Source organism: Bombina bombina, chromosome 1 (assembly GCF_027579735.1).
Source record: "Bombina bombina isolate aBomBom1 chromosome 1, aBomBom1.pri, whole genome shotgun sequence".
In the NCBI taxonomy this organism is placed as follows: Eukaryota; Metazoa; Chordata; class Amphibia; order Anura; family Bombinatoridae; genus Bombina; species Bombina bombina.
The window spans coordinates 1,371,856,140-1,371,928,228 of NC_069499.1; the positions used below are offsets into that span (position 1 = coordinate 1,371,856,140).

The 72,089-nt window shown below is 39.2% G+C and overlaps 1 protein-coding gene across 2 annotated transcripts; it reads right to left on the bottom strand.

The window, feature by feature from the left end:
* Nucleotides 1–3,930: 3,930 nt before the first annotated feature.
* Nucleotides 3,931–34,878, bottom strand: CHTOP (chromatin target of PRMT1). 2 transcript variants are annotated; one of them, XM_053704300.1, is made up of 6 exons: nucleotides 34,656–34,843; nucleotides 31,792–31,873; nucleotides 30,563–30,713; nucleotides 25,405–25,582; nucleotides 25,201–25,326; nucleotides 3,931–4,656 (listed from the first exon to the last, which is right to left on the bottom strand). In XM_053704300.1, exons 2-6 carry the CDS (start codon nucleotides 31,854–31,856, stop codon nucleotides 4,460–4,462), a joined length of 717 nt encoding a protein of 238 aa, XP_053560275.1. In that variant the 5' UTR covers nucleotides 31,857–31,873; nucleotides 34,656–34,843; the 3' UTR covers nucleotides 3,931–4,459. The 2 variants fall into 2 exon arrangements, with proteins under 2 accessions (XP_053560275.1, XP_053560284.1); XM_053704309.1 differs by lacking the exons at nucleotides 3,931–4,656; nucleotides 25,201–25,326 and having other exon boundaries at nucleotides 25,448–25,582; nucleotides 30,511–30,713; nucleotides 34,656–34,878.
* Nucleotides 34,879–72,089: the final 37,211 nt, after the last annotated feature.

Consider the following 72,089-nt stretch of genomic DNA (forward strand, 5'->3'; position numbering starts at 1 on the left):
CTCCCTCTTGGGGGAGAGAATTTGAAGTCTAGAAGGTATCCCTGAGATATGATCTCTAGCGCCCAGGGATCCTGAACATCTCTTGCCCAGGCCTGGGCGAAGAGAGAGAGTCTGCCCCCCACTAGATCCGGTCCCGGATCGGGGGCCCTCGGTTCATGCTGTCTTTGGGGCAGCAGCAGGTTTCCTGGCCTGCTTGCCCTTGTTCCAGGACTGGTTAGGTTTCCAGCCTTGTCTGTAACGAGCAACAGCTCCTTCCTGTTTTGGTGCAGTGGAAGTTGATGCTGCTCCTGCTTTGAAATTCCGAAAGGGACGAAAATTAGACTGTCTAGCCTTAGCTTTGGCTTTGTCTTGAGGCAGGGCGTGGCCCTTACCTCCTGTAATGTCAGCGATAATTTCTTTCAAACCGGGCCCAAATAAAGTTTGCCCCTTGAAAGGTATATTAAGTAATTTGGACTTAGAAGTTACATCAGCTGACCAGGATTTTAGCCACAGCGCCCTACGTGCCTGAATGGCGAATCCTGAGTTCTTAGCCGTAAGTTTGGTTAAATGTACTACGGCCTCCGAAATGAATGAATTAGCTAGTTTAAGGACTCTAAGCCTGTCCGTAATGTCGTCCAGCGTAGCTGAACTAAGGTTCTCTTCCAGAGACTTAATCCAAAATGCTGCCGCAGCCGTAATCGGCGCGATGCATGCAAGGGGTTGCAATATAAAACCTTGTTGAACAAACATTTTCTTAAGGTAACCCTCTAATTTTTTATCCATTGGATCTGAAAAAGCACAGCTATCCTCCACCGGGATAGTGGTACGCTTAGCTAAAGTAGAAACCGCTCCCTCCACCTTAGGGACCGTTTGCCATAAGTCCCGTGTGGTGGCGTCTATTGGAAACATCTTTCTAAATATTGGAGGGGGTGAGAACGGCACACCGGGTCTATCCCACTCCTTAGTAACAATTTCAGTTAGTCTCTTAGGTATAGGAAAAACGTCAGTACTCGCCGGTACCGCAAAGTATTTATCCAACCTACACAATTTTTCTGGTATTGCAACAGTGTTACAATCATTAAGAGCCGCTAAAACCTCCCCTAGTAATACACGGAGGTTCTCCAATTTAAATTTAAAATTTGAAATATCTGAATCCAATCTGTTTGGATCAGAACCATCACCCACAGAATGAAGCTCTCCGTCCTCATGTTCTGCAAGCTGTGACGCAGTATCAGACATGGCCCTAGTATTATCAGCGCACTCTGTTCTCACCCCAGAGTGATCACGCTTGCCTCTTAGTTCTGGTAATTTAGCCAAAACTTCAGTCATAACAGTAGCCATATCTTGTAATGTTATCTGTAATGGCCGCCCAGATGTACTAGGCGCCATAATATCACGCACCTCCCGGGCGGGAGATGCAGGTACTGACACGTGAGGCGAGTTAGTCGGCATAACTCTCCCCTCGCTGTTTGGTGAAATTTGTTCAATTTGTACAGATTGGCTTTTATTTAAAGTAGCATCAATACAGTTAGTACATAAATTTCTATTGGGCTCCACCTTGGCATTGGAACAAATGACACAGATATCTTCCTCTGAATCAGACATGTTTAAAACACTAGCAATAAACTTGCAACTTGGTTACAATCTTATTTAACAAAAACGTACTGTGCCTCAAAGAGCACTAAACGATTAAATGACAGTTGAAATAATGAACTGAAAGACAGTTATAGCATCAATCCTTAAAAACAACACAACTTTTAGCAAAGGTTTGTTCCCATTAGTAAAGTAACAATAATTAAATTTGAAACATAAAAATTACAGAGCAACGTTTTTAATCACAGTCAATATATAAGTCTCACAGCTCTGCTGAGAGAATCTACCTCCCTCCAAAGAAGTTTGAAGACCCCTGAGATCTGTTAGAGATGAACCGGATCATGCAGGAAATACAAGAGTAACTGACTGGAATTTTTTGATGCGTAGCAAAGAGCGCCAAAAACGGCCCCTCCCCCTCACACACAGCAGTGAGAGAGAAACGAAACTGTCACAATTAAAACAAGCAACTGCCAAGTGGAAAAATAATGCCCAAATATTTATTCACTCAGTACCTCAGAAAATGCAAACGATTCTACATTCCAGCAAAAACGTTTAACATAATAAATACCTATTAAAAGGTTTAATGTACTTTTAACAGAGTAATTCCGGTGAAATACCATCCCCAGAATACTGAAGTGTAGAGTATACATACATGTCATTATAACGGTATGGCAGGATTTTCTCATCAATTCCATTCAGAAAATAAAAACTGCTACATACCTCAATGCAGATTCATCTGCCCGCTGTCCCCTGATCTGAAGCTTTTACCTCCCTCAGATGGCCGAGAAACAGCAATATGATCTTAACTACTCCGGTTAAAATCATAGTAAAAACTCTGGTAGATTCTTCTTCAAACTCTGCCAGAGAGGCAATAACACGCTCCGGTGCTATTGTAAAATAACAAACTTTTGATTGAAGTTATAAAAACTAAGTATAATCACCATAGTCCTCTCACACATCCTATCTAGTTGCTGGGTGCAAGAGAATGACTGGGAGTGACGTAGAGGGGAGGAGCTATATGCAGCTCTGCTGGGTGAATCCTCTTGCATTTCCTGTTGGGGAGGAGTTATATCCCAGAAGTAATGATGACCCGTGGACTGATCACACATAACAGAAGAAATAACCGGTTTAACACACTACAGCACGGTGCCACAGTCTTTGCTGCGGCCCTACCTTCCCTTAGGGTTATTTGTAGCCGAAATATAAGCCTCCTTGATGTCCTCCTGCACTCTCAGGACTCTACACATGAAGCTGCATGAGCTATCTTGAAATCAACTGCGCAACTGACGCACGAAAATAAGGCCCCCTTCAGTCCAGAGTTATGGGGCCTTCCTAAGTCAGACTAGGCGTCTAATATGCCAGGCGAAATAAAAACCCCAAAAAGTGTTTACAACGTTACAAACACTTAAATATAATATTCCATCAATAAAATAATCGATTTAGCCCATCACAGTGTACCAGTATTTAAGCCCTTAACTGAAGCCATCCTTCTATACTGCGTTTAAGAAAATGGCTTACCTTCCCTCATGGGGATATCTGTCAGTCTTCTACCAGGTCTTGTTAGAAATAAATGACTGAGCATACATTAAGCAGTTAAGCCTGCAAACTGCTCCCCCCAACTGAAGTTCTCCGGTACTCAACAGTCCTGTGTGGGAACAGCAATGGATTTTAGTTACAACATGCTAAAATCTTTTTCCTCTCAGCAGAAATCTTCACTTTCTGCCTCAGAGTATATAGTACAAACCGGCACTATTTTAAAATAAACTCTTGATTGAAGAAATAAAAACTACAAATCTAACACCACAAACTCTTTACCCTCCCGTGGAGATGCTACTTGTTAGAGCGGCAAAGAGAATGACTGGGGGGCGGAGCCTTAGGGGAGCTATATGGACAGCTTTGCTGTGTGCTCAATCCCTACAGGAAGTGGCAAAGAATATCCCACAAGTAAGGATGAATCCGTGGACTGAATACACCAAGAGAAACAAAAAAAATAAAAAAAATACAAGCGTACATTGTCCCTTTTAAGAGCTACCTAACTCCCCTAAATATTACCCTATTTAATCAGAAATATCCTATAAACAAGAGGTAGTTCAGCTAAAAGGAAGAGATTCATAAATTTCTTTTAAAAATATTATTGTATTTGTTTTGAATATGGAAACATGTTTATACAAAAAGGAATACATTTCATGTAAAATCCTCACTGAAGAGCAAAATTCAAATTCCATGGTTTGATGCAACTAACCTCCCTTGTGTTAGGATTTTTACCAGTTTTTCTGAAATAAAAATTGAAATGAACCTCATCACCACAAGACTCCAAAAAACAGGGATAATCAAATTAAAAAAAGTCTCTGCAATTCATTGACTGTAAAAGTTTTAATATTTACAGTTTAAATCACAAATCAGCAAGCTTCAGCCTACATCTACTGAAGACCCACAATTTAGAAAGCTTGTCAAAATGTCAACATAAAGCCAATTCTTAACACTCCAGATTGCATGATGGATGCCGCAGAAGGTTTTAATCCAAAAAAAATAAAAACAAAAAAAAACTAATAAAACTAGTAGAGTTAAAAATAAATGGAAATCATCAAGTCCATCATATGTCCTGTTTGCATAAGAAAGATTAAATGGTGGAAAACAAGGTGTTGGACCCTGCAGCAACATCCAGTGGTATGGCACAGGAACAGATTTAATGAGTGCTATCTGGGAGAATGGCAGGATATATCTGTCTTATACATTCAACAGTAAGAAAAAAAAATTCTCATTGTTTTACTAAGTATCAAAACATGAAAGGAACCGTAAAAACAAGTTGGATTCAGTAACCAGGCTATTTTGAGTTCAGGTGAACGCTGGTGCAAGTCCATAAATAAAAAAACTTTGCAATATCAGATCAGTCATTGGCTTCTGAATCAGCCTGAGCCATGTAGGCATCCAGTTCTGCATCAAGGTGACCTTTTGTCTTTGACATATAAGCATCAAGTTGGTTATCAAGCTGTTCTCTGGTTAATGCAGGACGTGTTGACCCCCTTCCTCTGCCACGTCCTCTGCTAAAACCACCTCTTCCTCGAGCCAACATGCCCCCACGGCCTGGAAAAAGTGAAAAACTATTTAACAATGTTGGCATAGGATAAGATAAAACAATTTGATGTTACGACTTGGAAAAAACAAACGAAAAAAACACGCATAATAAATTTGTGTCCCCTATAAACTCATGCAATCAGCACACCAAAAAAAACAAAGTATTGTTAAATAAAATTTCAGTTTAATCCATTCCTACTCCTTAGGTTTTAAATCAGCTAGTGGGCGATAAACCAGCTCTGCTAGTGTGTCAGTAAGGTGAAGAGATACAATGTATAATAAATAATTTTTTATAATTTTAACCGTTTTCTTAATTATCCCCAACTATAAGCTTAAAGATATTTGTACTTTTATTCTGATACAATACCACACATAATGTGTACATACACAGTATACTAAATAGAAATATAAAAAGCACAATAGAAAAAAAAAAAAAAAAAAAAAAAAAAAAAAAGCACCACTGAAATAAGCTACAGACTACAGCTCTTTATACAGAGTGTTCCAAAATACAAGTCAGTCGTGCAAACGAGTTATTAGAGGAATAGAACTGATTTTCATGGGCAGTGGAAGATATTGTAATTATCAGGAAAGCATAAATTTAGTATGTCAATATACATGGGTTTTGTTTTCGCTCGTTTGTTATACATTTCTTTCCGGACATAGAGTCCACGACATCATTCCAATTACTAGTGGGGTATTCAACTCCTGGCCAGCAGGAGGAGGCAAAGAGTACCCCAGCAAAGGTGTTAAGTAACTTCCCTTACCCATAACCCCCAGTCATTCAGCCAAAGGAAAAAGAACACAAGGGTGAAAAGGTGCCTAAGGTTTACTTAAAAAAACAAAACACCGAATTATAATGAAAGAGGGCAGGGTCATGACTCCATGTTCGGAAAGAAATGTATCAGGTAAGCATAATTTTTTTGTTTTCTTTCCTATGACATGAGTCCACAACGTCATTCCAAATACTAGTGGGTACCAATACCCAAGCTAGAGGACACAGAATGAACAGGGAGGTAGAAAAAGGCAGGAGGACCTAAACAGAAGGCACCACCACTTGAAGAACCTTGCTCCCAAAAGAAGCCTCAGTCAAGGCAAAGTACCAAATTTGAAGAATTTGGGGAAAAAAAAAAGTATGCAAAGAGGACCATGTTTCCACCTTGCAAATCTGTTCCACAAAAGCTTCATTTTTTAAATCTTAAGAAGAGGAGACAGCCCTAGTGGAATGAGCCGTAATTCTTTTAGGAGGCTGCTGTCCAGCTGTCTCATAAGCCAAACAATTCACACTTCTTAACCAGAGGGAAAGTAGAAGTGGCCTTCTGACCTTTACGATTTCCAGAGAAAAAATAACCCCAAACAGGCAGAAGGTTGCCTAAAAACTTTAGTATCTTCAAGGTAAACTTTAGAGCATGCATAACATTCTAATGAGGAGGATTAGGACAAAGAGGAACTACAATTTCCAGATTGTTTCGATCCGACACCACCTTAGCGAGAAAACCCAATTTAGTATGAAGGACCGCCTTATCTGCATGAGAGATACGGGGAATCACTGCAGTGCTGAAAGCGGGAGAAATAGCAAGGAGAAACAAAACCTTCCAAGACATGCATCGGCTCAAACTGAGCCTGCTGCAAAACCTTAACTAGGTTAAGGCTCCAAGGAGGAGCAACAGGATTAAACACAGGCCTGATCTAAAGCTTGAACATCTGGAAAATCTGCCAGACGTTTGTGCAAAATAGAATAGAATTCTCACCAGACTTCATGAGAAACTTTTAGCCTCGCACCAATAAAAAGGTATTTACACCATACCTTATGAAAATCCTGCGATTAACAGGTTTATGAGCCTGAAGCATAGTATCAATGACGGCTTCCAAAAACCACCGTCTGGACAGAACTAGGCGTTTAATTTTTCAAACAGTCATCTTCAGAGAATCCAGATTCGGATAGATGAATGGACCCTGAAGTAGAAGGTACTTCCTCAGAGGAAACCTCCAAGGTGGAAGAGATGACATCTTCACCAGGTCCATGAACCAAAACCTGCAAGGCTATGAAGGAGTTATTAGAATTAGATGCTCTCTCCTGCTTGATACAAGCAAAGAATCATGGAAGGAGAGCAAACAGAGGAAAAAGGAATGCTAGACCGAAATCCCAAGGAACCGCCAGAGTATCAGGGCAACCTGAGGATCTCTTTAGCTTGAACCGTACTTTGGGGGTTCTGATGGCATCTCGTCAGAATGCCAAGCTTCCAATTTAGGATATCCCGGAGAACACTTCCGGATAGAGAGTCCACACTTTGGGATGAAAAGTCCGTCTTCTCAGAAAATCCGCCTCCCAATTGTCCACTCCTGGAATGTGGATGGCAGTTAGAAGACAAATGTGAGCTTCTGCCCACTGCAGAATGCAAGTCACCTTCATGGCCAAGGAACTCACCGAGTTCTTCCCTGGGGGTTGATGTTGTCCGACTGAAATCTGATAAACCGGACTAAAGCTAATTGAGGCCAAGCTACCAAGGCATTGAAGATTGCTCTCAACGCCAAGATTTTTATGGAGAGAGAAGCCTCTTACCAAGACCACAGGCCCTTTTAGAGAACCCCAAACACCTCCTCAGCCTGATAGGCTGGTGTCCGTAGTCACAATTACCCAGGAAGGTCTCAGGAAGCAAGTGCCTCGAGATCCATGTTCCTGTAAAATCCCCCACGAGAGATTCTTCTGAGGGAGTCCAGATGTATACTCTGTGATAAGTCTGAAAGGTCTCCGTTCCATTGACTGAACATGCAAAGCTGCAGCGGTCGCAGATGGAACCGAGCAAAAGGAATGTCCATTGAAGCTACTGTTGGAAGAAAATCAGATTGGAGAGCAAGGCAAGTAGCAAGAGGTTTGGATTTTCTGACAACTGTCAGTAAAATCTTCATGGACAGGGAATCCGATTTTCCCCAAGGAAACTCTTATAGCTGGAACTAGGGAACTTTTTCCAGATTCACTTTCCACCCATGGGTACATAGAAAGGACAACATCTCTGTATGAGATTTTGCTAGCTGAAAAGATGACACTTGAACCAAGATGTTGTCTAGATAAGGCACCACAGCAATTCCCTGGGATATAATCACTGCCAATAGAGCTCCAAGAACTTTTGGGAATATTCTGGGAGCTGTGGCAAGACCAAACTGAAGAGCAATAAACTGTAAATGCTTGTCCAGAAAGGCAAATCTGAGAAACTGGTGATGATCCCTGTGAATGGGTAAATACACGTCCTCTGTCATTAACTGACCTTTTTAACAAAAGGAAAAATGGAACAAACTGTTTCCATCTTGAAGGACGGAACCAAGGAATTTGTTGAAAACCCTCTACGTCTAGGAAGGGACGGAAAATTCCCTCCATTTTGGGGACCACAAACCTATTCCTCTCCTAGGAAGATAATCCGTTATGCAAGTTCTTGTCCCTTCAAAGAAAAGGACAAATATCTAAAAGTAAGCAACAGAAAAAGATTAAAACAAGCAAATAGAATGCTTGAGCAATCTCAATCCTAAAGTGTACTGCATAGAGAAAAAAAAAAATAAAAAAAAATGTATGCTTATCTGATAAATTTCTTTCCAGATATTGTGAGTCTATGGCTTGAGTTATTACTGTTGGGAATATCACTCCTGGCCAGCAGGAGGCAAAGGGCACCACAGTTAAACTGCCAAGTTTATCACAAGTATCACTCCCTTATCCACAACCCCCAGTCATTTGACCTAAGAGAAATGGAGAAAAAAGGAGTAACACAAGGTGTAGAGGTGCCCGAGGTTGTCAAAAGAACAATGTCTTAAAATAAAGGGTGGGGCCGTGGACTCCCCATATTTGGAAATAGAAAAGAAAAACAAAATTTATGCTTTCCTGATTTAAGATATGGTGAGTCCACGGCTTGAGTGATTACTGTTGGGAACCAATACCCAAGCTAGAGGACACGGATAAATAGGGAGGGACAAGACAAGCAGTCCTAAACAGGAGGCACCACCGCTTGAAGAAACTTTCTGCCAAAAGAAGCCTTAGCCGAGGCAAAAGTATCAAATTTGTAAAATTTTTAAAAAAGTATGTAGAGAAGACCAAGTTGCAGCCTTGCATTTGTTTCACAGAAGCTTCCTTTTTGAAAGCCCAAGAAGAGGAAACTGCTCTTGTGGAATGAGCCGTAAGTCTCAGGAGGCTGCTGTCCAGCAGTCTCATGAGCCAAACGAATTATACTTTGTAACCAAAAAGAGTAGAAGCAGTAGCTTTCTGACCTTTACGTTTCCCAGAGGACTGGCAAAAATCCTTAGTCTGTAAGAATTTAGGAGCGCGTACAACATCCAAATTGAATAACAAACGTTCTTTGGAAGAAGGATTAGGACACAGAGAGGGAACAACAATTTCCCGATTGCTATATTTCTATTAGAAACATTAGGAAGGAAGCCTAACTTAGTACGAAGAACCGCCTTATCAGCATGAAAAATAATCTGTTGGCGCTCTACAAATAACCGATAAGGGGAATCGCACCGCAGAGCTGAGAGTTCTTGACTCCGAGCAGAAGAGATAGCAACAAGAAACAAAACCTGCCAAGATAACTTAATGTCCATGGTATGCTACGGCTCAGAGCCAGCTGTAAAACTTACAAAGGTTAGAGTGAATGTAAATTTTTATGCTAAAGTGCCCGGGGCACTTTAATTCATCAAAATTTACATTTCACTTGTGTTATGAAAAAAACCCAAAAAAACACCTTTTAAACTAGACAGCAGCTTCAGGTTCCTCCAGTCGAAAAGCCTCTTCCTGGGTCTAAAATGAGGAATCAGGCTTCCACCAATCACAGCATTGAATCAGACACCGATTCCCCCGGGAGAGCTGTGATTAGAGGATGACCTAGCCATCATTTTTGACATCAGAAATGGCTTGCGACGGGTGGAGGAAGCTGGAGCTGCTGTCAAGTTTAAAAGGCAAGTTTTTTTTTTTCACAACACAAGTGAAATGTAAATGGAATTAAAAAGTGCCCCTGTTTTTAATCAAAATTTAAAAAAAAACAAAAAAACAGGCACGTAAGCATCAAAATTTACATTCACTTTAAGGTTCCAAGGAGGAGCAACAGACTTAAGGACAGGCCTGATTTTGACCAAGGCCTGAAAAAAAAAAAAAAAAAAAAAAGATTGCACATCCGCAAAACGTTTATGTAGTAAAACAGATGAAGCAGAAAATCTGACCCTTCAGGGTACTGACCGACTATCCCTTCTCCAGGCCTTCCTGAAGAAAGAGAAATTCTAATTCTACTCCAAAAGTAGCTCTTGGATTCACACCAATAAAGATATTTAGCCATATTTTGTGGTAAATCTAGTAACAGGCTTGCGAGCCTGAATCATGGTCTCAATGACCGAATTAAGAGTTCAATCTCCAAGCAGTCAGCTTCAGAGAAACGAAATTTGGATGAAGGGACCCTGAATCAGGAGGTCCTTCCTCAGAGGTAGTCTCCAAGGTGGGAGAGATGACATCTCCACTAAGTCAGCAAACCAGATCCTGCAAGGCCACACAGGGGCCATTAGAATCACTGACGCCCTCTCCTGTCTGATACGAGCAATTACTCGTGGAAGGAGAGCAAACTGAGGAAACAGGTATGCCAACCTGAAAACCCAAGGAACCGCCAGAGCATATTTTAGAATGGTCTGCCGATCTCTTCACCTTGAACCGTAGCTTGGCGTTCTAAGGGGACGCAATCAAATCTAACGCCACCCATTTGAGGGCTAAGCTGGAAAACCGCTCCGAATGGAGTTACCACTCCCCAGAATCAATAGTATGCCTGCTCAGAAAATACGCTTCTCAGTTGTTCACTCCTGGAATGGGGATGGCAGAGACAGCAATTGGGGGTCTTAGCCCACTGAACAATCCGAGTAACCTACATGGCTAAGGTACTCCGAGTTCCTCCCTGGTAGTTGATGTAAGCCACAGAGATTATGTTGTCTGACTGGAACCTGATAAACTGGGCTGAGGACAACTGAGGCCAAGCCAATAGAGCATTGTAAAATCAACCTCAACTCCAAGATGTTGATGGGAAAAGCAGACTCCAAAGGCCCTGAGCTTTTAACGAGTTCCAGACTGCTCCCCAGTGCAGCAGGCTAGTATCCGTGGGCACGATCACCCAGGAAGGTCTCCTAAAGCATGTGCCCTGAGACAGATGTTCCTGAGAAATCCACCATGGGAGAGAATCCCTTGACCAATCTAACTATTCTCTAAGTTAGATCCACATGGTCACAATTCCATTGTCTGAGCATGCACAACTGGAAAGCTCTCAAATGGAATCGAGCAAAAGGAATGATGTCCATGGAAGCCACCAGCAGACAGATTACCTCCATACATTGAATCACTGAAGGATGAGCAGAAGACTGAAGAGATAGGCAAGGGGAAATTGTTTTTCCTGACCTCTGTCAGAAAAATCTTCAATAGAGAATCTATTATGGTCCCTAAGAACACTACTTGTAGCAAGGGAAAGGGAGCTTTTTTCCAGATTCACATTCCAACCATGGGAACTAAGAAAAAATGTGAGATTTTGCTTGTTGAAAAGATGGCGCCTGAACCAATATGTCCATGTAGGATGCCACAAGAACGTATCGCTGCCAAGAGCCTCCAGAACCCTTGAAAAAATTCTGGGAGCTGTGGCTAGACCAAATGGAAGGGCCACAAACTGGAACTGTTGGTCCAGAAAGGCAAATGTCAGGAATCTGTGATGGTCCCTGTGAATAGGAACATGAAGATATGCATCCTTTAGGTCTATGGTTGTCATGAACTGACCCTTTTGTACTAAAGGAAGAATGGAGCGTATAGTCTCTTTAACGATGGAACGTAGAGAAACTTGTTAAGACACTTCAAGTCTAGAACAGGACGGAAAGTTCCCCCTTTTTTGGGAACCACAAATAGGTTGGAGTAGAACCCAAGACACTGTTCCTGCACTGGAACCATCTCTCCCAGGGAGGAAAGATGGTGTATACATTTCAAAAGCACCTCTCATCTGGTCTGCAGATAATCTTGAGAGAAGGAATCTGACTGGGAGGAAGTGTCTTGAATTCTAGTTTGTAACCCTAGGATACTATGTCCACAGTCCAGGGATCTGGGACATCTCGTATCCAAGCTTGAGATTACTGAGAAAGTCTGCCCCCACCTAATCCGATCTCAGATTGGGGGCAAACCCTTCATACCGATTTGGAATCAGCTGCGGGTTTCTTTGATTGTTTCCTTGTTCCAAGCAGGACAAATCCAAGTCTTCTCGGAAACCCAGTCTCTAAAGAAGGGGGAAGGCTTTCCTCTGAAGTTACGAAATGAACGAAAATTACTCTGACGTCCTATTATCTTTTCCACCCATAATATCAGAGATAATTTCTGCCAAACCGGGTCCAAACAAGGTTTTGCCCTTGTAAGGAATCACCAGCAGCTTAGCTTTAGAGGAAACTTCCGCAAACCAGGATTTCAACCATAACGTCCTGCGAGCTAGGACAGCAACTGGAGGTTTTAGCACTAGTCTAACAACCTGTAAAATCTGCAATAAAGGAATTGGCAAATTTAAGAGCTTTAATCCTTTTATTTCTTCCAAGGAAGTCTCTACTTGAAGAGAATCAGACAAGGCGTCGAACCAATAAGATGCTGTACTAGTCACGGTAGCAATACACACTGCAGGTTGCCATTGGGGACCTTGAACATAAATCTTTTTCAAATAAGCCTCTAGCTTCTTGTCCATAGGAATAGTGGTTCTTTTAGCTAGATTGGAAATGGCCCCTTCAACTATGGGTACAGTATACTAAGTGTCTTTAATGAAGTCTGACAGGAAACTTTCTTAAAAATGGGAGACTGGGGAAAACAAAAAAACATGCTGGTTCTCCCTTTGAGATAATCTCCCTAGCACAGTCTGGCACAGGAAAAACCTCCGAAGTGGAAGGTTCATCAAAGAAACTTAAGTTTACTAGATTTCTTAGGAGTGACAACAGGGGTATTTGAGTCATCTAAAGTAGCTAAAACCTCCGTTACCAATACACAAAAGGTGTTCAAGATTATATCTGAACCCTAAAAGCCCAGAATCAAGAGGCTTAGACCTTCTCTCACCTAATATTTTAATCTCTAAATATTATAAGCCATATATTGCTGTTTATTTACTGTTCATTCTGGGCTTCAGCTTGATATTACTTATGCTCAGTGTGATACCAACTAAAATCTGAGGTTCATCTCTTATTACAGCAACTATAAATATCACTAACATGACATATATAGCAGACTTTTTTTACATATGTAATTCTAACGAGTAACCTATTAAATGTACTTTGTTGCAAGCAATTGTATAATGCCAATGTAAAGTGCTGTAATTCTTTATTTGTATGCTATAATTTTACCTCAAATAAAAAAAAAATCTGAAGGATACCACCTCAGATTCAGACGGTATAATTCCTCCTGAGGCTGAGATTTCACCCTCAGAAAGTCCCGATTTATCTTCCTCAGACATAAGAAAGGGAAACTTGGGAAGCAGAACTGAGGACAGGCACTTTACTTTCAGAATTTCCCTGTAATCTGGGAATGGCAGCCAAAGCCGCTGAAGATACCTGGGCAGCAATTTCTGCTTTTAAATAAACTCCACTAGGAGTTAAGAAGAACCGCAGGGAGAAAGCTGAGGTATTTTAACAGCATCGAGAGACATTAGGCTCAAATATGTTAGCTTTATTTTGCAAGGTTTTCTTGACACGAACAAAATTGCAAAGGAACTGCAATTTCTGCATCTAAACATAATTCATGAGAGCAGGCTCTTGCTCCATATCAGACATGTTGTGAAACATTAAACTTGTACAGATAAGTTTCAAAGATTTTAATGCTTACCTGATACATTTCTTTTTCGATACGATGAGTCGACCAAAGTTAGGAAGAGAAAGGAAAAGCCAAGGTGCAGAGGTGTCTGAAGTTTAACAAAAATTTAATAACCTGTCTTACCAGAACAGGGCGGGCCGTGGACTCATCGCATAGAAAAAGAAATAGATTTATCAGGTAAGCATAAATTTCCTTTTTCAAGATGAGTCCACGGATTTCATCCTTACTTGTGGGTAGGGTTGCCAGGTGTCCGTTATTAGACCGGACTGTCCGGTATTTCAGGCTTTTGCCCGGTAATTTTATTTTCAAAATACCGGACATAGCCTTAGGTAGACAGTAATTTTTCTTTAGAAATGTTTTACTAAATTCTGTCAGCCTGTGCCAACTCGGGCTCTGCTCAGCTGTCCAGCTGATCGGATGATCATCATCCTGACAGTGTGCGGAGCCGGAGTTGCGGTCGGACCCTCTGCGCGCTGCCTGCCACTGACCCATCTGAGAGATCTGCCTGTGAAACAGTGTCTTCTGACTGCGCTGTGTCGGTCGTCATCACGCGGGTCATGTGACGTCACGACACACTATAGCAAGAAGTCCCGCTCTCATCTCAGTCTATAATGCTTCAGGGACTGAGTACTGAGCTGACCGCCTGTCCACTGCCCAGCCAAGGGAAGGGAATAGACAGTGTGAGTCCTTATCAACATAATCAATTGAAGCAGCCAGGGACTGAGAGTGAGACTCAGTTAACTGTTACATTAATACAACAATGAGGTATGTCTCAGTCACTCTGTCTTTTTAAATAAATATTATATCACCATCACCCAGACAACTCACTCACTCAGAAACCCCTCTCGAAACCTACTTGGAGAAAAGACCAAATCTTGGGAATCCTAACTCCACGAGTATCCTGTGGATTCACACCAATAAAGATATTCGCCAAAACTTACGGCAAATCGTACCAGTTACAGATTTATGTTCAACCAGCAGCCCAAGGGGAATCTGACCTTGGCAAGTAGATGGTCCAGGGTTCAGTGAGCTAGCCACTAAACCACAACAGAGCATGTCTGAAATAAGGTATCTATGACCGAATCAAAGAATCCCCGCTTGAAGAATAAGCGTTCCAACCCCAAGCAGTCAGTTGCAGAGAAACCAGATTTGAGAGAAGAAAAAGGTCTCAGAATGAAAAGATCCGTTCTCAACAGAAGTTTCCAAGGTGGCAGGAATGACATGTGCACCACATTGGCATACCAAATCCTGCAAGGCCACACAGGAGCGATGAGGATCACTGATGCCCTTTCCCAAGTGATTCGAATAAGTACACGGAAAAGCGCAAACAGGGAAAATAGATATACTAGGCTGAAGGACCAAGGAACTGCCAATGTATCTATCAGCTCAGACAGGACCAAGAACCTGGACCCGTATCCCAGAAACCTGGCATTCTAACAAGAGGCCATGAGATCCATCCAGCCGATCCCATTTGAAAAGCAGGTTGAAGAAAACTCCCGGTCGGAGTTCACCACTTTCCCAGAAGAAAAACCTGTCCATTTCAGAAATACGTTTCCCCAAGTGTCCACCCTTGGGACATGGTACGCTGAGCAAAAATGAGTCTCCATCCACTATTTTCCACCTCAGCCATGGTTAAGGAACACCTAGTTACTCCCAGACGCTGACATACTGTCAGTCTGAAAAAGGATGAAACCGGAATGAAGCCTACTGAGTCCAGATCAATAGAGCCTTGAGCGCACTCCCATATCCAGGAAGCCTTATAAAAAAAGGAACAGACTGAGTCCATACTCTGGCTCACTTATTCAGGGGAACATGATTTGGCAGACACAAATAAAAGAGACAATCTGCATAGTCTCCATTCCAGTGCCTGAGTATGCTTAACTACATAGGCCTGAAGTAAGACTAACAAACAGAAGTGAAAGGAACACAAGACACTGCTCAGTTGATCAACCTCCGAAGAATGAAAGAGTAGACGACCGGAAATTGAGCCAGCAACCCGTGGGTTGTTACAGAATACAGCCGCAGCGCATGCAGAGTCATCTGCCCGGCTATCGTCCATTGCTGTCACCATCAGTCTGAAGACCCCTATGTACAAAGTCACTGAAGGCCAAGAAGTGGAGTGAAGAACTAGGCTTAAATTGAGAGTACTCAATTTCCTGACCACAGAAAATGTTTTCATTAATATGGATTTGTAATGATCCTAAGAAAACTACCCACCTGCTTGGGACTAAGAAACTTTCCCAAAGACACCGTCCACCCGTGAGATCAAGGGAAGTAAGACACCATATCCAAATAACCCTGTTTGCTGCAAGAACGCTGGAACCAGGATATCCGTCAGCTAGGACGCCATCGTAAATTACCATAACTGAAGCACCCCAAGAGCAATCCTAGAGTCTCCATAAGAACTTGTAACTATGGTAAGACCAAAGGACCACAATTAGGGAGAGTTTGACAGGAAAAGCAAACCCTAAAACTTGAGATTATTCTCGAGAACAGCACAGGAAGGCACTTGTGACAGAATCCACTGTTGTCATAATTGACCCTCTAGGAGTAAAGGAGGAAGGGAACAAATTAAAAAACTTCACAAATTTATCAGAAACACCAGTATTAGAACTGGGACAATCACTTCCAGGTCTGAGAGATCTGACGCAGTGTAAAGACGTCCCTCCTCTCGTCTGATCGTCAGACAAGTCTGAAAACAGAAACTTCCTTTGAGAGAAAAACATTTGAAAAAAAAAAAAAAAAAAAGAGAGTCAGCCCCCTACAAGATCATTTAATTTCGGATTGGTACACGGACAACATGCTGTCTGTAAGTCAACAGCAGTCTATGTCTTTTCCGCAATTTAGTTCTCTTTTCTAAAAATCGTCAAGCCAGGTCCCATCAAAAATGACTCCTGGCCAGAAAACCAAAATCTTAGGTTTGGAAAATGTATTTGAAAAACAAGGCTCTAACCATAAGGTCCCAAGAGCCGGAAGAGAACCACCGGAGATCCCAACTTGATAACTGGCAGGGAGAAATGGAAAAAAAAGAATTAACCAATCCTGGCTTTTATCCACTGAAGCTACCGACTATAGCCTCAGACAACACATCAAGACAAACCATTGCACTAGCAACGGTAGCAAAGTACACAGACTGTTTACTGGTGTATGATCCATCCCATAGGTCAATCCTCTAAGGGTATAGAACTTCTCGTAGTGATACTACTCCTTTCCCTCAATGAAAGACGGCCAGCCGTTTTAGCTGAGTCGCCTATGGAAAAAAAAAAGACTTGAAAACATAGGTATTCACAGCAATTGCTTGTCCCTTGCGGAAAAGTAAAGAATTGAGTGTGAAGAAACGCAGGGCACTGCATGTGGGCCATATAATTCAGACTGAAAACTATAGGAGAAATATGTGCCCATTGCCAGACTCCCAAACAGCAAACGCCGAAGGGGGAGTAAACTCAGAAAAACCTTCACATAGGAAAATACTGTGCCCTAAAAACTGGAAGGGAACTCTATTCTCGCATGCTTTTGCTTCATCCCCAGACACAAGGGAGGAACAAACAGCTGAAATGCAAGTATAAAAATACACAGAACAAAACCGTTACTGTCTCTTTAAATCTTAAAGTAGCTCAGTTTTGTATGTCGTTATACCATCCTACGTCACAAAGGATGAATAACCAGCCTCAATTCCTTTAACCCCTTAATGACCAAGGACGTACGCCACACGTCCTAAAAAAAAAAAAAAAAAACAGTTAATGACCGAGGACGTGTGGCGTACGTCCTTGGTCTGGAAAGCAGCTGGAAGCGATCCTGCTCGCTTCCAGCTGCTTTCCGGTTATTGCAGTGATGCCTCGATATCGAGGCATCCTGCAATAACCCCCCTTGGCCATCCAATGCAGAGAGAGCCACTCTGTGGCCCTCTCTGCACCGGACATCGGTGGCCGGTATCGTTGGTGGGTGGGAGCAAGTCTGGGAGGCGGCCAGATCGGGGGCGTAACAGTCGGGAGCGCGCACATGCATGGGGGGCGGCGGGCGGGCGCGTGCACGGGGCGGGAGGGAACCGCTACACTGCAGAAAAGTAAAGCTGTAAAAAGCAACAAAAAAAAAAGTTTTGACATTTCTAAATAAACAGCTAACGGATCTGGAAGGGGTGGGGGGAAGCTACACTACAGAAAAGGGAATTAAAAAAAAAAAAAAGGCACATTTTTTACTAAACTGGGTACTGGCAGACAGATGCCAGTACCCAAGATGGCGCCCATTAAGGCAGAGGGGGAGGGTTAGAGAGCTGTTTAGTGGGGGATCAGTGAGGTTGGGGGCTAAGGGGGGATCCTACACAGCAGCATATGTAAATATGCTAAAAAAACCCCACAAAAAAGCCCAAATATAGCTTTTATTTTAGTACTGGCAGAGTTTCTGCCAGTACTTAAGATGGCGGGGACAATTGTGGGGTGGGGGAGGGAAGTGAGCTGTTTGGGAGGGATCAGGGGGTCTCATGTTTCAGGTGGGAGGCTGAGCTCTACACTAAAGCTAAAATTAACCCTGCAAGCTCCCTACAAGCTACATAATTAACCCCTTCACTGCTCGCCATAATACAAGTGTGAAATGCAGCAGCATTTGGCGGCCTTCTAATTACCAAAAAGCAACGCCAAAGCCATATATGTCTGCTATTTTTGAACAAAGGGGATCCCAGAGAAGCATTTACAACCATTTGTGCCATAATTGTACAAGCTGTTTGTAAATGATTTCAGTGAGAAACTTAAAATTGTGAAAAATTTAACGTTTTTTTTCATTTGATCGCATTTGCCGGTGAAATGGTGGCATGAAATAACCCCAAGTATTGATCTAAGCCAATTTTGGTATGTCTACTACACTACAGCTAAAATTATACCTAAATGCTCCCTACATGCTCCATAATTAACCCCTTCACTGCTGGGCATAATACACTTGTAGTGCGCAGTGGCATTTAGCAGCCTTCTAATTACTAAAAAGCAATGCCAAAGCCATATATGTCTGCTATTTCTGAACAAAGGGGATCCCAGAGAAGCATTTACAACCATTTGTGCCATAATTGCACAAGCTGTTTGTAAATAATTTCAGTGAGAAACCAAAAGTTTGTGAAAAAATTAGTAAAAAAAAAAGTGAACGATTTTTTTGTATTTAATCGCATTTGGCGGTGAAATGGTGGCATGAAATATACCAAAATGGGCCTAGATCAATACTTTGGGATGTCTACTAAAAAAATATAAATATATACATGTCAATGGATATTCAGAGATTCCTGAAAGATATTAGTGTTCTAATGTAACTAGCGCTAATTTTGAAAAATAATGGTTTGGAAATAGCAAAGTGCTACTTGTATTTATGGCCCTATAACTTGCAAAAAAGCAAAGAAGATCGAAACATTGGGTATTTCTAAACTAAGGACAAAATTTAGAAACTATTTAGCACGGGTGTTTTTTGGTGGTTGTAGATGTGTAACAGATTTTGGGGGTCAAAGTTAGAAAAAGTGTGTTTTTTTCCTCATATTTTATAATTTTTTTTATAGTAAATTATAAGATATGATGAAAATAATGGTATCTTTAGAAAGTCCATTTAATGGCAAGAAAAACTGTATATAATGTGTGGGTACAGTAAATGAGTAAGAGGAAAATTACAGCTAAACACAAACACCGCAGAAATGTAAAAATAGCCTTGGTCCCAAACGGACAGAAAATAGAAAAGTGCTGTGGTCATTAAGGGGTTAATAAAATTTACGCAGAAAAAAATGTTACTGTCTCATTAAATTTTAAAGGAATATATTTGTTGTGCAGAACAATCCAATAAAAATATTAATAGTTGAAAATGGACATCGCTATGAACTTCAAAGAAAAACTATGTCCTTGCCAGGAACCGCAGAGCACTGCCTGTGGCTCATAAAATTATTCTGGACACCATAGCATAAAACCGTGGCATGGAGTGGCCGGTCTCAGACTCTTTACAGCCATAGCTTTTATAAAGAGGATAAACAAAGAATTGGACACATAACAGTACTGTTTCTTTAAATGTTAAACATTATCATTAGTGTGCCTTTTGTAGAATCTTATCACAAAGGATAAACTGGTCCAAGCAACTGAAATTTATACAATAAGGACTTCACTATCTTAACAAGTGTAAACACCACTGTAATTATTGTGTTTAATGTGTGCTTTACAACAGACACATAATGCAACCAGTCCTGGACCTACTGCTGCAGCTATTGTGCTGGAGATGTCACAGTGACTTAAATCAACAGAAAGCCATAGTTATTGTGTGCTTTACAATCACAAACTTTAAACATGTCTGCCCCCCCCGATGTTTATAAGTCCTGCCCTGAGCACCACATAGTCAAGCACATGCTCTACCCTCCGATATCTTAATGGAGGTATCAAGCGCAGCAGACAAATGCTCCTAGAGCTCCGCCCCTCGTGGGCATGACAGAACTCAACTCCTGGCCCACTGACTTAACTGCGGCTAGAGATGGAGGAAAGGGTGCAGAAAAATGGCAGGAAGAAAAACCCCGCCCATCGTGGGCATTCCCACATCAATCTCCCAGTCGGCATGAATATCTTATAGATCTGGCACCGGGGGATAAAATAGTAGCTCGAGTATGCTACCACAAGACAGACAGCCCAAAAATATAAGTTAGCCGTCTCACGTTGGTATAACCTATGTGAAAACGGCCGGGAGGAAAAATACAGACTTCCACCCCAGTGTCAGCACATTCAAATACTAGCCAGACATAAACCTGCTTAGCTTCCCTTAATCAAGCAGGAGCTGTTATATGCAGGACAATTAGGTGGTAGCCACAATACCCTGAAAATGTTACGGTCTCTTGTACATGTGACAAGGTTAACTCCCTCCTGGTCAGCATATTTAATGCAAAACCGCCGGGAGTAAAATGACACTGAAAGTAGCCATCTGTAAAACCACACTAAGGAGCCCAACTTAATCTTAGCCCTTGCATGTGATAATATATAATATAGTGCTCACTTCCTTCTGAGAAATTTTTAGGATGTCCCCAGAAATAAAGTTAGCACTTACCTGAAATGCTGCGTGACAGCATGGCAGTCCAGCAGGTGTTCAGAGGTCCTCTCCCTTCCATAGCCCTGTGGACAAAGATCCGCCTGAGTTAAAAGGGCTTAGGCTATCTGTATTAGGACAGCAAACAATGTATAGGAGGCGCAGTGAGAATTATGTCCCACCAATTCCTATTGCCTTAAAGCCACCAAATGCTTCTCTTTTACTGAAGAGTGTTTTGGTCTAGGCTACACCCCAGCACAAAGTAGCACTCAGAGGTACCACTTTAAAAAACAATAAACACTTGATTGAAGAATCTTTACCAACACCTCACTTTGCCATCTCCTAACTGACACAGGTAAAGAGAATGACTGGGTTGGGAGGGAAGGGAGGAGCTATTTATACAGCTCTGCTGCGGTGCTCTTTGCCGCCTCCTGCTGACCAGGAGGTGAATATCCCACAGATGAAATCCGTGGACTCCTCGTATCTTGAAAAAGAAAACACTAAATTTAATCCCAAATTAGCATCGATCCCCAGCTAAAATTATGCGAGAAAACATTTAATTAACATAAAAAAAAAATTCTAAAATACCCCTCAGGCTACCCCACACCTCAATTACTGAGGTGCCTTACCGCTACCAATTAAGACCGGATCACCCAGAAATGGAGAACAACAACTTTCCACATGCTACAGTGCCTGCTTCATGCCCCAGTGTAACCCATACAACAGGATTATCTATTTCCCAATAAAAAAAGCAGTGTTTAATGTGTTAAGTGCATGGTCTCCCCAACTGGAAGAAAAAGCACTTACCTGCTCCACTGTCCGGTATGTAGACAGTTACAAGGTATGAGAGGACAGTTCCTCACAGAGACTTTTGAAAAAGAAACAGTAGCCAACTCTGGCTTTCTAAAGCAGGGCAGCAATTGTTAGGAAAACACAGTAAGTACCTCTTTACAAGTTCCCAAATGCTTTAAAGCCACCACTACCCGACTGCAAGGAATGACGTAGAATACGACTATACCCCAAAACTTGCTTGTAGATTAAATAAAAATTTTCGTCACACCTAAACCTCACCTCCTCCATGCATTGAAGGCAAAGAGAATGACAGGGGATTGTGGGTAAGGGAGTGATACTTAGTTTAACTGTGGTGCGCTCTGCCTCCTTCTGCAAGCTAGGAGTGATTGTCCCAACAGTAGTTACTCAAGCCATGGACTTACCATATCTTAGTAAAGAAATTAGTTTACACAGATCATTTCATAAACAACTTGCATTTAATAATCAAAAGCAGGGTACATTCTAAGATATTGATATATAGGTCCTTATGGGCCAGTGTACATAAACGTTAACCTGAAATCCTGGGACGCCCTCTGAAAAGACCTAAGCAATGCTTCCATTGTAATATGCCCCATTAATCGTAAGCAATGGTGTGGGCGTGCATGTATATGTATAGGTGTATGTATATCTATGTGTGTAATATATATCTCTATCTCATTTAATCTCTAACTAGACAGTGGTCACAAACTTTACAAGCTGCCTCTTTATAGAAACAAAACAGCAGCATAGCTACAATCTATAATGCATGCCAGTACAGTTATTTAATATATCAGTGTTTCCCACCAAATGTTTTTTTCTAGAAGGGAGGCGTTGTGAAGTAGATGGGTGGGGGTGAATATTATAACATTTTCTATTTATAAATGTTGCTAAATTATCAAAACAGATTAATTGCATTTAATGATTATTTCTGCAACAAACATTGTAAACAATTAACATTATATAATTTTTATACCGAGTTAGATTTTATCTGGGTGGTCAGTAAAATTAGTGGATGGTGTGCCCATTAAATAACATTTCCCTGCTTGAAAGTTAATGCTGTGATATTGTAAAATAAATTGTTGGAAAAAATTGTAGGCTGGGTCAAACACATGAGGTTTCAGTTTGAATTTTAGAGCCAGATAAAATGCATAGGAACAAGAATTTTGTACATAAAACATTCTAGCCCTGCATACAGAAACATACTGTACATTCTGTTAACTAAGGGCATGGTTTTAGGTCTTTGTTTAGTCATAAGTAAATTACGTATATACTCACTTGGTTGGCCCTAAGATATATATGAAAGTACATCATACTAGTTCTGTATACAATCACTAAACTCAATATGCAAGTCCAAGACTGCACAGGAATACTTGTAGACCATATTCCTTTAGAAAACATATGTAATGATTTTTCAAAACAATTTAATATTAAAACCTGCAATGCTTTTTTTTTAGATGAATCACTTCATACTCTTTAAGAGGATTGTGAACTATCCTATAGTAAAAAATATGCTCTCAATAAAACACCGGACAGAATGCTGACTGCACATACCATAAGCAGCATGTTCTCTCAATATAACTCCAGTCCATTGTAATGTTATGTGCATTAAACAAAATGCCCGTATATACTTCAACTAGTATGTAATCACTCTATATGTGTGGGGCAGGATACAGTCCCTGTGTATATGAAGTAGCATGTTATGTCCATAAAACAGGGTAGGGTGCTCTGTGTACCCACAAATACATTCTCTTTGTATAAGCAAAGGACTACGTGCTCAGCTTGTATAATAAATACAATACACCTTATAAGTAGCCCTTCATGTTTAACACTCACAGCTGCTAGCCTGCTCAGACAAAGTGGACACTGAGGTCTGGCCCATGTTTTCACCTCTTGGTGGGGCCCGTGCCAGGCTCTCAAGCAGCTCTCAAAGCAGTAAAAAACATTCAAGCTTCATTTGCTGTGTTGAGTCCCCTGGGATCCCCAACCATGCACCTTGCTCTCAGCCTGCTGCAGCCCGACTGCTCCTGCTCAGCTGAATGCCTGTCATTCCTGGGGCAAATTAGTGCGGGTCACAGGTCACATTACACCCCTCCCTGCCTGCACTTATTAGCAGAGCACATCTCTATGTATCTCTTCCTCACCCTCTGTATATTTACTTTAGGTTTCACCTCCCCATCACTGCTGTCCTCTCATATAAAGTTGCCGTTCTTTCTAAACACACACATACTGTTTTTTTTTCTAACTTTCAGCTCCCTCAGCTGCTCGCTTCTTTTACTTTGCAGTTTTTGCCTTGATATTCAGACAGGCATCTCCTGTTACGGCAAAATAAATAACCAATCAAAGCAGGGTTGAAGGGGGATGTGAACCGTTCTCTCTAAATGTGCACACAAATACACACTTGAAAATAATTTTTCGGCTGGTTTGCCCCTCATTTGGCTGAAATTTCGGTGATAGAGATAGATATATTCAAGTGATCTTATACAGCTCAGCTGTCTAGTGATCTCACCAATTAAACTAAATCAATGTGTTTAGAGAGATCAGAAGTGAATAACTTAATAACCATGCTGTATACATAACGTGACAGCTGCCCATTTATTTATACGGAGCACATAGTTGACCTCTAGTCTTAATTATGAAGCCGAGGATGAAAGAGGCACTTGCCACATATACTCCTTAGGAAAAATAGAGCTTCAGCACAGCAGCGTCAATAAAATACTATTTAGTGCTCACCACCTCCTCCTGCACGATAATGGGCAAGGCAGGGATCCAGGAAAGGGACTCAATGAGTTTCAAACAAATAAGCTTGCAACACAGTGTGATGTCAGAAGGCCCCAACACTTACTTTAGATCCAAGAGTTGTGAAAGCAACTCTTGTAACTTCTGGCGGGTAAAATGAATTTCACACTGCACACAAATAGAACGTTGATCATTCAAACAAGCAACAGCCAATTATTGCACTGCACCAAACTGTTTGTAGTAACGTGCCTGTTGTCGCTAAGGATTTGGAATTACTGATTAGTTAAATTATAATGGCCAATCAGAAAATAGAATAGGCAGAATAATCTGACTTTAGGAAAATTTTCTGTGTAACGGTCTTCCCAATCTTTCTGCAGACATGCTGCATCGCAGATCGCACTATGTTTATCCTTGGGGTATACACACTAGCTATGTCATCTCCCCTCCAAATGGAAGCAGAGAACAATTGAAAGACAATTATATTAAATCTCTTCCACCTACCCTTAACGGGAAAATATTTCTTGTTGCCACTTGTTTACATAACGTTTCTATAGAGAATCATTTAAAATGACAAAATAAAGGTTAAGGAGCCATATCTAAACTATTTGATACATCTAAGAATGTAACCATATTATAGGGAATATATTAAAGCAAATAATTAACAGTGCAATGCCCCTTTAAATATGATGCAGACATTTAAGATATCACAATTAAGTCTGAGGTCTGAAACACGTTTTAAATATAAACACTTCCTTGCTAACAGTTGCAGTTATACCCATCAGCTAAATGTGCTTTTAAAATGTTTTATTTTTACATTACCTTCATAGGGTCTTTAAGGATACAACTACTTGGAAGTTGTGCATTTAAAAATTTGCAGAGTAAAGGGACATTGTAATAAAAATGTATATTGTGTAAGAGAATGTAAATTTTTTGCATAAAAGGTTAATTTCAATTTAAATCACATTTTTGCTCACTGGCTGACAAAATGACAACATCAGGAAAAAAAAAAAAAAAAGTGGGTTTATTCAGCACAGTAATAGCGCTTTGAGCCAAACCCAGAGGCAAGACCTATACATAAAGGTTAATAGCCATAAGAAAGACGACATTTGAGTATGTCATTTTAATGAGATCATTGGCCAGACATTTATACTAACCTCTTCCACCCATACCACCACGACCCATAGAACCTCCTCTTAGTCCACGGCCAACACCTGCACGACCTCTAATTCCTCTCCTCAGTCCCATTCTTGGGACACCACCTCGTCCTCTCAGATTTTGCCCTGACAGAAGACAAAAATTAGTTCTAAAATATTTAATTTCTTAACCTATTTACTGTGCACAGACACCATAACACCAACCTCTCATAGCACCTCTGGGTAGTCCCCTGCCTCCACGGCCTATCCTCATCATACCTCTTTGTGAGCCACGGAGTCCCATACCTGCCCCTCGCAGTCCAATGGCTCCACGTGGAAGGCCTCCCACGGGCCTTCCTAATCTGGCCTGTATGTTACTTTTACCAAGGCGCTGCTTTAAGCTCTACTAGGAGAAAAGTGAATTAAGCACAGATAGGAGTAAGAATAAACCACTGGTAGCAGGTTCAGAAACAATTTAGATACACAAGTGTAAACTATATATCTAAAAACATAAGCCATTCATTGCCATATCCAACGTTTCAGCCACCACCTGGGCCTTTACCAAGGTTACAAATTATCACATGCCACACACATCCTAGTAAATCACATAGCCACACCCAATTGATATACATTGCTGCCATCTAGTGGTAAAATGGGATAACGGCAGACTTGCTCCTTTTCCAGTAAGTGATTACATGTGATCATTTGTAACCTCGATAAAGGCCGAAACATTGGAAACAATTAATAAAAGATGCAAAAAATTTAGCTAAGTTTTATATGATTCTAATTATATGAATGGACTACAGCTCTAAAGAATCATAAGTGGACAGACAATGATAAGTGTATTGCAGATGAGTCATCTGTCAACCAATTGACTAATATGGTGGGAGGAACAGCGCTTACCGTTCTGGCATTACAAGGTTAATATCTCATAAGATAAGTAAATCCGTCATTCATTTTTAAAATTCTTTCCTATGACTTGAGCAACTATGCTCAAGTTTACATTCACTTTAACATTACAAAGACTTGTCAAGAATTTGTTACAAATACTAATTATTCATTTGTGTGGCAGCCAGAATCACTGGGAACTAGTGACATTAAAGGGACACTAAACCCAAATTTTCTCTTTCGTGATTCAGATAGAGAATGCTATTTTAAGCAACTTTCTAATTTACTCCTATTATCAAATTCTTTGTTCTCTTGCTATCTTTATTTAAAAAGCAGGAATGTGATGCATAGAAGCCGGGCCATTTTTGGCTGAGAACCTGGGTTATGCTTGCTTACTGGTGGGTAAATGTAAGCCCACAATAAGCAAGCGCTATCCATGGTGCTGAACCTAAATGGGCTGGTGGCTAAGATTTACATTCCTGCTTTTAAAATAAAGATAGCAAGAGAAGAAAAAAAAAATGTAAATTAGAAAGTTGCTTAAAATTTCATGCTCTATCTGAATCATGAAAGAAAAAAATGTGGGTTCCGTGCCCCTTTAAACATTTATGTAGTAACCCTCGTTATAAGCTGGAGAATAAAACTTTACGTCTTTCCAATATTCTCATACATATATTTTGTAAAATACATCTGCATAGCAGTCCAATCACAGTAAATAGAACAGTATATTTTAGGGTTGCACCAATACTAGTATCCATACCGATACTAAGTACTGGTACCAGTACTTGTACAAATGCACACAGATACTTAAACCGATACCTCCAGATCTTACCCATACGCCACCCTTGTGGCTTTTTTTTTTTATATATATATATATATAAACGTCATGTTCCCAAATTCATTTTAAGCTGGAGTGGAGACAACTAAAAATTGCTCACTTCTGTTCTGCCAATAAAAATTGCTGTTATTTGTATTGTATGTCTGAGAGCAGTGCTCCAAAAACTGCTAGTTTACAGCTGGAAGCCTACCTGGGAGAAATCACTGTACCTCAATCAGACAAACCCCCGAAGTACTTTGCAGTAAACAGATTTAATGGCCCAAAAATATATTTCTGCCCCATGCAGTAGTGGGAAAGTGAAAGACTTCAGCTTAGCGTCAAACGTCCTTATTGATAGCAGAAGCAAACTTATAGCTAAACATGCAGAGATGCTTCTGTTCCTTAACCCCTTAATGACCGAGGACGTGCAGGGTACGTCCTCAAAAAAAAGGCAGTTAACGCCTGAGGACGTACCCTGCACGTCCTCGGTGTGGAAAGCAGCTGGAAGCGATCCTGCTCGCTTCCAGCTGCTTTCCGGTTATTGCAGTGATGCCTCGATATGGAGGCATCCTGCAATAACCTTACATGGCCATCCGATGCAGAGAGCCACTCTGTGGCCCTCTCTGCACCGGACATCGATGGCGGGTATCGTTGGTGGGTGGGAGCCGACTTGGGAGGCGGGTGGGCGGCCATCGGTGTGTCCTGTTAGATCAAGGGGGGCGGGATGTTAGGGGGCGCGCGGGCGCACGGGGCGGGAGCGGGTGGGAACCGCTACACTACGGAAAATAGTGTTAAGAATAAAATGAAAAAATGCCCAAATCTTGTTTGTGCAAAAGCACAAAAAGAGATCGCGGAGGGGTGGGGGGTTGGTTTTGTATGGGGGGAAGCTACACTACAGAAAATTTTAATAAAAATGTAAAAAAACCCCATGTTTTCTTCTAAAATGGGTACTGGCAGACAGCTGCCAGTACCCAAGATGGCACAGATTAAGTTAGAGTGGGAGGGTTATAGTGCTGTTTGGGGGGGGGGATCAGTGAGGTTGGGGGCTAAGGGGGGGGATAGTACACAGCAGCATATGTAAATATGCTTTAAAAAACAAACAAAAAAAAACAACAAATATAGCTTTTATTTTAGTACTGGCAGACTTTCTGCCAGTACTTAAGATGGCGGGGACAATTCTGGGGTGGGGGAGGGAAGAGAGCTGTTTGGGAGGGATCAGGGGGTCTGATGTTTCAGGTGGGAGGCTGAGCTCTACACTAAATGTGATATTAACCCTGCAAGCTCCCTAATTAACCCCTTCACTGCTAGCCATAATACATGTGTGATGCGCAGCGGCATTTAGCGGCCTTCTAAATACCAAAAAGCAACGCCAAAGCCATATATGTCTGCTATTTCTGAACAAAGGGGATCCCAGAGAAGCATTTACAACCATTTGTGCCATAACTGCACAAGCTGTTTGTAAATGATTTCAGTGAGAAACCTAAAATTGTGAAAAATTTAACGTTTTTTTTTATTTGATCGCATTTGGCGGTGAAATGGTGGCATGAAATATACCAAAATGGGCCTAGATCAATACTTGGGGTTGTCTACTACACTAAAGCTAAAATCACCCCAAAAAGCTCCCTACATGCTCCCTAATTAACCCCTTCACTGCTGGGCATAATACACGTTTGGTGCGCAGTGGCATTTAGTGGCCTTCTAATTACCAAAAAGCAACACCAAAGCCATATAAGTCTGCTATTTATGAACAAAGGAGATCCCAGAGAAGAATTTACAACCATTTGTGCCATAATTTCACAAGCTGTTTGTAAATAATTTCAGTGAGAAACCTAAAGTTTGTGAAAAAATTTGTGAAAAAATGAACAATTTTTTTTATTTGATCACATTTGGCGCTGAAATGGTGGCATGAAATATACCAAAATGGGCCTAGATCAATACTTTGGGTTGTCTACTAAAAAAAAAAATATATACAGGTCAATGGATATTCAGAGATTCCTGAAAGATATCAGTGTTCTAATGTAACTAGCGCTAACTTTGAAAAATAATGGTTTGGAAATAGCAAAGTGCTATTTGTATTTATGGCCCTATAACTTGCAAAAAAAGCAAAGAACATGTAAACATTGGGTATTTCTAAACTCAGGACAAAATTTAGAAACTATTTAGCATAGGTGTTTTTTGATGGTTGTAGATATGTAACAGATTTTGGGGGTCAAAGTTAGAAAAAGTGTTTATTTTTTTCAATTTTTCCTCATATTTTATAATTTTTTTATAGTAAATTATAAGATATGATGAAAATAATGGTATCTTTAGAAAGTCCATTTAATGGCGAGAAAAACAGTATATAATGTGTGGGTACAGTAAATGAGTAAGAGGAAAATTACAGCTAAACACAAACACCGCAAAAATGTAAAAATAGCCTTGGTCCCAAACGGACAGAAAATGGAAAAGTGCTGTGGTCATTAAGGGGTTAAAAAGAACTTGCCACCAACTTTTGAAAAATGTATTCTAATTGCTAGATTGCCTGTTATACTGCTAGTTCTCATCTTGCACAATTATGCTCAAAACATACTGTACTCTGAGGAACATCCTTCGCTTATATAATTGCAGGAAGAGTGTTCACAGGACAAATTAAGTTAATTCCTATGAACACTCATCCTACAATTATAGGACTAGATTTAGATAACGATTGATATTGCTCTGTTCACATTTCCAACTCCATAGACTAAATTGGACATGTAATGAGAGCATTGTTAAAGCTTACCAGTCAATGTAATCTATTCCATATTGTTGCTTTCCATGATTAAACAGTGCACAGTTAATAAAATGTTTTACTGTATTACACTTTAGTTGTGATTTTACATTTGTTATATATTGTTCATATATTTTTTCGAGTTTTTACAACTGTGACAACAAGCAAATAAGTGTTATTATTTCATGTCTTGTCTTAAAGGGACAGTCAAGTTTAAAAAACAAACAAAAAACTAATGTTTCAAAAAGGGCATGCAATTTTAAACAACTTTCCAATTTACTTTTATCACCAATTTTGTTTTTTTCTCTTGGTATTCTTAGTTGAAAGCTAAACCTAGGAAGGCTCATATGATTTCTAAGCCCTTGAAAGCTGTCTCTTATCACATGCTTTATTTGCTTTTCACAACAGGGGAGAGCTAGTTCATGTAAGCTATATTGATAACATTGCGATCACGCCTGTGGCTAGTGGCAAACACTGCACTAATTGGCTAAAATGAAAATCAATAGATAAATAAAATTTTGTGATCAGGGGGCTGACAGAAGATGCTTAGATACAAGTTTATCACAGAGGCAAAACTTGTATTCCAACGGTTATTTAAAACTGGGGAATGGGTAAAGGGATTATCTATCTTTTAAAAAAAAAACAAAAAAAAAAAACAATTCTTGTGTTGACTGTCCCTTTAAATCAGTAGTCTATTGTGCTTGAGAAACTGTCACATGACAAAAAAAGAAATAAATCTGTAATTGGTATCGGCGAGTATTTGAAAAAAAAAATTATCGGTACTTGTACTGTCTTGGTGCAACCCTAGTATATTTTATGTTTTAATAAAACCTACATGAACTGAAACTTGTCAAGACAACAGTACAGGGCGCTCACTTACAAAATCTCTGAGTACAAGATGTCTGTGTCCCTTGCTAGGCCAACAGCTTTACCTGCTTCAGTTTCAGCGCAGCCTGCACAGAAGGTCTGTTCTCCATTTGCTGAGCCAATCTTCTGTTTCTGGCACTTGCCAAGTGCTGCTGCTGCATCGTGGCTCGGATATTCACCGGCATCGGCTGTTTGTTCTTCAGCATGTTAGTAAAGCTTCAAGGTCGAATAAAACGGGGGTAGTGTTTAATAAATTTTAAAAAAAAGACACTATTTTGTACCTCAAGACCCTGCAGGAGAGCTAGACGCCATGAACTTTTAGGTGTATTGGTGGCATATATGCCAATCTGAAAGCCTCCGCAATTTCCATAAATACACAGCAATAAGGAGAACTAGGAACCAAAGTGCAATAGTTATGCAGACAATACAAAGGAGCACAAACCACCTGCTCTAAAAGTGAACAGAGGTAGTATTGGCACAAGCAGGCAGAATGGTAAAAAAACTAAGTGTGAAAGAATGAAGTCTATTTAGTGAAAGTGAGACAAAGGAACATTTAGCAAAATAATGCAGAAAAGGCAAAGCATCTAAACTATAAGCTCAAATTTATAAATGTGAAGGCAGAAGAGTTTTAATCCCCTTTGTAAGTGAATGTTTATTAGCCCAAAATGTGGTTTCACTGCATTTCATGCAACCTCATGTTATATATTCAGTTTGCAACAGTTTAAAATGGCCTTGTTGAAGAAACAGTTGGAGAAAAACGATTGGTTAGTAAAAGGGATCAGACAAGAAGATGAAAATGTAAAAGGATTACTGACCATACAAATCAAAGTGACAAACAAAAGAGCAAAACATGAATAAAAGATAGATGAGTTTGCAAAGCATTTGTCTCTTACAAGACCCTGTTAAGAGCCTTTGGACAGGAAGAGTGACCTGCATCATGCCTCTTACAGTACTGACCACCTGTGCCAGCCTTGGACACTACAGCAGGCATAACGCAGCACAGGTAACATGCTACCAGGCTGCAGTCTGAACTTTAACCCATGTAAAAAGTGGAAGGAAAGTGGGCGTGAGGCCATCTAGGTTTTGCTTCAATGCAGGAGCACCTCTAAATAATTTAACACACATTACTCTTAAATGGGTACTTTTATCATACAGTACCATAGCTGCCATGACAGTATCAGGCGCCTGCTCACATTAAGGTAGACACTGGGCAAAAGCCAACTTTTGGCAGCTTATATGGGTACATTCTACATGAGGAATGTTACGAGGTGCAGATGCTTTTTGGCTTCCTCACCGCTCATTTAGGGACAGCTTGGTGGTACTTTTTAGTACAACTTTGGATGCCGAGGGTGCTGCCATCTTGATGTCCTGGTAACCTACAAAGAGAACACACTTTTACTTAACTTTATCAAGACGAAAAGATATATAAAAATAAAATGTTATCCCCACATACATAATATTTCAAATATCTTTATTTTCCAAATAAAGCCTTGATCTTTACATTTGTATAGGCTTCCTTTATATTTTATAACAAGGCAGAGAGGAAAAAAAGGTACGCCAGCTATACACATTTTAGGAGCGTGTGCATGTCTATATATAACCAGATGTAAAATCCATAGCTCCCCAGGATTTGCTGTCAAGGGTTAAAGGGTCAGTCTACTCCAAAATGTAGATTGTTTAAACAGATAGATAAATCCCTTTATTACACATTCCCCAGTTATATTAATATACTATTTACCCGATTACCTTATATCTAAGCCTCTTGACAGCCCCCTGATCACATGGCTAGTTATCTACTGAATTGCATTTTAGCCAATTAGTGCAGTGTCTGCCACAACTTCACAGGCATGAGCACAATGATATATATATGGCTCACATGAAATAGCAGTCTCTTGTGAAAAGCTAATAAAAAAAGCATGTGACAAGAGGCTGTCTGTAGTGGCTTAAAAAAAGCTGAAATTTTGAGGTTTAAATGTTCTAAAGTATATTAAAATAACAATGTAGGTTGTGCAAAGCTGGGGAATGGGTAGTAAAGGCTTTATCTATCTTTTTAGAGGACGTGTCTAGTCAAAATTAAACTTTAATGATTCAGATGTTAAAGGGCCAATGTACACGCTAAATGTTTAGATATAAGGCAAAAAGGACAACAAAATATATGATCACATTGGCATACAAAAATAAAACGTTTGAATATTATATTTTTATTGCAAAATATCCCGTTTTATTCAAAGCAATAACAAGCCCTAAAAGGAAGGCAAAGCGATCCTGCCTCTGAGCACGCCGCCAGGCCAATAGGGGATAACACAAAAAGTTTTACGCCCACATTATTTAGTGTGCACGTGACACTTAGGGGTCAAATTATCAAGATGTGGCAGACAGGTGCGCACATACTTGACCCGATCAGCCGCAGCTCGCCACTGGCTGTCGGAATTTAGCATTGCACACAAGCGCTATTTTGAGCTACCATGCAATCCTAACCCCTGCCAGAACACAGCCAATCATGCGCTGACAGGAGCTGTCAATCTCCCTGGTCAGAAGAGACCAGGGAGATTGATATTCACCACATAAGAGGTGGCAAAAGGTTAGGGAAGCAACGGTCTGACCGCTGCTTGTTAAATATGGACTGCAGGTTCTCTTGTGAGAACCTGCAGTCGTAGGGGGGCAAAGCCTTTGATAAATCGACCCCTTAATGTAAGTGAACTAATCACTGATATATATAGATATAGATATATATATATATATATATAGATATATATATATATATATATATATATATATATATATATATAGATATATATATAGATATATATATAGATATATATATATATATCTGCTAAAATATAACCTCTAATTGTTAAAGCTAACAGCCATGCACAGCCCATTATCTAAACTCACACTGCGACATAATGTATGCAAAGTTGTAGCTCCTACCTGCACATGATTGCACGCGAGCGCAAAAAACAACAGACACTTGTGTGCAGTGCTGAATTCAGGCCGCCAGAGGCGCTTATGTGCGCCCCTGTCCGCCGCAGCTTGATAAATCAACCCCTTATAAAAGGGTAGCCCTCTAAAAAAATAAAAATGGATGTATAATGTCTCTTTAAGCAGCTTTCTAATGTACTCCTTTTATTTATTTTATTCATTATATTGATATCTTTATTTGAAAGAGCAGGAACATAAGCATGGGTGACAAACCATTTTTGGTTCAGCACCTGGGTAGCCCTTTCCAATTGGTGTCTAAATGTAGCCACCAATCAGCAAGCACTACACAGGTGCTGAACAAAAAATGGGCAGGCTGTTAAGTTACATTCAAGTAAAGATACCAAGAAAAATTGATAATGGGAATAAACTAGAAAGTTACTTAAAATTGCATGTTCCATCTGAATCATGAAAGTTTAATTTTGACTAGACCTTCCTTTTAAACAATAAGAAAATTGGTGTTGACTGACCCTTTAAAGAAGGTACAGGAAACCTAATTTTTTTTTCTTAAAATGGTTCAAAATGGTATCTTTTTTGCTCTATAAGGTATCCTTTGTTGAAAGGCATATATAGGTAGGCTCAGCACCTGCGTACCAGTTGCTGATTTTTGACTGCACATTTATATGTGCAGCCACCAATTAGCAAACAGTACCCAAGTACTGAGCTTACCTAGCTATGCTTTACAACAAAGGATACATAAATAATGGAGCATATTAGACAAATAGGAACGTTTAAAACTATATGCTTTAACTGAATCATGACAAAAAAGAAAGTTAGATTTCCTGTTCCCGTAAACATCAGATTTTTTTTTTACATCTTGCCCATAACTTTTCTGACTCCACATGCCCCAATATAAAAAAAAAATCTTAAATACATCCTCAGTATATCTAACTTTAATACACTTTTAACTCGTTTCAAGAATATAAACCATTTTTAAAAGTAGTTATAATACAGCCTTCGTTTTTCTATCCCAGAAGCAGTAGATCCAAGCCCATCCGCTTTACCCTTACGTAAAATATGGCCGCCAGCAACATCTGACCCTTCCTATACGCACCCCCAATCTTCTTGAGCACACAACTGACATTTTAAGAAGCCCTCTATAAACAAACTATACGAAATATAGCTCTACCTTTAACCACACAACCCTCTACTCGGATAAACATTCAGCGAAGAACTCACCCTGCGTCACTGACGCCAGAGCTTCTAACGGAGTTCTTCGTCAGGTGTCTTGGTTCCCTTTACGAAAGTGTTTTTTTGTTTTATATTAAGACAGGTTCAAGTTAGCCCTACTACTAAGTCTCCACAACACACTCTAGCTACAAAATGGAGACTCTAAAAACCCGACAAGCGCCAAAATGGAGGCGGATTTAAGCCGCTGTACGTAACCACGTAAATTACGGATAGCGTCATCGTTAACCGACGCTTTGCCAATTATGCGTTTCAAGCCTCGACTTGAGTTTAGAAAAAGACACACCCGAGAGTTATTTTATGTAAGAAAATAATGATCAATAGCATCAATTATTGAATGTCGCCTTTTTGATAGAGGAAAAATTGGTGAGTTTTTTTTTAAAGGAGCATAGCAAGCACATTTGTCAGTATCTTAATTACGTTTCCAAAAAGTAGTACGAGTTAGTGATGTAATTAACACAACACAATTGCCCAGCTCCCGGAGAGAAAGAGATAACATAAACTTATGACTTAATATTTCACTATTACGACATGTCACATTAGTGCTTCACTTTTTAATTACGCAATAAACTTTTTTTTTAAGTTTGCATTAAACAGTTATTTAAAAAAAAAAAAAAAAAAAGATTACTGCTTCTGTGTCGGTTTTTGTGTGACGTCAAGCCCGCGTATAGTAGTAGGTGCCCGCTAATCAGCTTCGCTGAAGCCTAATACGTTGGGTCTGGACTCTGGAATCCAGAGTCTGGATGTATATAGAAAAGCTGTGAAAATGGTTGCAACTGGCGACAGAAAGCCTATTATGTACATTCCAGTCTTTATGGGTCACGCATTACTTTGAGTGCTGAATTGTCAACATTTTACTGTTTTATTTTTCATTTCCGCATATTTCAATATGAATTCCCCCTACTGGTCGTATTGGTTGCACATTTCTAAAATGAATTATGATTCATCTTTCATGAATAACCATCCAGAAGTTGTATTGTAACAGTATAACAAACTACATTTCCAATAGCAGGGCCCTTGTATCATGTGACAGACATCAGCAGACTCATACCTGTACACTTCACGTACGATAAGAATAGGATACAAAGATACCAGTAGTGGGGCTGGAAAGCTAACAGTTTAAAGGGGTGTTTAATGGATGCAATTTGGTTGTAGGGTGCCTAAATAACCACAACCTGGCACTTTTTTTTTTAAATAAAAACTTATATAATATAATTCTGAGAATTTTTTTTGGGGGAAGGAGTATCCCAGTAATCCTCTTTGATAAGAATGGGGCATGCATATTGTAATGACTCAACAGATAAAAGGGCTGGTCTCCAAATTTTACTGCTTTTAAGAACTATTTTACATGGACATTAAAGTAAATATTATTATGCTTCTAATAGAGCATGCAATTTTAAACACATTTCCAATTAATTTCTATTGTCAGCTTTGCTTTGTTCTCTTTGTAGCCTTTTTTGAAGAGTAGACTCGGGAGCAGCAATGCACTACTGGGATCTTGATGAACAAATCGGGTGAGCCAATGACAAGAGGCATATATTTGTAGCCACCAATCACCAGATAGCTCTTAGCAGTGCATTGCTACTCCTGAGACTACCTAAATATGCTTTATGAACAAAGGATGTGAAGAGAACAAATTGAATTTGCTGATAGCAGTACATTTGGAAATTGTTTATATGATCTAATTTGCTTTGTTCTCTAGATATCATTTGTTATAAAGCATACCTAGGTAGGGTCAAGAGTAGCAATGCACTACTGGAAGCTAGCTGCTGATTGGTGGCTGCACATATATACTTAATTTCATTAGCTAACCCGTTGTGTTCAGATAACTCCCAGTAGTGCATTGCTTACTGTGCAACAAAGTATACCAAGAGAATGAAGCAACTCTGAAAACAGAAGTAAATCCGGTAGTTGTTTAAAATTGTATGCTCTAACTGAATCATAAAAGAAAAAAAATGGAGTTGATATCCTGAGCTTTGTATGTTTATTTATAACATTTTTGTTGTGAAGAATGGGCATGTTATTTCTGCAGACACAAATTCACAGTTTTGACATCTACAAAACCAAGAATATGTGATAATATCTTTGAGATAGAAAAATGCCCCAAATATTCTTATAGAAACCTCTGGGAAAGCATGACATTGTTAAAGGATTAATGGAATTAATTTAGAAAACAAATTAAGGACCAGTAAATACAGTAATAATCAACAAATGCATGATAAAAAGACAATGCAATGCCACCTAGTCTGAACCTCAAATGAGAAGTAGATTTTTTTTTTCTGTCAAATTTCAGTTATATCTATTTTCAATTCCCCTCTATCATGGGATAGCCATCAGCCAATCACAAATACATATACATACAATCTGGGAATTATTGCACATGCTTAGTAGGAGCTGGTGACTCAAAAAATGTAAATATCAAAAGACTACAAATTTTGGTAATGGAATTAAATTGGAAATTTCCTTAAAATCAAATGCTCTATCTGAATCATGAAAGAATTGAGTATCCCTTTAAAGTGAATGCCAATTTTGATGCTAAAGTGCCCGGTTTTTAAAAATTCGATTAAAAACAGGGGCACTTTAATTCATAAAAATTTATATTTCACTCCTGTTGAGAAAAAAAACTTACCTTTTAATCTTCACAGCAGCTCCCGCTTCCTCCGGTCGTTGCAAGCCATTTCTGACGTCAGAAATGATGGATAGGTCATCCTCCAATCACGGCTCCCCCCCCCCCCCCCCCCAGGGGAATCAGTGTCTGATTAAACGCTGTGATTGGAGGAAGCCGGATTCCTCATTTTAGACCCAGGAAGAGGCTTTGCGACAGGCGGAGGAAGCTGGAGCTGCTGTCAAGATTAAAAGGTAAGTTTGTTTTTCTCTCTCAACAGGAGTGAAATGTAAATTTTGATGAATTAAAGTGCCCCTGTTTTTAATCAAATTTTTAAAAACCGTGCACTTTAGCATCAAAATTGACCTTCACTTTAAACATTACAACCAAGAATATACAGCTTCATGCTGCATAAACAAATTCTTATTTGAGGGTGGATAACCTTTAAATTATAATGTATTTTAAATAGAAAACAATCTATAGATAGATTTTTCCTAAAAAAAAACACCATTTTATTTTAAATAAAAAAATTTTTGGGATTAAAACAATAAATACAAAATAGATTATCTATCCTGCAGCCAAACTAACCCCCCCCATGTATTACTGACCCTAGGCCCTAAGTCACCCACTTTATACATTCCTTGCTGGAATACATGCGCTGTTAGTTTCACTGATGATATTGATGAATTTGGTGAAACTCACTGCATATATCAAACACGCATGCAATAAATGCTTCACATATGAATAATTAAGAGCACAATAAATGATCCGAGTAAGAATTACCTTGCATAGCTCCACTGTTAGAGGGGCACTGCATGTAGTATGATTTTTTTTTGATGGATAGCCACTCTCCAGGCTCACTCAGATTCCAAATTCACCATATTGACCCCTTCACTCAATAGTATGTAGATCTATGTCATGCAGTCCAAATCCCTTTGTATTACGTAGATCTATGTCTGATCTGTGTTTCAGCCCTTGTAGTCTCAGTTGTTGTGTGACAACCGAGACTTGCTGTTTCTGGGCTGCTCCTTTACCATATGAGGCCAGTTTACACCAACGCTGCAGTGACAGTGTAATGATCATCCACTGGTGTCAGTGGGAGAAGTGGAAAGGAAGGCAGGAGGCGGGTGGACAGCCCAGCACAGGAGGGGGGAGGTAGGGGCAGGTCCCTACACCACAGTGAAAATGGTTGGTAGGGGGTGGTATGGGGCCCTACACTACAGCAAACATATCAGCGGGGGAATGGACCCTTCACTGCAGCAAAAAAGATTGATTAAAAGGGGTGCTGATGGTGTTCCCTACATTACAAAAAAAAAATAATGAGAAAAAAAAAATACAAATGCAGAGAGCTGTTTTATGGGAATCGGGGAGGAAGGAGGGTGAGGAAGAAACCCTACACTACAAAAAATTAAATAACTATTTTACCCCTTCATGCTTGGAGCAAATGTTTAACAATGGAATAAAGTTTCAATGTAAACATTTGCTTGAATAAGGAGATCACGCGATCACCAATGCGATCAAGTGTTTTCAAGGCCGGTATCAGATCATGGAGGACTGTCTACACTTAACCCTTAACAGTTAACTATTTAGCCCCTTCACTGCTGGAAGTTTTAGAAGTGTGGTGTACAGTAATCAGTAGTGTGAAACAATACGTAATATCTCGATACCATACGAAGTATAACACCCAACAATAACTAAGGTGCTATTTTAATTAGAATTGCATCACTATTGTTTTAAAAGGGATCCCATGACTCCCCTGGCTAGCTCCCTGACATGTTTCGCGGTTTGAATGCTTTTTTCAAGATATTACGATACGTTTGACACTACTGATTACTGTTTACCTTGCCACAGGCACTATGTGTAAACGGCTCGCCTCTTAATCCAATACTAACTGAATCACATAGCGTATAAGTGCGGGGCAATTATACCTGCATCCTCCTTTAGATTGCATAAACCTCCCTATAATGTGATTCACACAAACAATATATTTAAGAAATATTTTCCGGTTGTTTATAATCTTTTTCTATCATGAATATTAAGTAACACTATGTTCCATCTTAGTTAAATTGTTGCTATCGAGATACAATCGGATACAGTTTGAAGCCAATGATTAAACCTATAATTTCATACACCGCTACCGCTATCTTCAAACGCAGCAGCTAATAACAATTAGACCGCAATAATACTTTTAAAGGTATACTGCTGAATATCCAGTTACACAGCAGGATTATTCATCTATGTTGTAGAATACTCTGACATTTTACATTGGAAGCAACATCTCCTCTTTTGTAATTACTAATAACTAAAAAATATAGTCAATTGCAACTTTTAATGCAGTAGTCGATATTTGATCTCATAATATATATTATTTATTTGGATTAACTGCATTAATATCTTTTATTTTATATTGCTATATATCCAGCCACTAAGCAGGATCACCCTATCAGCTTTAGGTTTACTTTTGAAATAATGGCAGTCACGTTTACTGAATTTATAAATCAACCGGAGAGATTGAATTTGGAGGTTTTATAGGGACAGTCAACACCAGAATTTTTGTTGTTTAAAAAGAAAGATAATCCCTTTATTACCCATTCCCCAGTTTTGCATAACCAACACAGTTATAATAATACACGTTTTACCTCTGTAATTATCTTGTATCTAAGCTTCTGCTGACTGCCCCCTTATTTCAGTTCTTTTGACAGACATGCAGTTTAGCCAATCAGTGCTCACTCCTAGGTCACTTTACGTGCATGAGCTCAATGTTATCTATATGAAACGTGAACTAATGCCCTCTAGTGGTCAAAATGTATTCAGATTAGAGGCAGTCTTCAAGGTCTAAGAAATTAGCATATGAACCTCCTAGTTTTAGCTTTCAACTAAGAATACCAAGAGAACAAAGCAAAATTGGTGATAAAAGTAAATTGTGAAGTTGTTTAAAATTGCATGTCCTATTTAAAACATGAAATTTTTTTTTGAAAGTCAATCCTAGCGTTTTACAAACGCTAGGATTGACTATTGAAACAAATAAAGGCGACTTTCATTCATGAAGTATAAAATACTTCATGTAGAAAACTCCTTTATTTGTTTCAATTGATTGCCGTTCTCAGTGGAGGCTCCTCCATTTGTGCACTGTCGCACGTGAACCCCCAGGGGCAAGGAGGAAAAAAAAATTGAGCAAGCAAAAAAAAAAGAGAAAAAAAAATTGTTAAAAAATTTGTTGAATAAAATATATTTTTATGACAAATTTATATTTTATTATATTATCCCCAAGAAAATTATTAATATACACTGTGTGACTGCTGCCTGTGTACTTAACTGTACATAAAAACAAGGCAACAGCTAGGCATAGGAGGCAGGAGCTAGGACCGGGTGGACGACGACAGTGAGATGCTAGACTCAGAGCACACAGTATTTTGCTCTGCTGAGAGACAGCTGACGTCACAGACCACACCACGCTTCATAGCCACTCATCTCCTCAGGCTCTCCGACATCAGATCAGGCCAGGGCTGCTGTGCACTGTCTCCACCCCCACCCGATCGCATGTGCGGTAAGAGAGCCCTATGCCTGCACAGTGATCTCTATGCATTCACTGTGCAGGCGTAGCTCCTCCCCAGTCTCCATGCCTATAGAGGCTTAATTGCACAGGCTGAACTGTGCAACTTGGTTTCAGCCTGTGCTCTGTCTCCTCCCCCAGCCTCTGTGATACGCTGCACGGGATGGCCCCCACTAGGCTGCTCCCGGCTCAACGGTGCGAAAATCTCATTGTGGAGATAGCCGTTGAGCTGAGAGGAGCCTTTACAGAGAGCTCTGTGTGTGTTCAACTGTTGGAGTCACTATTTGTTTAAAAATAAACCTCACATTTTCTCAATATATTGCTGCTGCAGACTGCAGTCAGTGCAACTTAGCAATCTGTAGTTTAGTTAGTTGTTTAGTATATACTGCAGATCAGTGAGAGATAGGGCGGGGAGGAAGAGCTGACTTGTCTTGTGGGCAGATAATTTTTTTTGCTGCAGGCCTTCAGCTTTATATTAGTTGAACTTGACAGTCACTTGACAGTAGTGTTGAGCAAGAACTTAGTAGTCAGACAGTCTAGAACAGTCAGTAGACTAGACAGTGTGTAAAAGAAAAAAAACTTCATTTTTATTTTTCTACTTTAAATTAACAACAGATACAGTCGGAGTGAGATAGATTAGGAGTACTTAGGTAGGACTACTGGACTTATAGGGAGTTCTTTTAAAACAATTTGCTTTAAGTAGTGGAGTAATTTGGGAATAATAAAAAAATATATATATTTTTTAAAACAATTAGCTTTATTCATTTCTGATTTTTTCTGACTGAGAGAGGCTGCCTGAACAGCAGGCCTGGGCCAGCAGTCCGTTGACGGCTGTCACGGCTGCTTACTATTTAAAAATGTAAGTATTTTAGCAGATTAATTAATTTGCAGATTACAATTAGAAGTTTTGCAAAAAAAGTTTTTAAAAAAAAAAAAAAAAAAAGCAGATAACTGCTGTGCTGCTGCTGATACTAATTGACCTTGACCGTTGACGGCTGTCACAGCTGCTTAATATTAAAAAATTTAAGTATTTTAGCAGATTAATTTATTAGCAGATTGCAATTAGAAGTTTTTTTAAAAAAAGGTAATTTTTATTTTGTTTAAAAAGCAGTTAACTGCTGTGCTGCTGCTGATACTAAAATTAGGCAGTAAACCTGCATATTTACCATTTTATATTTTATCTCTAGTGAGCTATATTATTATAATTATTATAAGATATTACCTATTAGTTCTAGTTGATATTTTCTAATAGCTGCAATATATTTTATAACAACCGGCACTGCTACTTGCCTACTAGTTCAGTTGTATATTTTCTAACAGCTGCAGAGCTACTTACCTACAAGTTATATTTTAGATAACAACTGCAAAACTACTTACCTATTAGTTCTAGTTGTATATTTTATAACAGCTGCAGCCTGCAGAGCTACTTACCTACAAGCTATATATTAGATAACAACCGCACAACTACTTACCTATTAGTTCTAGTTGTATATTTTATAACAGCTGCAGAGCTACTTACATACAAGTTATATATTAGATAACCGCAAAACTACTTAATTATTACTTTTAGTTGTATATTTTATAACAGCTGCAGAGCTACTTACATACAAGTTATATATTAGATAACAACCGCAAAACTACTTACCTATTAGTTCTAGTTGTATATTTTCTAACAGCTGCAGAGCTACTTACCTACAAGTTATATATTAGATAACAACCGCAAAACTACTTACCTATTACTTCTAGTTGTATATTTTATAACAGCTGCAGAGCTACCTACCTACAAGTTATATATTAGATAACAACCGCACAACTACTTACCTATTAGTTCTAGTTGTATATTTTATAACAGCTGCAGAGCTACTTACATACAAGTTATATATTAGATAACCGTCAAACTACTTAATTATTACTTCTAGTTGTATATTTTATAACAGCTGCAGAGCTACTTACCTACAAGTTATATATTAGATAACAACCGCACAACTACTTACCTATTAGTTATAGTTGTATATTTTATAACAGCTGCAGAGCTACTTATCTACAAGTTATATATTTTATAAAAGCAAAGGACTGTTCTTTGTGTGTAAACTAACAGTTAAGATGGCACTTAGTAAAATTAGTGTGTCTGAGCTAAAGCAATTACATTTTTCAACGTTGCCCATTGAAAGAAAAATTGAAATTAAAATGCTCAGGCCAATACCTAGGCTTAACCTTACCCAGGTGACAAAATGTAAAACTAGAGATTACAAAAGAGAATTCAGACCCGAGGTATATGATAAATATCCATGGATTTGTGGCTGTGAATTATCTAACAGGCTCTTTTGTTTTTATTGTCTCCTGTTTGCAAAACAAAGTGGGGATTCAAGCTGGGTGAGTTATGGTGTCGCCGATTTATCACATTTAAGTCAAAAAACAAATAAACATAATTGCTCCCAATCACATTTAATCTCCACATTAGAGTTTAATTTGCTAGGAAGGGTTGATATTCGGCAACAACTTGACAGTGCATATCGTTTGAATTTTAAAAAACATAATGAGCAAGTAACGAAAAATCGTTATGTTCTTTCAAAAATAATTAATTGTATTTTATTTTGCGGCGCATTTGAGCTTGCACTTTGAGGACATGACGAACGCGATGATTCATTAAATCCAGGCATTTTCAGAGGTCTTATAAACTTCTCAGCAGAACTTGATGCATCTCTAAAAGAACATCTCGCTAGTGCCACTGTTTTTAAAGGAACGTCAAAAGAAATTCCAAATGATTTATTAGACTGTATGCTTACTGTTTGCCAGAACTAAATAAAGAAGGAAATCTCAAATGCAAGTTTTGTAGCAGTGATAGCAGATGAAACTACTGATGTTTCATCTGCCTTCCAATTGGTTGTTGTTTTTAGATACATTATAGGTAACAGACAACCGGTTGAGAGATTCTGGGAATTCACTAATCCAGCTGGACATGATGCAGAATCTATAGCTACGTGTATTCAAGCTACTTTGGAAAAAGTTCTAGACAACCCAGAGAAACTGATATCCCAGAGTTACGACGGTGCAAGCGTGATGAGTGGTCAGCATGCAGGTGTTCAGGCTATAATTAAACGTACCTACAAGAATGCATATTTTGTGCATTGCTACTCACATCAGCTCAATTTAATTGTCAGCCAAGCAAGCAGTCAGAATCAACAAGTTCAAGTATTTTTTTCAAACCTTAGTGACATTACTAACTTTTTTAGTAACTCGCCACAAAGGATAGCTATTCAAGATGAAACTGTTAGAAGAAGGATACCTCATGGTTCAGCCACCAGGTGGAATTTCAAGAGTCGAACCGTCAATACAGTTTTTGAAAACAGGGAACAGTTAATTGAATGCATGGAAAAAATAGAGTCAACATTGAAAAAAGAAATAGCTATAAATCAAGCAGGGGCTATTCGGCGTATGTTACAAGACTCAGTATTTGTGTTTTGGCTTACAGTTTTTCACAATATTATGCCACATGTAGATGTGTTATACAACCAACTTCAGAAAACACTTACAGATGCAGCACTTATTCGAAAACATGTTAACACTTTCCAGCAGACAATGGAAAACTAAAGGAATAGTTTGAAACAGTGACCATGACGATATCAGAAACAGAGGAAACATCTAGGAAAAGGAAGAGAGAAAATATTCACATTACTCAGACTGTGGCAGCTAAAGAGATATGCGATGTTATCACAAATCAAGTAAAAGATAGATTTTCTTTTATAACTCACTATTCGGCTGTTTCTCTCCTCCAATCTGAAAAATTTGCGGATTACGAGAAAATTTTTCCAAATCAGCTTCTTGACCAAACATCAGCTGTTTATCACATATTACAGAAAGATTGCCTGAAAACTGAACTAGGAGTAATTTACAGAAGACCAGATTTCAGAAATATGAATGGTGCCATTAGTCTTCTACAGTTTGTAATAGAAAATAACTTGGACAGTACTTTCTCTGAGACCTACAACTGTTGCAAATTATTTCAACTATTCCCGTGACAACTGCTGAGGCTGAGAGATGTCTCTCAACTTTAAAACGAGTTAAGACATTTCTAAGGAGCACCATGACTGAGGAAAGACTGACTGCTCTAGCCATGCTCACAATTGAAAAACAATTGATAAATGACATTCCTAAATTCAACGAAAATGTTATTGATTTATTTGCCTCAAAAAAAGACAGGCGGATTGACTTAATTTACAAAACTTGTACTTGAGTTATCAACATTCTGTTTTAATGTTTACCTTTGTAGTAAATTATTAAGCACTAGTGTAACAGAAATAATTATCTTCTTTTGTAGAAAGTAAAATGTTGGTGTATTTATCTTAATGTTGCCACCAATTATATTATTATATTTATTAATAATTAATAACAATCATAAAATTATCTTCAGCAATATCTCCAATTAATACAGTAGATTCCAAAATATGGATTACTAACTTAATAGCAAAATTAGCAAATAAATCCTTAGATTAATACCAATAGTTCGGTGTTTCAGCTTTTCCAATCAGAGTTTTTCAAAAGTCACTCATACGTGAAGCCAGGTATCACTATTTTGCAAACAGGGTATCACAAACACAGAGGTATATCTCTCTTTCCAACAGAGAGTTGTTCAAAGTCAGGCCCCAAAACCAAAGTGTGTTTTTTTTGGTGTGTCTTCCCTTTATTGCATAGTGTTTTTGTCTGTGACAAACTCCACCTTCATTTCTAAATCATTCCAGGTAGTCTGTGTACACCGTTAGCTCTCATTGGCTACTGAAAATGTAGCTCTCCTGACAACCAAATACCCTTTGGCTGCATTGCCTAATATCGAACACTGGGGGGCAACAATAATTGAAATGTGGTTTTATTTCTCTATAAAGTGGAAGGTTCATTAAATCCAGGAATATATATACAGGGAGTGCAGAATTATTAGGCAAATGAGTATTTTGACCACATCATCCTCTTTATGCATGTTGTCTTACTCCAAGCTGTATAGGCTCGAAAGCCTACTACCAATTAAGCATATTAGGTGATGTGCATCTCTGTAATGAGAAGGGGTGTGGCCTAATGACATCAACATCCTATATCAGGTGTGCATAATTATTAGGCAACTTCCTTTCCTTTGGCAAAATGGGTCAAAAGAAGGACTTGACAGGCTCAGAAAAGTCAAAAATAGTGAGATATCTTGCAGAGGGATGCAGCACTCTTAAAATTGCAAAGCTTCTGAAGCGTGATCATCGAACAATCAAGCGTTTCATTCAAAATAGTCAACAGGGTCGCAAGAAGCGTGTGGAAAAACCAAGGCGCAAAATAACTGCCCATGAACTGAGAAAAGTCAAGCGTGCAGCTGCCAAGATGCCACTTGCCACCAGTTTGGCCATATTTCAGAGCTGCAACATCACTGGAGTGCCCAAAAGCACAAGGTGTGCAATACTCAGAGACATGGCCAAGGTAAGAAAGGCTGAAAGACAACCACCACTGAACAAGACACACAAGCTGAAACGTCAAGACTGGGCCAAGAAATATCTCATGACTGATTTTTCTAAGGTTTTATGGACTGATGAAATGAGAGTGAGTCTTGATGGGCCAGATGGATGGGCCCGTGGCTGGATTGGTAAAGGGCAGAGAGCTCCAGTCCGACTCAGACGCCAGCAAGGTGGAGGTGGAGTACTGGTATGGGCTGGTATCATCAAAGATGAGCTTGTGGGGCCTTTTCGGGTTGAGGATGGAGTCAAGCTCAACTCCCAGTCCTACTGCCAGTTTCTGGAAGACACCTTCTTCAAGCAGTGGTACAGGAAGAAGTCTGCATCCTTCAAGAAAAACATGATTTTCATGCAGGACAATGCTCCATCACACTCGTCCAAGTACTCCACAGCGTGGCTGGCAAGAAAGGGTATTAAAGAAGAAAATCTAATGACATGGCCTCCTTGTTCACCTGATCTGAACCCCATTGAGAACCTGTGGTCCATCATCAAATGTGAGATTTACAAGGAGGGAAAACAGTACACCTCTCTGAACAGTGTCTGGGAGGCTGTGGTTGCTGCTGCACGCAATGTTGATGGTGAACAGATCAAAACACTGACAGAATCCATGGATGGCAGGCTTTTGAGTGTCCTTGCAAAGAAAGGTGGCTATATTGGTCACTGATTTGTTTTTGTTTTGTTTTTGATTGTCAGAAATGTATATTTGTGAATGTTGAGATGTTATATTGGTTTCACTGGTAAAAATAACTAATTGAAATGGGTATATATTTGTTTTTTGTTAAGTTGCCTAATAATTATGCACAGTAATAGTCACCTGCACACACATATATCCCCCTAAAATAGCTATAACTAAAAACAAACTAAAAACTACTTCCAAAACTATTCAGCTTTGATATTAATTAGTTTTTTGGGTTCATTGAGAACATGGTTGTTGTTCAATAATAAAAATTAATCCTCAAAAATACAACTTGCCTAATAATTCTGCACTCCCTGTATATGTATATATATATATATATATATATATATATATATATATATATATATATATATATATATATATATATATATATATTCATAAATGTACATTCAATATACTTATTATTTCTCAGCTTTAATTAATCCTTTGGTTAATATATATGTTATTATATAATTTAACTGAGCATGTATATTTTAAGACTAGACATGGGTATACTGAAGTGTATGGATTCTTGTATATTTAAATATTAGACCTGGTCATATTAAATATTAGAATATACATTATTATTATTATATATATATATATATATATATATATATATATATATATATACTTCCTACTAATAATATCTTGAGATGAACTTAATAGTCATTTTGCAAAAAGGATCTTGTTCTTATTGTCACCTGTTTGAAAACAAAGTGGTGATTCAAGTTGGGTGAGTTATGGTGTCGCCAATTTATCACATTTAACTCAAAAAAATAAAAATAATTGCTACCAATCACATTTATACTCCACATTAGAGTTTAATTTTCTATGAAGGGTTGATATTCACCAACAACTTGTCAGTGCATATTGTTTGAATGTTAAAAAAACACAATGATCAAGTAACCACAAATCGTTTGGTTCTTTCCAAAATTATTAATTGTATTCTATTTTCCGGCGCATTTGAGCTTGCACTTCGAGGACATGATGAACGCGATGATTAATTAAATATTGGGAGACTTAAAAGGATTGTAATTTAATACTTAATAGTATAGCTGATTATTAGTATCATACTAACTATTTGAATTCAATTGATTAATCATTTCATATTCTGATATTACATTGCATTTAATTAGAATTCTGTAGTGATTAATTTATTGTAACGATATTTATATTTGCTTATTATCACACTTTAATATAAATATATTCCATATTTGAAGTCATTCCTTAATAAAATATAGGAGTATATAAAACTATATGAAAATTAGGTACAAGTCCTTTCATATGAAATTTTGTCTTCTATATGCTTGCATCTGAGCGTGAAAACCTTTCCAGACGTATATGTGGATTCAGACCTTCAAAAGTATTTATAGTCCCATCATTTGTATATCATACAAGTGATAATTACTTACTTTCCTGAAAATTCTGAGCATATCTGAACTAAAGTACAGAATTGTTTCTCTGTCACCCCAGAGGTAACATGGTTATTTTGTTTGTAGAGATCTAATCTCATTAAGCGATGAAGTAAAGAATCTTTTGAAGCTTAAACTTGAATAAATGTTCCCTTTGTATATTTTTTAGATATCCTGCCTGTGAGCTGTATTGGAGCATAGTATTTATCTATAATTGATATTACATTTCATAAAAATATATTTCATATCTGAGTACATTACTTTAATACAGTTTGAGTGCATGAAATCATATACAGTTGTATGCAAAAGTTTAGGCACCCCTGACAATTTACATGATTTTCAGTTATAAATAATTGGCTGTTTGGATCAGTAATTTCATTTTGATCTATCAAATAAATGAAGGACACAGTAAAAATTCAGTAGTGAAATGAGGTTTATTGGATTAACAGAAAATGTGCAATATGCATCAAAAAAAATTTAGACAGGTGCATACATTTGGACACCCTTGTTATTTTGTTGATTTGAATACCTGTAACTACCTAGCATTGATTAATTGGAACACAAAATTGGTTTAGTGAGCCCATTAAGCCTTCAACTTCATAGACGGGTGTATCCAATCATGAGAAAAGGTTTTAAGGTGGCCAATTGCAAGTTGTTCTCTATGACTCTCCTCTGAAGAGTGGCAACATGGGGGCCTCAAAACAACTCTCAAATGACCTAAAAACAAAGATTGTTCACATCATGGTTTAGAGGAAGGCTTCAAAAAGCTATTGCATAGATTTAAGATGTCAGTGTCCACTGTGAGGAACATAGTGAGGATATGGAAGACCACATGCACAGTTCTTGTTAAGGCCAGAAGTGGCAGGCCAAGTAAAATATCGGAGAGGCAAAGGCAAAAGGATGGTGAGAACGGTCAAAAACAGCCCACAGACCACCTCCAAAGACCTACAACATCATCTTGCTGCAGATGGTGTCACTGTGCAGCGTTAAACAATTCTGCGCACTTTGCACAAGGAGAAGCTGTATGGGAGAATGATGTGGAACAAGCCTTTTATGCACACATATCACAAACAGAGTCGCTTGAGGTATGCAAACGCACATTTGGACAAGCCAGCTTCCTTTTTGAAGAAGGTGCTGTGGACTCATTTAACAAAGATTGAGTTATTTGGTCATAACAAGGGGTGTTATTCATGGCAGCAAAAAGAACACAGCATTCAAAGACAAACACTTGCTACCCACACTGCACACAGTAAAATTTGGTGGATGTTCCATCATGCAGTGTGGGGCTGTGTGGCCATTGCCGGTACTGGGAATCTTGTTGAGGGTCTCATGGATTCCACTCAATATCAGCAGATACTTGAGAATAATGTTGAGGAATCAGTCACAAAGTTGAAGTTACCCCAGGGGCTGGATATTTCAACAAGACAATGACCAAAAACACTGCTGGTTCAAATGGGTGGGGCCATTTGAGGGGCATGACTCTCTCAAAGGGGTGTGTTTTTAAAAAAGAGGCGTGGCATTTCCAAAGGGGCGTGTTTTTTTCAAAGGGGCGTGGCTTTCTCATAGGGGCGGAGTCTTGTGCACCACCATCCTAAAAATTCACCAGCCGCCACTGGACATTCTTAGCTGCCACGGCAGCCCACGGCTAGAAAAAATTTTTTGCTAAGAGGTGACGTTTTCACCTTTTAGCCAATAGCTTGGCGCCAATGGGAGCCGGAATTACTGCGCGGATATTGGCTAAGAGGTGAAAATGTCACCTCTTAGCAAAAAAATTTTTTTAGCGGAGGGCTGCTGTAGCAGCTAAGAATGGTGATCAATTGAAACCAATAAAGGAGCTTTCTACATGAAGTATCTTATACTTCATGAATGAAAGTCCCCTTTATCTGTTTCAATAGTCAATCCTAGCGTTTGTAAAACGCTAGAATCGACTTTCAAATTAACTGAAAATTTTCCCTGCTATCCTATCAGGTGAATGGCTTTTCCTCCATTTACACTCAACAATTATATCTGATAACATTGATATTCACGTTACTACATATATCAGAAGTCCATTCAAGCATAATTAATTAAAGGGACAGTAAGCACCAGAATTTTTGTTGTTTAATAAGATAGATAATCCCTTTATTACCCATTCCCCAGGTTTGCATAACCAACACTGTTATATTAATACACTTTTTACTGCTTTGACTATCTTGTATCTAAGCATCTTCTGACCGCCCCTAATCACATGACTTTTAGTTATTATCTATTGACTTGCATTTTAGCCAATTAGTGCACTAGCCACGGACATGATCATAAATGTTATTTTTATGGTTTACCTGAAATAGCTCTCCCCTGTTGTGAAAAGCAAATACAAAAGCATGTGATTAGAGGCGGCCTTCAAGGGCTTTACATGCCGTATTTGAAAAATGAAAGTTTTTTTTTGGACTTGACTGTCCCTTTAACAGTACTTTACGTAATTATTTTTGCGCAATACTTATGTGGGAATGTACTGCTTGATATAGATTGCCCATACATTATATGGCAAGAACACCATTTTGGTACTTGATTATTTTGGTGTAACTTATCTTTCTCTCACTATTTTCTTTTATGTATTTTTTGCCATTTTTTAACAATTGATTTAATAAAGTTTATTTTTAACCTCAGTGTGTGCGTATTTTACAAAGGAATTTTTATGTGTTAATACAAGTGTGTGTACTTTTTTACACATCTCTTCAATCTGATAATAGACAGTGATATATTTATGGTGAAGAGTTCTATTTAGTATACAATTTTCTAGTTGGTTCACCAACTACCTCTCTGCATATTTCACTAGTATACAGTACCTATACCCTTATTTGATCAGAAACGGATTCTATATATTTAAATAAGGTCACCATACAGTAGTGCCATTCTCTCCTCTCTTCTTCTCCTTATATCCCTCTCCCTTTTTTTAAGCAACACTTTTGTGTGTGTGTGTGTATGTATGTGTATATATATATATATATATATATATATATATATATACAGTGAGGCCCCGGTTTACGCACGACTCGGTATACGAAATTTTGGTTTACGAAATCGAAATTTGAAGAAAATTTGACTCGGTTTACGATTTTTTTTCGCAATACGAAACAAAATGCCGGTTTGCCCCCCTCGGTTTACGAATATTTTTCGCAATACGAAACCAGTGGCCCCTGTGCCCCCTGCATACTCAAGTATGATTGAATTAATGAAGTTTGGGTACCAGTGTGGAGGTGTTGGAGAGGTTTTGGAGCCATTTTGCAGCAAGTTGTTGAGCCTTTTGGAGCCATTTGCAGCAAGTTGTTAAGCCTTTTGGAGCCATTTGCAGCAAGTTGTGGAGCCTTTTGGAGACATTGGAGCCATTTGCAGCAAGTTGTTAAGCCTTTTGGAGCCTTTTGGAGCATTTTTTGGACACTTTATTTGAATTTTTTCGGACCTCCGGAACGCATTAATTGATTTTCAATGCATTCCTATGGGAAACCGTGTTTCGGTTTACGAATTTTTCGCAATACGAAACGACCCGGAGAACGAATTAAATTCGTAAACCGAGGCCTCACTGTATATATATATATATATATAGAGAGAGAGAGAGAGACATACACACACACACATATATATATATATATATATATATATATATATATATATATATATATATATATATATATCTTGGTTTTTAAATATAAAAATCGGTTATGTATACACATACATTTTATTACAGGAAGCACAGTTCAGTGAAATCATATTCAGGGCGTTAGACTTTTTTTTAATCAAAAGGATTAAACATGTATAATTCAATTTAAAAAAAAATGTGTGTGTATATATATTTATGTGTATATATATATATATATATATATATATATGATTGTTTTTTTTCTTTCTAGTTATTGTCACTTGCAGAGCAAAAATACATTGGAAGAAACCTAGAAAAAGAGAAGGTAAGGAATCATATAGCCACCCACTAGATGGCAGTGTTATGTTTTCTTTCTATAACATTGATACATCTTGTTTAAAGGGACATTGTTTAAATATGTTTCATGCAATAGCCTTTTATAAAGTGTGTGCTGTCAGTGCCCTGTATTGTGCATGTGATTTACATGGTACAAGTCACGCCAGCTCTCTGAGCAGACACATTGTTAAAAATGCTATTGCGTGAAGCATATTTTGTACAAAAGCACACCCTAAAAATAGTTTTTTGTTATAGTAATTATATAGCAAAAATGCTTCTATTCAATAGTGAAATGGCGTGATGTGCATTTTAATTTCATCTGGAATGCCCTTTAAGCTGTAATGCATTTGGTGTGCTGTGACCACTCTTTCTTTGTATCTTTTTTGGATTAAAAGGGCAGTATACACCAATTTTCTGCATGTAATAGACACAAATATAAAGAATAATATGAAACAGATACGAATATAAAAATATAAAAAATAATATAAAACAGATACTAATATAAAAATCTAATATAGAAGCTCCCAATTTAGCACTGTTAAATAAATAAGCCTGGGACACCCGCTGAAAGGGACTGATAGCAGAACACCCCCTCCTCCCCTGCATATGAAAAGACCCATTAAACAGAAGCAGTCTGAAGTCTGTAAACATCAGTATACATCTAAAGCTTTGGGGCTTGGTAGTCTGAAAATCAGCACAATGTTATTAAAAAATACAAATACAAAGTTTGGTTTACCACACCTTAAAAAAAGTTTATATACACATCTTTAGAAGTGCTGCCTGAGCGTGGGTAGGGTGCTTTAACCAATGGAAGATGGTCAGTGTCCCACGCAAGCTCAGGTGTATTAATGACAGTGTAGTGGAGTTGTGTATTTAAAGCCAGGGAGTCTCATTCTATGGCCATATTGTGTGACTAAGATCCCAGTTTTATTTTAAAGCATAGATGTTTTGCAGACATTTTTTTTGTAGTATTTAAAAATGTGTTGTTTATTTGCAAATTGATGTTCACCAATACCCCCTGTTTTGTGTAACTATTTGGCCCAAAGATGTGTATATAAACATTTTGTAAGGTGTGCTAAACCAAACTTTGTATTTGTATTTATAAATGAAAGGGAGACTGAGCATCTTCCTTTGGTTAAAGCACCCCACCCATGCTCAGGTGTACTCCTGACAGTGTAATGGAGTTTTGTATATAAAGCCAGGGAGTCTGTCTTAAATGTGTGTGACTAAGATCCCAATTTTATTTAAAAGCATAGATGTTTTTGCAGGCATTTTTTGCAGTATTTAAAAATGTGTTGTTTATTATTAAAAAAAAAAGCAAAACCAAACACTCCCAGATGGGCTATATAAATGGATCATCTACAAAACATTTATAGAAATAAAAATCTAGTGTATAATGTCCCTTTAACAAAGTGACATTTTTAGACAGTGCCAAGAACTCCTTTATCTTTGATTCTTTTAATACACAGATTTGCTTTTGTGATTAATTACCTTATTGATAAATTGTGGTTCAGTGATTGAAATATTTTCCTTGTTAATATGTGATAAAGGGGGATGAAGTGACCTCACAATGCTCTAATCGTTGTCCATGATGCCTCTGATTTTACATTTACATATTTTCATAGTTAGATTAGACATAAAGAATTCAGTGTTAAAATGTTTTTTTTTTTTTAGTTGTTTGTATCTTTGGATTTAAATTGATTTAATATCTTTGCGTTATAAAATGATAAAAAAAGGAATTTTAGCCTAATCCACAGAAAAAAGCGTACTCGCACACACCCATCACATATACACAGTGGTAAATTGCTGTAAAAACAGGCAAAATGAAATATGCTGCATATTTTTGTGGGGCATTTAAATTTGTGTTTTTAATGTCCCTGTCACGAATACTCCATGATTGAGATGCTAAGGGGTTAACTTTCTGTAGTTTTGTGCTAAAAACAGTTTTTTTTTTTTTTTTTTAAGAAGAACTGTGTTGCTGTGTTTATGTGTGCATACGATTTCTTTGATATGCCAGACACTTGGTAATATACACAGAAGAGACCTTTATGGCTCAAACTGTCAGCAGAGGGCATGATGGAACACAGAGCCTCAAACCAGGAACTACACTGGGGTCAGTGATAGGACAGCCAGCTCTGTAAATAAGTGCTTTTATCAGAAATAATCTTTCAGGAACAAAGAATGCAAATATATATGGGGTCTGGTATCAATATACTCCTCACCATATCCCTAAGGGATTGCCTCTCTGTATACATGCACTAGATTTACCTAGCAGAAATTATGTGTTCTACAATTTCAGGCAAAGACTTAGAGTTTATTGACTGTCGTAAAAGATAGGGGGCTTCCCAGTCCCTGCAAAGAGGGAGCGGCAAGCAACCTGATCTCCTAAACATTGTATAAAGTTTTGTATTTTAACATGTAAAGTTGTTCTTCTTACATGGGAGGCTGTATACCTACAGAGTGAGAGACCATCTTTTCCTGCCAATTTACCTGGCACAGATACCAAGACTAGTAAAGTATAAGGGTTCTGCCTTTTCTCTTTTTTATTTTAAAAACTGTTTGCTTGTGTAATTCTATTTGTTAATATATTTTTATTATGAATGCATTGTGCTAATTTTTGCATAATAAACCTTTATTTATAGATATTATTATTATAGATATAGGGCTTTATTTTGAGTGTGTATATATATATATATATATATATATATATATATATATATATATATATATATATATATATATATATATATATATATATATATATATATATATATTATATATATATATACACATTTGATTTTTTACTACAAACCTTTATTTATGTCAGGGTGCCAGGAATCAGACTGAGAAGAGAATTGCAAAAATAATCACACCTTCATTAATAACAAAAAATAAAAAAAAGTCCACAAGTCAAATAACAAGCCAGGAGTCAAAGCCAGAGCTGGTAGTCAGACGAGCCGAGTCAGGAGCCAAAGCGAGTAGTCAGACGATCCGGAATCAGGAACAAGGAGAACAGCAGAGTCAGGAACAAGCCAGTGATCAGGAACCAGAAGAGATGTCAGACTAGCCAGGTAATACATAGGAACTGGAACACAGAAACTCAAAAATAGGTCTAAGACAACGCAAGGGCAAAGCATACTGAACAGAGGCCCTTTAAATAATAAGTGATGGCATCACAATTCTGAGACTGCATCCTATCTCACACGGATAATGTTCACCAGTCTGACCATAAAAGGGCCTGCAGTAAATGATCAGCATCACACACTCTGTACCAGATTCAGTAAGAGAGGTGAACCTGGGCAGGGAGATACCCGCAGAGTGCAATCAGCTAGAGAGGGTAATCCCTCAGAAGTACCAGCATCTGTTTTGTTCATTACACGACCAGAGGAAAGCAATTTATTAAGCTTTGGCCTTTGTCTTATACTTGAACCATGTTACTGAAAGACACTGGTAGTATTAAGACTGGTAGTATTAGTACTGTGATTTTATTAAATTTTTTGCTAAATTGTAATCTGGGATTTAATTTGTAATTTTCTGGGTTTTCCTTAAGATTTCCCATATCATATAATCTTAAGTGGTGGCAGCTAGATATAGTGTTAGTTTAGTGTGGGTGGCATTAAAGGGGAGTTTTGTGTATTTCTTTTACGTCTAGCACAGACTAGAGAGTGTTGTTAACACTTGCACCCATTGAACTAAGTCACAGGCTTGCCTGGAGTGGCTAAACTGTGACAGAGTAGTGACAGTAGAAGGGGTCTGATAACCCTTACCCTGCCAAACAAGTGACTGGTGCAGGGTTGGTTAACCTTGGTCGTCACAAATTGGTGGGCAGCGGTATAGATCTTTTTTTTTTTATTATTATATTTTAGTGCTTTGTGGATTTGCTAGTGTGAAAATCCCAGTACTAAAAGAAATTGTGACTCTCACAATTTACAAAGGCTAAAGCTCAGTGCATTATATTGTCACACATTGCAAACAGTCCCCTTCCCTATTTTCTGTTTTTCTTTTCTATTTTATTTTTTACTATGGAGGCATATCAGCATCAGACCAAGGAAATGCTTGCACTGTTATGCCAGGAGCGAGATATTCCATCCCGTGGAAAGAACAAAGATGGACTAATATAACTTCTTACAGAATATGATAACAGCCAGGCTGCACGAACTGATGCCTCAGGAGAGGTGACTGCAGCTGTGTGCAGTGATTTATCAGGATCTAGGGATCCATTGGACTGGTATTTACAGACTGTTCTAAAACATATGGGCTCAGCGGATGCAAGTTTGCGCATGGAGCTGATTGCAAAATTTCATGAGCGCCAGGCTGAGATAGAGGCCCTGGCCGCTGAGAGACAGGCTGAGAAAGAGAGAGAGTCTCTGGCCGCAGAGAGACAGGCTGCTGAGCGCCAAGCTGAGAGAGAGAGGCTGCTGAAAGACAGGCTGAGAGAGAGTATCAGCTACAGCTTGCACGGTTGGAGAGAGAAACTGTCTCACCTGTTGTTAGTGAACCTAAAGACTCCTCTGTTCCTAGAGTGCTTGCAGAGAATTTTCCCACTCTGGAGAAGACTAGTAAAGTATAAGGGTTCTGATTTTTCTCTTTTTTTATTTTAAAAACTGTTTGCTTGTGTAATTCTATTTGTTAATATCTTATTATTAATGCATTGTGCTAATTTTTCACGTACTAAACCTTCATTTATGTCAGGGTGCCAGGAATCAAACTGAGAAGAGAAGTGCAAAAATAATCACACCTTTATTAATAACAAAAAATAAAAAAAGTCCACAAGTCAAATAACAAGCCAGGAGTCAAAGCCAGAGCTGGTAGTCAGACGAGCAGAGTCAGGAGTGAAAGCGAGTAGTCAGACGATCCGGAATCGGGAACAAGGAGAACAGCAGAGTCAGGAACAAGCCAGGGATCAGGAACCAGAAGGGATGTCAGACTAGCCAGGTAATACACAAGAACTGGAACACAGAAACTCGCAAACAGGTCTGAGACAATGCAAGGGCAAAGCATACTGAACAGAGGCCCTTTAAATAATAAGTGATGACATCACAATTCTGAAACTGAAACCTGTCTCACACGGATGATATTCACCAGTCTGGCCATAAAAGGGTGTGCAGGAAATGAGCAGCATCACACACTTTGTACCAAATTCAGTAAGAGAGGTGAGTAAAATGGCTGCCAGCAGCACATGGCAAACAAAGCAGGGAAAAAACCCCTGAAAGTACCCTCCCCTCAACGACCCCTCCCCCGCTGGAGGACAAAAGGCTTATTGGGGAAATGGTCACGGAAGGTACGGAGGAGGGCGGGAGCATGAACATCAGAGGAGGGATCCCATGAATGCTCCTCCGGACCGTAGCCCCTCCAGTTTACCAAATACTGTACGCGGCCCCTGGATATATGAGAGTCAATAATGCTGCTGACCTTATATTCTTCATGGTTTATAAAAAAGCAGATGAGCAACAACGGATCTTAAAAATATTTTGTAACTTTATTCCAAATGAAAAAGACAGAGACAATCCACCTCGTAGCTCAAAAAAATAGGCTGAGAAACGGTCTTACGCGTTTCGGCGTTAGCCTTAATCATAGACCTTATCTCACCTGTGTGCTCTACCTTGTTTTAGAGCCAGGTGAATCATTCTAATTGGTTAAAAGAAAATAAGCCTACTTTATGCTTTTAAACATGTACACAGTGTTATACTTCAAACGGAAACAGTTAATTTTTCATTTCTTTGTGTTTAAACATGCCGGACTTGCATAATAACATGTAATAGCACAATCGGCATCAATACTCCAACCAATATAAGGATATTTGTACTATAATAAAGAAATACCTCCCCATAGTCTATGGTGATAATGCTCTAAAAAGTACTATTGATAAAGGATGTAGATTTGTGTACTCAAAAAGTCCAAGCCTACAAAGCATATTGTCCCCAAGCATGTTAAAGTCTACACCATCAACTAGTTCATGGTTAAAACACAATGGTACATATAAATGTGGGAGTAAAAAATGCAAGGCATGTGACTTTATTAATATCACTGAAAAGTTTAAATCTCACTCAACAGGTGAAGTCTTTGAAACTAGAAGCTGTATTAACTGTACTTCTAAATTTGTGATATATCTAGTAGAATGTACAGAATGTATAGGCCAATACGTTGGTATGACCATTAGGGACATACGCACCCGTATAAGAGAACACCTTTCATATATAAAGAATAATATAAGATGTTCAGCCCTATCTAAACATTTTATTGACAAACACGCACAGAATTCTAGCACTTTTTCATGGTCAACTATAGAACAGATAGGGAATCATCCCAGAGGAGGAAAGAAATTTCGTGCAGACAGGAAGTGTATTGGATTCACAAACTACGTACACAAATACCGTGGGGATATAATTCTGACATGGATATTATGAATTATTGGGAATAACTACCAAAGTTTATTCCCGTAATTGTCCCTTTAATTTCTTACCTTTATAAGTTTAAACTTAAAGCAGGCTTATACAAGGCTTAAGATTACTGTTAACGTATAATTATGCAAATATGTGAAGCAATAACTGTGTTGGGGACTTTATACATATTTACTCTAGTTAGCTCTATCATGTTGTTCCTTGTAATAAACTATAGAAAAGTTTAATGATTAAGGGGTATTATTAAATGTCACAAGCTGTGTAAATATAATGGATATTCAGTTGAAACATATATAGAACAATTACATCAGAGTAAATGTACATGGTTTATGAATAATATATTGTCTAACTTGTTAGCTTGATATAAGTCGTGGATTTTGTATATATTTTTTATTTGTGATAGTAAAGCTGATTGTGCTATTACATGTTATTATGCAAGTCCGGCATGTTTAAACACAAAGAAATGAAAAATGAACTGTTTCCATTTGAAGTATAACACTGTATACATGTTTAAAAGCATAAAGTAGGCGTATTTTCTTTTAACCAATTAGAATGATTCGCCTGGCTCTAAAACAAGGTAGAGCACACAGGTGGGATAAGGTCACAGCCTATTTTTTGAGCTACGAGGTGGATTGTCTCTGTCTTTTTAATTTGGAATAAAGTTACAAAATATTTTTAAGATCCTTTGTTGCTCATCTCCTTTTTGAATTTCATTACTTACGGAGTGAGGTCTCCGTTCTTCGATTCTTCGGATCCAGTTCTGTTTGAGGATAAAGTGTTCAAGCCTTTTGGAGTGGGAGGAGTCTATCGACACAGTTCTAACTGCTCTCAGGGGAAACCCGGGCCGCAGCAAGCAGAGCTGGGGAGAGAAGTGGTAGCATCCTTTCACCCCCCAGGTAAGTAAGTCCACGGAAAGCCGGTGCGAGTGACGGAAATCGGATAAAGCAGGAGCTGAACGGAGGATATCACAGTTTAAGGTCTGTACCTGTATACCTGATGAACTATGACTCTTTTTACATATAGGGCTATTGTTTCAGTAGGATCGGGATTATTGCCCTTATGACGTAAGTCCGACACGCTTTTTCTACACACATTCTTCATGGTTGTCAACAGAGATAGAACAGGGACGAGGCAACACAATGGTAAACAGATTACAAACCAATGGTTTCAAGAGGGAGACATGAAAAACATTGGAGATGCGCATTGCAGGAGGAAGGTCAAGAGTGTAGGCCACAGGATTGACCCGTCAGAGTATTCGAAAAGGACCAACATAACGGGGAGCCAGTTTATTGGAAGGCACACAAAGGTTTAAGTTGCGGGAGGACAGCCAAACCCTCTCGCCAACCTGGTAGGAAGACGCCTACGACCAGCCTGGAACTTTTGGCGCTGCATAGAACAATGAAGGCAATTCTGAATCTGCACCGACGTGGAATGGAGTTGTCAGAGATGCTCCTCCAAAGCTGGAATACCCCGAGACATGAATGAATTGGGCAACAAGGATGGTTGAAACCCATAATTCGCCATGAATGGGGATAACTGGGAGGAAGCATTAATAGCACGATTACGAGTGAAAACAGTAGGGCTGGGCGATATGGGCAAAAAAAAATAAATTGCATTTTTTTTAATAAAAAAACCGCGATTGCGATTTAATCGCAAATTTCTTATAAATGACTATAACACCTTCATTTTGCATTATAAAGTTTATTTAACACTACAGAATCTTAATGTACATGTTTCTCAATGTCCAATACACTCTTGGAGCATAAAAATACAAACCACAAAATAGTTAAAATAAAATTTGCTGCCTGTGATTTGATTAAATAGTCATCTTATGACACACAACATTGTCATGTTTTCTTGGACAGTCATTCTAACTGTGGGACAGGGGTATGATTAACAAAAGAAGCAGTGTAAGCCACACACAAACACACATATATATATATATATATATATATATATATATATATATATATATATATATATATATATATATAAGGTAAGTGGGTTGAGTCCAGCACCATAGGTTTTGTAAAAATTTTTCTCCAATCTGTGTGCTCGTTGCCAAGGAGTATCAGCCACACTCCAACGTATACAGTCCATGTAGAAAACAAGGTAACAGCACCACAGTACACAATTCTTCTTTTATAGGTGAAATTTTTTTCTTTATTGAGGTATAGCAACCTACACGGTCCTTAATCATGCATAAGTTAAAAACAAATAAACAGACATTAAAAAGGGTATCTGAACCAATCAGGCTTAAACTCTCAATGCTCTCAAGGCTATATCTACTTTGAAAAACAACAAAAATATCACCATAAAAAATGCTGATAAGGGCGGAGCAATAATAGTGCTAGATACTGACTATTATGTACAGGAAATTTTACAACACTTATCAGATGGGGGGGTATATGAAATATTGGATCACAATCCCCTAAAAGAAATACAAAAAGAGCTTAAGGGTATACTGGATAGAGCTCTGGCCCATAATATTATTTCTAAACAGGTTTATGATTTTCTGTACAACAAATATCCTATAACACCAATTTTTTACACACTGCCCAAAGTTTATAAAAATTTATTACACCCACCAGGACGCCCCATTGTGGCATGCACAGATTCTATATTTTCCAATGTTTCCATTTTTTTGGACAAAGTCCTTTTCCCATTTGTTAAACAGCAAAAATCCTTTATCAAAGATACAAATTATTTCCTTACAAAACTCACAGGGATTGAAATAGAGGAGACTTGGTTAATCTTCTCATTGGATGTGGTAAATTTATATACCTCTATCCCCCATGAGGCAGGTCTATTGACCGTTAAAAGTTTTTTGAGTGACAGTGGTCTATACAATACATCCCAGATTGATTTTTTTGATGATATGTTGAGACTTGTCCTGCACTGCAATTACTTTTTTTTCCAAGACACTTATTATATGCAAAAGCGGGGAACGGCTATGGGCTCCAATGTAGCCCCCTCATATGCCAATTTGTTCATGAGTGGCTTTGAGAACAAATTTGTCTATAGTAATCAGCCATTCATCAGCTGTTGTAAGCTGTGGTTAAGGTATATAGATGATATTTTTGGCATATGGGGGGGCTCATTGGAGTCCTTGCTACAGTTCGTTGAGGACATCAATGCTTCAATGACAGGCCTAAGATTTACACTGACCTATTCCACCCAACAGATTAATTTTTTGGATACAACTGTATATAAATATGGAAACACACTAAGTACAGATTTGTATGTAAAGCCAACGGATAGAAATACCTTGTTGCGATATGAAAGTTTTCACCCTGAAACTGTCTTTAAATCTATACCAAGGAGCCAGCTTTTGCGTACTAAAAGAATAGTTAGAGATCAGAAAATATTGCCTGAAAGATTAAAATCTATGGGCAATAAATTTATCCAAAGATACCCAAGGGAAAATATCAATAAAAATATTCAGGAATTGGATAGAATACATGATAAAAAACAAACAGAGAAAGGAACAGATAGACTGGTGCTCTCAATGGAATATAGTGACAAGAGTAATGACATCTTTAAAATAGTGAGAAAATATTGGCACCTTCTGTCAAAATATAATCCAGAGGTTGAATCCTTTAAATTACCCCCCATGCCATTTTACAAAAGGGTAAAAAATCTTAGGGACCACATAGTAAAGGCTGATGTAGGTACAACTAAACCTTCAGACATTAACTATTTGATCACCCCAAATAAAGGTTCTTATCCTTGTCTACATTGTGCTCAGTGTAATTCAGTCATAAAAGGGAAATTTTTAGCACAAAATGACAAAAGACAGCAATACACAATTAATGGGCTATATACATGCCAAACCAACTATGCAATTTACCTATTTAAATGCCCATGTGGCCTTTGCTATATTGGCGAGACCACCCAAGCCGCCAGGGATAGGTTTAGTCAACATAAAGCATCTATTAAATCAAAGGACCTATCACTTCCAGTATCTGCACATTTTACCAATATGGGTCATACAGTAAGTCAACTTCCCTTTCAAGTAATTGACCATATCCCTTACCACAGAAGAGGGGGCAATAGGGAATTAAAATTGAAACAGAAAGAAGTATGGTGGATTAAACGCCTAAATACACTACATCCATATGGTCTGAATAGAGATTATGATTTGTATTAGTTTTTTTTTTTTTTTTTTTTTACAGTATGGTGTCCCTTTAAAGAGGCACAATTATTGAAATTTTATTCAAATATATAGACACAGGATAAACAAAAATGACATATCCTTTGCAAAGGTTTGTTATTATGGCCAACTCAACAGTCTAGCTTGTCAATTACTATTTGATATGACTAGAAGCAATGAGCGTTCATGGTGCATGCAAAAGTAGGTCATTTATAAAATAACACAAATGGCATCTTCATTATGTAGTGTCTGCATATCTGTAAAAGAAAATAACTGTTCCTTTAAAAGGGATATGAAACCTGAAATGTTTCTTTCATGATACAGATGGAGCATGAGATTTTAAACAAGATTCCAATCTACTTCCACTATAAATTTGTCTTCGTTCCCCTGGTACTCTTTTGTTGAAAAGCAAAGACTTATGCTTTGGAACCAGCCCATTTCTGGCGCATTATATGGCAGCAGTTTTGCAAGAATGTTATCCATTTGCAAGAGCACTAGAGGGCAGCACTATTTCCTGCCATGTAGTGCTTTCGATGCTACCTAGATATCTCTTTAAACAGAATAGCATGGGAACAAAGCAAATCTAATAATAGAAATAAATCGGAAACTTTTTTTTTTTTAAATGGTATGCCCTGTCAATCACAAAAGAATATTTTTGTGTTTCATGTCCCTTTAAACCTGCGAAGACAGTAACATAAGCAGTTTTATTATGTGCTTAAAGGGAAACTAAGTGATGTGTTTTAAGTTAAAGCATCACTTACACGGCCTTTTAAACCATCTACTGTTGCAACACAGCAGACACCCACCTTATCGCAGGATGAGTAACGTCATCTGAAATATCAGCGGTATATTGTTTAACCCCACGCAATATAGAGTTGTGCAAAACACTATCATACCCGTCAAAGCACATTTACTGAATCAGGCAGCAGAACTTATGGAGGTAAAGGGCTGTTTTTTTTACCACATTAGTTAGTAAACCACATCCTCAAATGTATACATTGTACAGTGCTTTAAACAGCAATAAATACAAGCCAAAAAAAAAAAAAAAAAGTGGGGAAAAACGCAAAGCCCTGCTCCCTAAGCAGATGCATTTCCATTTAAAATGTAATTATCTTTGCAATCCTGTGATGTTTGCCTTAAACAATTCTTATCCACGTATTCAGAAATTGCTCATCTCCTTATCGGCATAAAAAGGCGCTGATCTCTGACGATAAACCTCCATGCAGCATGGAAAGAAAGTTCATACCAAGTGCGACAGTACTTTGTATTTAAAAATATACTTTTCAAAGGCTGCTGGTGTTCATTTGTTCAAATTAAACAGGGAAATACGATTTGTATTAGTTTTTATAATGCTTTTTAATGATGGAATATATTCTGGTACCACTAGAGGTCACTATGTTATTGAAATTTGGAAACCTGGATAGGTATGGGTTAAATCAATTAACATTGATACCCTTTTTAATGTCTGTTTATTTGTTTTTAACTTATGCATGATTAAGGACCATGCATAATGATGTCGCTTTTATGGTTGCTATACCTCAATAAAGAAACATTTTTCACCTATAAAAGAAGAATTGTGTACTGTGGTGCTGTTACCTTGTTTTCTACATGGACTATATATATATATATATATATATATATATATATATATATATATATATATATATATATATATATATATATATATATATATATATATATATAATTTTTTTCTTCTTCTTTTTTAAACATTTTAATTTGACTGAAAATGAGCCCTGCTCCTGTCCAGGAATCCATTACAGGCATATAGCAGTAGGGGTGGAGGGCTGCTCGTTTCAGAAATGCTGTGCCTTGCTGATATAAAATACATTGTAGATGCAGTTAAGTTAACCCAGCAGCTAATAGCAGAGGGGACTGCAGTTTTAGCCTTTTTGGGAGCCGCGGGGTTAACTGCATCTGCTATGTATTTAAGCCGTTTCTCAGAGAGCAGGAGATTGTGTGGGAGGTTCCATAATGTTTACATACCCTAATTTTCAGACTGCAGACGTCCCTAGGGGGAAATATAAGTAAGTGGCTTTCTCTACTCTTCATCCCTGCATGGGCTCTGCTTTTAGATTTCTAGATTGATCGGCTGCTTCTCAGAACAGAAAGTGAAAGTAAAAGAGCCATTTTACAAATGTGTGCTAAAAGCAACCACTAGATGGAGCTGGTTTGCAAGAAATCACAAATAAATGAATGCATTACAGTCACTTCTAAAGGAATTTTTTATGTAGGAAAAAATCGCGTCTCCTCGTGGTTTTTAAATTTGCGGCGATTAATCACGGTTTTACATTGCATATGCGATTAATCGTGCAGCTCTAGTTCAGACCAATTATTGTGGTGATCTGAGACATAGCAACAGAGGAACTGTTCCAGAGCTTGATTAGACCATTCCACAGCCCCATTGGATTGAGGGTGATATGCCGAGGAGAAGGAAAGCTGGATCCCCATTTGAACACAAAAGGAACGCCAAAATCTGGAGAAAAACTGTCTACCCCGGTCAGAGATTATCTCCTTGGGTAACCCATGTAAACGGAAGACTTCCCGGGCAAAAATTGAGGCAAGCTCCTGAGCGGTAGGTAGCTTCTTCAAGGGAATGCAATGTGACATTTTAGAAAAAACGGCCAACCACCATTAGGATAACAGTATTGCCATTGAAAACAGGGAGCTCGAAAATTAAGTCCATGGAAAGATGTGTCCTAAGGACGCTCACCATTAGCAATAGGTTGAAGAAGACCCACAGGAAGAAGTTGAGGAGTCGTATTCTGTGCACAGACTGAGCAGGAGGCAACATACACAGCAACATCAGAACGAAGACCTGGCCCCCAGAATTGTTGAGTGACAGACCAAATCATTTGGTTCTTGCCCAGGTGACCGGCTTTAGGATAGTGGTAAGTTTGCAATAGTTTAGTTCGAAGATTCTCAGGTACAAAGCACTTACCACTAGGTTTTTCAGGAGGTGCATTGGTTTGTGCAGCCAGGATCTCCTCCCCCAAGGGAGAAGTCAAATTAGTACGTATGGTGGGTGGTCAGGAGGTATAACTGGAGTAGGTACAGAGTCCAGACTCCTTTTTGGACAGAGGCAAAAATTGTCGAGCGAGGGCTTTTACCCTAACATTCTTACTACCAGGAAGGTAGGAGACCACATATTTAAACTGAGACAAAAATAGCGCCAATCTGGCCTGTCGAGGCGACAAACATTTTGCTTCGGATAGATAAGTCAAATTCTTGTGGTCAGTAAGAATGAGCACTGATATACTAGTACCCTCCTTAATCCTAAAGAGATTGTATGCTTTTCTCAAACCAAGTTTAGAAAAGACCGTAGCTCCCTTGAGGCGGTCAAAGAGTTCTGTAATGAGCAGAATATGGTAAGCATTCTTAATGGTAAGATGATTAAGATCGATGCATGGTCTTAACTCGCCACCCTTTTTCTTCACGAAGAAGAAGCCAGCCCCTGCAGTAGAGCAGGATTTGCGGATGATCCCCCGTGACAGAGCATCGGCAACATACTCCTCCACAGCACAATTCTCCGCAACCGAGAGAGGGTAAACCCGGCCCGGAGGAGGAATGGCTCCGGGTTGCAGGTCTATGGCACAATCGTAATACCGGTGAGGAGGCAACGTACCGGCACACACCTTGTTAAAAATGTCTTTGAAATCTGGGTTCTCCTCAGGAAATTGAAATACCGAAGAAGTGCACAGGACTTTGACTGGTTTCCGAAGACAAGTGGAAATACATTGCGGAGACCATGACAAAATTTCGGACCTACACCAGTCGAGACTGGGATTGTGCTTTTGGAGCCAGGGATAACCCAGAACAACCGAAAAATGCGGTGAGTTAATCACCTGGAACTGGCGGGTTTCAAAATGGAGAGCCCCAACAGCCATGGATAATGGAGTGGTTTCGTGAGTAACAAGTGCAGGCTGAAGGGGCCTGCCATCAATGGCCTCAATAGGAAGCAGAAAGGACCGAGGCAATACAGGAATGGAGTCCTGTGATACAAAAGCACTGTCAATGAAATAGCACGCAGCACCAGAGTCACCAAGAGCCTGGGTGACTATGGAGTCCACCCAGGAAAGGACAACCATGACCAAAGGTTTCTCCTTTAGCGGTTCCGGGGACGTGGATAAACCACCCAAGGTCTGCCCCCGACGACCTTAGGTGCGAGCGTTTCCCGGCCATGTAGGACAAGACTTTAAAAGGTGGCCCTGTAACCTGCAGTAGAGGCAAAGCCCCTCCCTCCTCCTAAAGGCCCTTTCCGCCGCGGAGAGACGTGTGAATCCCAACTACATCGGCTCAGCAGTACCTGGTGACTCGGGACCAGGAGACATGGGAGGAGAGGGAGGCATGGGAGGGAACAAAAACGTAGAAGACAACAGAACAGGAGGCTTCTGCAAGCACTCCTTGAAAGAGGGCCTCTCTCTGAGTCAATTAGGATTAAAAAAGACACCAAAGCCTCGAGATCCTCTGGTAAATCTCTGGCAGCAATTTCGTCTTTAATTGCATCAGAGAGCCCATGAAAGAAGGTGGCAACAAGGGCTTCATTGTTCCAACCTACCTCTATGGCAAGCGTATGGGACTCAATTGCATACTGAGCAACAGATATCGTACCTTGCTGAATGGACATGAGTCGTTTAGCAGCAGAGGAGGAGCGAGCCAGAGCATCAAATACCCATCGAAAGGAGGCCACAAATTCTGGGTAATTAGAAATCACAGGTTTATTAGTCTCCCACAAGGGATTAGCCCAGGCAAGAGCCGTGTCAGAGAGTAAAGAGATGAGAAATCCATCTTAACTCTGTCAGAGGGAAACGCATGAGGTAACATCTCAAAGTAAATGCCCACCTGGTTCAAAAACCCTCTGCACGGATTAGGATCGCTTCCATATAGCTGAGAAAGAGGCGCAGAACTGGACATGCTCCTGGTAGGACTAGGTGCAGCAGCCAAAACTTGTGGGACACTCTGGTTCAAATGTGCAGTGCGAGTCATCAGGGTTTGCAGGGCTAGTGCAAATTGATCCAAGCGGTGATCCTGTTCATCCGTCCTGGAAATGTTAGGGAAAGGTGGCTTATTAGCACCATCAGGATTCATGGCCCTTGCGTAATGTCAGGGTGCCAGGAATCAGACTGAGACGAGAAGTGCAAAAATAATCACACCTTTATGAATAACAACAAATAAAAAAAGGCCACAAGTCAAATAATAAGCCAGGAGTCAGACGAGCCGAGTCAGGAGCCAAATCGAGTAGTCAGACGAGTCGGAATCAGGAACAAGGAGAACAGCAGAGTCAGGAACAAGCCAGGGATCAGGAACCAGAAGAGACGTCAGACTAGCCAGGTAATACACAGGAACTCACAAACAGGTCTAAGACAACGCAAGGGCAAAGCATAATGAACCAGAGCCTCTTTAAATAATAAGTGATGACATCACAATTCTGAGACTGCAGCCTGTCTCACACGGATGATGTTCACCAGTCTGGCCATAAAAGGGCCTGCAGAAAATGAGCAGCATCACACACTCTGTACCAGATTCAGTAAGAGAGGTGAACTTGGGCAGGGAGATACCCGCCGGTGTTTTGCTTGCAACAAAGTGGGCCACTTCAGCTCCACTTGCCCAGAGAAGATTAACTTGGTGCAATCAGCTGGAGGGGGTAATCCCTCAGAAGTACCAGCATCTGTTTTATTCATTACACGACCAGAGGAAAGCAATTTATTAAAGGGACAGTTCACCCAAAAACTTTCTCCCCTTTAAATTATTCCCAATGATCCTTTTTACCTGCTATAGTGTATTAAATTGGTCGCAAGTAGCTCCTTTACTCATATTTCAGCATTTGAAATAGCTGATTTAGCTTGTGGTTTCCCAACCTATACTGAAAGTTTTGATACTGGCGTATACAAGCCTAAGTAAACACAGCCAGCAGAAGAGATTACACTCTCAGTGGGGGGCATGATAGTTAAGTAATAAAATGATAATTTTCCATTGTTCTCTCTATGTATTGAGCTTTGGTGTTCCAGACAAATATAAGATAAGGAAGCAAGAAAGTGTGTACATAAAAGTGATAACATAATGAGATCTGATATTACCTGTAGCTCAACCCATTGTAATAGGCTGTGGTTTCAAAGCACAAAACCAGCTACTTCAGATACACAAATAAACCCGAAAATGCAATTTCTCAAATATTTTATACACTGCAGTTGGTATAACAAGTCATTTAAAATACATTTATAGAAAAACAATTTTACAGTGTACTATCCCTTTTAAGCTTTGGCCTTTGTCTTATACTTGAACCATGTTACTGAAAGAGACTGGTAGTATTAAGACTGGTAGTATTAGTACTGTGATTTTATTTAATTTTTTGCTAAATTGTAATCTGGGATTTAATTTGTAATTTTCTGGGTTTTCCTTAAAATTTCCCATGTCATATAATCTTAAGTGATGACAGCTAGATATAATGTTAGTTTAGTATGGGTGGCATTAAAGGAGTGTTTTGAGCATTTCTTTTACATCTAGCACAGACTAGAGAGTGTTGTTCACCCTTGCACCCACTGAACTAAGTCACAGGCTTGCCTGGAGTGGCTAAACTGTGACAGAGTAGTGACAGTAGAAAGGGTCTGACAACCCTCTCTGTGCCAAACAAGTGACTGGTGCAGGGTTGTTAACCTTGGTCGTCACAAATTGGTGGGCAGCGGTGTAGATAATTTTTTATTATTATATTTTAGTGCTTTGTGGATTTGCTAGTGTGAAAATCCCAGTACTAAAAGAAATTGTGACTCTCTCAATTTCCAAAGGCAAACGAACCCCTTCCCTATTCTCTGTTTTTCTTTTCTATTTTATTTTTTACTATGGAGGCATACCAGCAGCAGACCAAGGAAATGCTGGCACTGTTATGCCAGGAGCGAGATATTCCATCCCGTGGAAAGAACAAAGATGGACTAATACAACTTCTTACAGAATATGATAACAGCCAGGCTGCACAAACTGATGCCTCAGGAGAGGTGACTACAGCTGTGTGCAGTGATTTATCAGGCTATAGGGATACATTGGACTGGTATTTACAGACTGTTCTGAAACATATGGGCTCAGCGGATGCAAGTTTGCGCATGGAGCTGATTGCAAAATTTCATGAGCCAGGCTGAGAGAGAGGCCCTGGCCTCTGAGAGACAGGCTGCTGAGCACCAAGCTGAGCGACAGGCTGAGAGAGAGAGAGTCTCTGGCCGCAGAGAGACAGGCTGCTGAGCGCCAAGCTGAGAGAGAGAGGCTGCTGAAAGACAGGCTGAGAGAGCTACAGCTTGCACGGTTGGAGAGAGAAACTTTCACCTGTTGTTAGTGAACCTAAAGACTCCTCTATTCCCAGAGTGCGTGCAGAGAATTTTACCACTCTGGAGAAAGATGGCAATGTGGATGTATTCCTGCATACCTTTGAAAAAGTTTGCAGACAGTTGCAGCTGCCAAGGGAGCAGTGGGCCAAGTACCTTACCCCTGGTCTGAAAGGTCCTGCACTGGAGGCTTTTGCTGAACTACCCCCAGAGTTTGATCAGGACTATGATGCCATTAAAGCTGCACTGCAAAGGAGGAAAGAAATTTCGTCTCTGCAGAAGGGTACATCCAAGAGCTATGCTGCAGTTGTTGGAAGCCTGACAACAGTTTTTAAACAGTGGACCAAGGGGCTAAGGATTGCCTCTATAGAAGAGCTTGAAGATTTAATGGTGAAGGAGCAATTTGTGCAGCTGTGGGTTCTGGATCGTAAACCCAAAACAGCATTGGAAGCGGGTGAGCTGGCAGATTTTTACACAGCCAACAGGTCACCAGGGAATGGGAGAAAACCCTTTGTTAAGGGGGCATCCACCTTGAAAGGAGCTGCTCCACGACCCCCCTTCACAAAACCTGTTGTGCCTTTGTTTAACGTGTCTGTTCCCTCTGGGATAGGAGGGGCGAGTGCTGCACCTGGGCAGGGGGATACCCGCAGGTGTTTTGCTTGCAACAAAGTGGGCCACATCAGCTCCACTTGCCCAGAGAAGATTAACTTGGTGCAATCAGCTGGAGGGGGCAATCCCTCAGAAGTACCAGCATCTGTTTTGTTCGTTACTTGACCAGAGAAAAGCAACCAGGAGAACTTGCAACCTTTTCGGAGCTAAGGTAATATTGGGGCTTCGAGACATAGATGCAGCAGTGACTCTTGTGCGTCCAGGGCTGGTGAGCTCTAAGGACCTTATTCCTGGCAGGACTGTAGCAATTAAAGGGATTGGAGGAATGCAACTTGCATTGCCTATGGCACGTGTATATCTTGATTGGGGAGCGGGGAGAGGTTTAAGAAATGTGGGGGTATCTGAAAATATTCCCAATGATGTTTTGCTGGGTATTGATATGGGTAGATTGTTATCTCTGTATGTGCCTGACAATGCTACATAAGAACTAGTGACATTATCTGTAGACCCTGATGTGCAAAGGGATGGGTGTAAAAAATGCTCAGAGACATGCTGACCAGGAGGGAGGAAAGAGTGCATGTGTGCAAAGTGCTGTGCCTTTACTGGGGATGTCTGTGCTGAGATGTGAAACTGTAAGAGGAGAGACTGACTGGGGAGAAAGACAGATAGATGGTGTGGGTCTGTCTGTGCTTAAACCAGCAGGATCTGCAGAATTAAAGTTAACTGTACAGTGTGAGACTGACTGGGGAGAAAGGCAGACTGTGTGGGTCTGTCTGTGCCTGAACCGAGTTTAACTGTACAGGGAGAAACTGTCTGTGAGATGAGGCAGATGAGTGGTGGGTGTCTGTGATTGAATCAGTGGATTCTATAGAAGGAAGCGAGGATATGGGGGGAGAGAATGACTGGGTGGCTGGGCCGCTGGATGATGTGTGCCAGTCTGCGCCAGAACAAATGGAGGCCCATGTGGAAAGAAAGGGACAGGATATATGGGATAAATGGCAGAAGGAACATATGTACTTGTCTGCACCAGTGTCAGAAGGATCCCAAATTCTGTTTGAGGACGTGAAGTGGCATACTGACTGTAAGAGAGAGCAGGGGGAGAATGTAGCCCACTCTATGACAGAAGCAGCAGGGCCCCAGAATCCAGAGTGTGTGGGGGAGGAGGGTACAGGATACTCTTTGAAGGGCCCCCAGAGTGAGTGTGAAAGATTGTGGGTCACAGAGACCCCAGTAACCTCAGCTGTGACCTA

Coding starts and splice junctions, on each gene's coding strand:
- CHTOP (XM_053704300.1), bottom strand. CDS start 31,856: ATGGCAGCACCCTCGGCATCCAAAGTTGTACTAAAAAGTACCACCAAG. Junction 30,714..31,791: donor AAGCTGTCCCTAAATGAGCG/GTGAGGAAGCCA, acceptor TCGACCTTGAAG/CTTTACTAACATGCTGAAGA. Junction 25,327..25,404: donor ACCCAGAGGTGCTATGAGAG/GTTGGTGTTATG, acceptor GTCTTCTGTCAG/GGCAAAATCTGAGAGGACGA.